The sequence below is a fragment of the Varanus komodoensis genome, unplaced genomic scaffold (assembly GCF_004798865.1).
Source record: "Varanus komodoensis strain SLA01 unplaced genomic scaffold, ASM479886v1 scaffold3, whole genome shotgun sequence".
Classification (NCBI taxonomy): Eukaryota; Metazoa; Chordata; class Lepidosauria; order Squamata; family Varanidae; genus Varanus; species Varanus komodoensis.
This window is the reverse complement of record NW_025335761.1, coordinates 58,118,833-58,189,556: the sequence shown is the minus strand read 5'-3', so window position 1 is coordinate 58,189,556 and position 70,724 is coordinate 58,118,833. Positions and strand designations below refer to the sequence as shown.

Here is a 70,724-nt window from a genome sequence, read left to right as displayed (position 1 = left end):
CTACCAGAGAGGAAGCGTTTGTGGAGAGGAGGCCTGACCCCAATTGCTATGCAGACTGTGTGGCTCAGTCCGAAATAATCCACTCGGAAAACGTCCTTGAAACAGAACAGGAGAAGCAAATCTTTCAGTTGCACCATGGAAGCCTCTATGGAAATGCCGAAGAAGCGGGGAGCAAGAGATTCGAGTTCCACATCGAGGCAGGGCCTCTCTTTCCTCGGGACTTGCCGGAGAGCAAACACGGGATCTTCGAAGCAGAAGACGCCGAGAACACGCATGCCGGAGAGGCTGTGTTGGAGCAGCTTGTGAGGGGAGCTGATGCTGTGGCGGACGACGGCGATGCCAGGGAGGCCAACTCCGTGGAGGTGATGCTGCACCGCAGCCCACCCGCAGTGGAAACTGAGGCATCCGATGTGCCCGTTGCTTCCGATGAGGAGATCCGGTGCACAGAAGGTCAGCCGGCAATGCCTGGAGCAGGCATCGTAATCATGATCACAGAAGCGGAAGAAGACCAGGAGGAAGAAGAGCCCAGCCAGGTGTGCGAAGCCTTTTCCTTTCCTCAAGCCAGCAAGCAGAAGGGGAAGAAGAAGTCAAGCAAAAGTCGCAATTCTGGTGCAGGAGGTTACAGTCAGGCGAGGGAAGGCACGGTGCACCCCAAGGCCCCGGCGTCCTTCTGCGCTGGCGGCCAGGAGCACTGGACTCCAGAGCAATATGAGGGGCTCCTGATTGAAACGGCCTCGTCCCTCGTGAAGGCGGCCATTCAGTCGTCCGTCGAGCAGCTCCTTAACGAGATGGCTTTGGAGCACAATAGACAGAACAGTTTTCTATGATCACAGGCGCTCCGTGGCCACCAAGGTGAGGCCACTGATGGGCAGAGCGAGACAAGCGGTGCCATCTGGAGGACTGATCAAAGGGTGCAAACGATTTGCTCTTTTATCTTACTCGAAAGGTACTGGGAGAAGACAGCGCTTGGCTTTCCTGCCTCCGTTACCAACATTATTTCTTCCTGCCCTGCCAGTTAATTCATTATCACTGCAGGAAGTGTTATAAAGGTTCCTGATGTATTTAAACTCAGCATGAGAGACTAGGCATGGTCCATATCCTGGGGAATTTTGCGATGTCTGTGAATAGCTTAATTTTGCATGTTGGTGAAATGGATTTGCATTGTATGTAAGCAACAGGACGTTGCGCGGAAGACCCCCTGCTGTGAGGCAGGGGGTGTCTGTCCACTGCATGGTGACATGTGTCCATGGCTTGTTCAATGTGGTCAATCTAGGAAAGCTTCAGAAAGACCTCCCCATTCCCTCCCTCTCTTTCCTGCTCCATTTATTTCACTAGCTAGACCCAAGTTCTTCAAAACTCATTTTCCTCAATGCCTGAAGGATCACTGTGTTAATTAAAGTACAACGAACGTCCATGCTGGGGGAACTTTACCCGCAACATTGCTGGGAGACACCCAGGGGTGGGGAAGGGGGGGGGCTTCCCAAATTAGCTCAAATGATAATATGGTGAAAAAAAAAACTTTTTAAAAAAAAAAAAAAAAAGGAACTAACCAATTTCTATTGCAGGTTTTGCAGAATGTAACTGCAAGGGTGGGGACGTCAGGCCAGGTTACAGTCGACCCCGTTCCCTCTTTCTTCCAACCACCGGTTCTTGGCTTTTGTGCAGCTTTCCTGCCCATTCCGGAAGGCTGAAATGCTTCCAAGGATACGTTACTAGAAGGAAGAGTTTTAATCGACAATATGCTGGTGTTTTTTGTCATTGTGGTCCCTTTTCTCCTGGGCCACACTGGGTAGACCCTTGTCTGCCCCTCCAGGAGCTTCTCTGAAGTGGAATTCTGCTTGCAGGGTAAAAGAAACCCCCAGCCCTGGCCTGCAGGGACAGAAGAGGGCAGAGCCGGGGGAGCTGTAGGGAGACACGTTCTCTGCAGGGAATGAGTTCACACATCTGGTGTGTTCCTCCCTTAATGGAAGGTGAGAGAGAGAGAAGAGAGGTTGAGTTGGGGTGGCAGAGAGGAAAGAGGAAGGCAGAAGGAGCTCCGTCCACTCTTGGTTCTGACCTTGTATACCAGGGTCATGCAGCCCCTGTGAGGTTGCTCCAGAGCAACGCTCTGGGCAGCACAACGAATACAGAACAGGGTGGCCCAGCTAATTGCAAGGACTGGCTGGCGAAAGCATGTTACGGCCCTCCTCCATCAGCTGCACTGGGTCCCTGTTCCAGTCCGGGCCCAGTTCAAAGTGTTGTCTTTGAGATATAAAGCCCTAAATGGCTTGGGACCAGGAGACCTGAGCAAGCGCCTCTCTCCATATATTCCTACCCGTCCTCTTAGATCCTCTTTGGAAGTCCTCCTCCAAATACCCTCCCTTAGTGAGATCAAAGAGGGATGGGCTTGAGGAGGGCATTCCAGCAGTAGGGCCTCTGGAATTCACTCCCCAGGGATACACAGCCGGTACCAGCTCTTCTTTCTTTTAGGTGCCAGGTGAAAACCTTTTTATTTAAACAAGCTTTTGGTTAATTTAATTTAAACGTTTACATTTGTAATGGATTACTTATTTAATTTAATGTTTGGTTAATTTATTGGCTGGATTTATTACGTTGCTTGTGGTTATATTTTATCATGAGATACTTATTTATTATTTTATTGTTTCATCTGTTTATCAATTGTTTTTTATTATATTCTATGTATTCTGTGCTGTTTTTAGCATTTGTAAGCTGCCCAGAGAACCTTTGGGTTATGGGCCGGCATGGAAATGGAATGAAATAAATAAATAAATTGGCCAAGCCCCATGGGAAGAGGTAAATTCATCAAAACAGTAATGATAAAGTTTTGCTGCTTATTAAAGACAGTGCCTCGTAAAGTAATTTTTTAAAAAGCAAAAAAAAAAAAATCCTCCCTCTTTACAAGCAGAACTACCCAGTGATAGAAACTTGGCAACAGTGGCAGAAATAGGTAAGCAGCAGTTCAACCCTAAAAGGATTGTAGAGAAGGCCGGCCTCTTTTACCCGACATGAGAACTTCTGGAAGAGAACGCTCCGTAGGGTTGCTGCCGCTGCCACTGAAAAGCCTGCCCCCGCCTAATTTTCCCTTTGAAGAATCTTATTTGCTAGCTGCCCTGGAAGAAGACATTCCAAAGGACAGGATGGAGATGATTAATAACAGCAACAGTAAAATAAACCAAATAGAAGCAAGTGCTCCCACCAAGAGAGACGTTGCACGTTGAAAGCTGCCCTCTCATGCTGCCAATGCAAACACAGCGAGTGTCAGCGGAGGCTCCAGGGTCAGGGGAGCAATGAATCTGCTCCAGGTTTTAGTGTGAACCTCATGCAGCTGTCTGTGGTGCTGAGCCCTCTCTCCCTCCCATCCCTTTAGAATTCAGACTGAAAGCCAGAGTGGTTACCTCACCCCACTGATGCTGAAGCTGCCAGTGGCTGCAGCTGGGGGCCTTACAGCCCTCCTCTGTAGGTATTCCTCCACTTGGCCATTCTTCAGCTGCCTTTTGCCCCGGTTCCAGTGGTGGGAAGAGCAGTCGGTGCCGCTGTGTTTGCTCCTTAGCTCGTTAATGCTCTGCTCCAAAATCCACTGGCCAGGAAAGCCCAGATCCACTTCAAATGCCAAATGCTGCCTCTTAGCTCGCAGGCTATGGCTGGCAGAGACATGCATTCTGGACACACCAACCAGCAAAATGTTTCGGAATGTGTCGCTGGTATGTATAGGTTAAAGGTTCCGTGGAGCGTGCCAGTTGGTGAGGGACTGGACTTGTACATTTCTTGTGGAAGGTAAGAGGGTGTGACTGCAGCAGGGACACCAATCCCTAGCACAAGAAGCATCAATGGCTATTAAAATAACATGGAGCCACATGATATTTCTCTTTCAGTCTGAAATAATGAGATGTGGTTTCAGGGCAGCCGGTGAAAATCAACCATGGATTCACTCTGAGGCTTAGTGAGGGCAGCTGGCCAGAATAGCATGTTTGTAGTACTCCATGCTGCCTGACTCGGTTCAGTCCTTGACTATCACTGGTAATGGGGAGCGTTTTAGCTACAGTGCTCTTGACTCACCAAAAGGTTCCCCCCGGCAAATTTGGATTCACATCTTTCAGGACAGTTCTATAGGATTCTGAATTTTTATTCCAACCAATTTATGCTGTTACAGCCAGCATATCACAATTCTAAAACCGCAACAAAAAGTTACTTTGTGATTTCATTGTGAGGTTTGTTGATTCACATACAATACTATTTTTCTGGTGCAAACCATATCAAGTACTAGGCATTGTCTTTGCTCATTTATTTATTCAGGTCAATGAATGCATATTCGACATACTGCATTAAACCCATGGCATCAGTTTGTATTATAGAATGAAAGAGTCACTGAATAGTAGAGTTGGAAGGGGCCAGAGGGCCATCAGGTCCAACCCCCTGCTCAATTTATTTATTTATTTAAAACATTTCTATGCCGGCCCCATCGCAACAAAGCCTCGGGGCGGCTCACAAAAAATACAAAAAAAAAAAAATTAAAACCCCCTGGTGCATTCTCTAATTTAAAATCCTAATAAATACAATAATTTAGCAATTAAAATAAGTTTTAAATAAAAAGGTCTTAGCCTGGCACCAAAAAACAAATAACGATGATGCCAGGCGGACCTCTCTGGGGAGCGCATTCCATAGATGGGGTGCCACCGCAGAGAAGGCCCTGCTCCGGGAACTCACCCTCCTAATATTTGCAGGGGGTTCCCAGAGAAGGGCATCCGTTGCTGATCTCAAGGGGTGGGAGGGCATATATGGGCGCAAGCGTTCCTTTAGATATCCAGGTCCCAAGCTGTTTAGGGCTTTATAGGTCATAACCAACATCAATATAGGACTCCAAGTTAAAGCTTCCCTCCCAGATGTCCATTTGCATCTTGAATGCTTCTAGAGAGGGAGAACCCATACCCTTTCTAGGGAATTGCTGCCATTGTCGTACTGTTCTAACAGGAATTTTTTCTTGATATATAGCAGGAATATAATGAACTTCCTATAACTTGAGTTCATTATTCTGTGTCCTCTACTCTGGGATGATCAAAAGGAGATTGTTCATTTATTCATTCAGTTTTAAACCATCCAGTAGCCAAAGGGGTCTCTGAGTAGATCACAAGGTTAAAAACATTTCACAAGAAACAAAAATTGTATATAATAAGTAAATAAAAACCCCAATAAAATGGCAACCACAGCCAAGTTGGTCCAGAGGGTCAGCAGCAATGCAAGATAAAATACAATGTAAAAGTTGAGAATAAAAGTTAACTATTAAAATCCCAGACCAATAAAAAGGTTTTTACCTGGCACCAAAAAGAATTAAGAGTACATGTATGTACTTGCTATGTATATGTCACATGAAACACACCTTTTAGCCTTGAGAGCTTCACAGCTGTCATTGGGGTTTGAGCCGCAGCGTGGGGAGGTGTATTTTGGGGGGCACCCGATTTATCCAAACCTTCAGCCCCGTCTCAGTCCTGCCCCATTTAACATAATGTGCCGTTCGGTCCAGATGATTTCAAGCACGAGATCATCTGTAGGCACAGCAGAGTGGCCAGTGGCAAAGCTAATCTCCGCAAATCCATTTGGCCAGTGGGTGCAAATGCGGCCAGGCCACGGATGCGGCCAAACAGCAATGCGGTGCACCCCACGCCTGCCTGCCCTGTGCAGCCAGGATTAGTTTGGGCTGGGGGATGGAGGTGATGGTTCCACACCGCTGGCAGGAGGCCATTCCTGGGCCATTCTGGGGGGCTGACTCACCTCTTGCTCCAGCGAGTTCTCCGCTGTGGGTTGGAATGTTGCCTCTGTTTGCACAGTCGGGAGTTTATTTATTTATTTAGGGGACTTCTATGCCGCCCCATTCGCCAAAGCCTCGGGGTGGCTCACAACCATAAATAAATAGAATTCAATAAAACAATATAAATTAACAATATAAATTAAGTCACCCTGGCCAAAGAATAAAATGAATAAATAATATTAACAATTAAAATAACATTTGAATAAAAAGGTCTTTGCCTGGCGCCGAAAAACAAATAACGATGGCACCAGGCGGACCTCTCTGGGGAGCGCATTCCATAGATTGGGCGCCACCGCAGAGAAAGCCCTCCTCCGAGTACCCACCCTCCTAATTTCCTTCACGGAGGGTTCCCGGAGAAGGGCCTCTTCCGCAGATCTCAAGGGGGAGGCAGGCATATATGGACATAAGCGCTCCTTCAGGTAACCAGGACCCAAGCCGTTAGGGCTTTATAGGTCATCACCAACACCTTGAATTGGGCCCGGACTTCAATGGGAAGCCAGTGAAGCTGAAGGACTGGAGTCATGTGAACATAATGCCCCGTCCCTGTCAGCAGCCTGGCAGCTCTATTTTGAACCAATTGAAGTATCCGGACCGTCTTCAAGGGCAGCCCCACGTACAGCGCGTTACAGAAGTCAAGGCGGGAAGTCACCAACATGTGCATCACTGTCGCCAGGCAGTCGTTCTCCAGGTAGGGGCGCAGCTGATGGATCAGCCGAAGCTGAAAGAAAGCACTCCTCGCCACCGCTGTCTCCTGAGCTTCCAGTGAAAGCTCTGGGTCGAGGAGCACTCCCAAAGCTCTGGACCTTGTCCCTAAGAGGGAGTGCAACCCATTCAGGACTAGGTTCAGTTTACCCTCCCCGAAGCCCGATCCGCCAATCAACAGGACCTCCGTCTTGTCTGGATTGAGCTTCAGTTTATTGGCCCTCATCCAGCCCATTACCTTGGCCAGGCACCGGTTCAGCACAGCCACAGCCTCACCTGGATTGGTGGAGAACGAGAGGTAGAGCTGGGTATCATCAGCGTATTGATGATTCCGCAGCCCACACCTCCTGATGACCTCTCCCAGCGGTTTCATGTAGATGTTAAACAGCAAAGGGGACAAAATGGACCCCTGCGGTACTCCATGGCATAGCTGCCATGGTGCAGAGCCATAGTCCCCCAGCACCACCTTCTGGAATCGGCCATTGAGATAGAAGCAGAACCACTGCAAAGCAGTGCCTCTGACCCCCAATCCCGCTAGCCTATCCAGAAGGATACCATGGTTGATGGTATCGAAAGCCGCTGAGAGGTCCAGAAGAACCAACAGGGACACACTCCCCCTGTCCTTCTCCCTGCACAGGTCATCGTACAGGGTGACCAAGGCAGATTCAGTGCCATACCCGGGTCTGAAGCCGGACTGAAATGGGTCCAGATAATCAGTTTCATCCAAGAGTGCTTGGAGTTGTCCCTCCACCACCCGCTCCAGCACCTTGCCCAGAAACGGGATGTTGGCCACTGGTCTATAATTAGTGGCCATCTCTGGATCCAGTGATGCTTTTTTCAGGACTGGTTGGACTACCGCCTCCTTTAAAGGGGCAGGCACCCGACCCTCCCTCAGAGAAGCGTTAACCACTTCCAAGATCCAGGTCCCAATCCCGTGCTTGGCATTGTTTATTAACCAAATTTGGAGACCATGGGGACGTCGTCTCCCTGCTTCTTTGCTTGCTTGGCTGCACACTGAGCAGTTTGCCCAGTTCCCCTGTGGGATGTGGCTTGATGTGTTGTCTGAACCCAGCAAACTGCATGCGGGCGAGGGGGTGCCTTTGAGCCCCACAACAAGCCACACACTCTGGGGTGGTTTGGAAGCCACCCTCACTGGGCTGAGAGGGCTCAGCAAGCCCCATGCTGTGAGGCCAGTTAGGCAAATTGTGTGGCATGTTCTCAGTCCACAGGGGAGCCAACGCAAAAGCCACCAATGCTGCTTTTCCCTGTGATTGTCTGAACCCAGACTTGGTTTCCCTGTCGAGATCAACAGAGATGAGCCAGATGGAACAGTAAAGTTTGCTCGCCACTTAGAATTCAGCTATCAGAAGCTGGGAAAGGCATGTCATCCCTAGGATTCTGCCCTGGGTCTCACTGCGGATGATGCTCCATTTTCCATCCAAGTGCCACTTATTCTCTGCACGTGAGAACAACAGTGGGCTTAAAGCACTGCCAGAAAATACATTTTCTGGAAAGGCAGCACCTGCTGAAAAGCCGTAGAGCTGCGGAATTATCTCTATCAGAATTTTCCGCTATTAATTTAATCCAGCAGAGCTTGCTCAGTGCTGCTCCAATCCACACCGTACCGTTGCTTAAGTCTTGGGCTGCCTTTGCGTTGCTCTCCCTTTTCTAACAACCTTTTTTGTTTTAAGCCAACCATGTATTTACCCAGCAGCAAGCAGTGCAGGAGTCGAAGAGTGACCTTGCGCGGTGTTGGGGTTTCTTTCAAGTGCCCTGAAGTTGGGAGGGCAGAAAGCTGCCTGGGTGTGTGGGGGGGGGGGAGGTATTTTTCTTTTAAACTGTTGCAGCAGATTTGGACAGTTCCCCCCAAGTTGCAGGGCAAGTTGTAAAACTGAGGTACCTTTGCTAAACTCGTAAGTGATCGCTTTATCAAGCAGAACGAGTAGCAACCATGCAAGAAGACATGGAGCAGAATGATGCAAGTGAAGGTCTGATGCAGTTCCTCTGCTCAGCCTAATCAAACAGCCACATGGTATAGCCCTCCCTGGCGCTGTAGCTCCTTGGAGCATGAATTATCAGTGGAGGAAGCTTGCATATTCGATCACTCTGACATCTCCCTGGAATGCCTGCTAGCTAGATGGGTGGGATGTGCTTTTGCTTTTAATGAGGGAGTCATTCAATTCCTTATCTGCATTCTGAAGTGGTACAGCCCCAGCCGGTATGCTGGAATTAATGTGGTGACTGTGGTTTGTCAAGACAATCCCTGTCACAGTTTCAGTGAGCTTGAAAATCTTTGTGCGTGTGTTTCTTTATCAAAGAGGATTGATTGTCTATAACACTGCGGTCATATACATTATCTATTCAGAAGTATGTCCCGTTGGGTTCGGTGAGGATTACTCTTGAGTAAGCATGTAGAATTGCAACTGTTTCCCCTTTCCATCCCTGGGGGGGTGGCACTTTGGGAATTGGGGGTGTGCATTCCTAGAAGAGATCAATTCTCTGCTGTATGTGCCCTCCTTCTTTCTCTTGCTCTCTCTCTCCCTCCCCCCCACACACACTTTCTTCCAACAGCTGCATTTGAAGGTGAGCATCCAAGCAGAGCTCCAGGAATCTGTGTAAATCATAATGAACTGCTGTTCCTGCAATGAGCCGAACAATGCAATGGTGAAGCCATTCATCAACGCCTCTCAGCTATGCGCACTGCTAGCCCAGACAGCGCCAAGGGAAGAAAACAAGGCAGCTCTCAGACCTCACAGAGATGCAGAGACCAAACACAGTGACCAGCTGGGAAGAAACGGTCTTTTCAGAAAGCAAGATACACCTTGGCAGGTGATATTGCTATGCACCTGCTACTGCCTATGAAGGGCCAGCCTGTGGAACAGCATTGTTTCCTTTCAGCTCCATGTAACCAAGAGAACCAGCTGATCCAGCTTAATGAACTTAATAAGGTGTTTGGTTTGTTCTTTTGTTTATCTGATTCTCCTGCATTGTGTAGGCAGTGTAATCAGCTGTCTAAACCTTTGGAAGGTGAGGTGGGCCGAGAGGCAGTCTTAACCTGTCAGATGCCTGTAATTCCCCAAGTTTGTTAAGCCGCAGCTACACTGCATGGCTACCTGAGAACAAAACATAAACTTCAGCAAAAGCTGACCAAACATCTATATACACATCCATACACAAGTGGTGCCTGTGTATCACCCAGTCACATATCGAATGCACTTACCCTTTCAATGTTGTAATATCAGCCCTTTAGCTGTCAAAAGGGCAGTGGGATTCCACTTGTGTTGACCATACTTCCAGGAAGCAAGTAGATAATCTAGGAGAGCATGCATATCAGTATATATCAGAAAGTGTTCCAATGCAAAGATATCCATATAATAACCACCTCCAAAGAGGTAACTGTTGTAAATTGCCAAAACTTACAGCTAAAAGATGCATTATCTATGTTCATTCAGCAAGTAGCCACCTAGACAAACCCTAATGCACCTAGATGGTGCAATGGTGTAGCAGAATTGCAGAAATACACAGGGGCTACAGGCCAAGATTCACAAATAATTCCAGGCTCCTTGACTTCAAAGAGCTGCTAAAATGGTTGCAAAGAACGGTGACTGCGTTGAGTGATGCACTTGGAAGTGACCGTGAGTGAGGATTTACAAGCACAGAAAAAATGCCTCATCTAGAAAGTCTTTAAATTTGTATATTGCTTGTGGAGAGGTTGAGGACTGAAAGGTGTTTCAAAATTATTTGTGTGAAATCATTTTAACAATCTGGGTAGGCTTTTCTTTGATTCAGCAAGACCAGGAAGCTCTTGGGGTGAGCCCTGGGCCGTTGCAGAGAAGCAGGACACCGCAGACACCGAGCCGCAGTCCCAATGCTGGGCCTGCTTCAAATGGAAGAGCCTTGGTACCTGCCATTCACCCTCAAAACCCCAACCTGGACAGCTTTCAAAGAGGTTAGAGGACATTCGTGGAGGCCACCTATAGCTACCAGTCCTCTGTCTTTCCCAGCCTGGTGCTCTCCAGATGTTTTGAACTTCACTTCCCAGCATGGCCAATGGACAGGAGCTCTGGGAATTTTAGTCTGGAAGGAACCCAATTGAAGAAAGTTGTTATATTCTGTCCAATATCAGAGGGGCTGTTGCCCTCATGTCCTCTTCCCGGGTTTTGGTGGGGCATCCAGCTGGCCACCTGGAGAACCGAGTGCAAGATGGGCCCTTGGTCTGGTCCAGTACTTGCTCTTACATTCTTAAGTCTGGTTGGATCCTCTGACAGAACAAATCCATGGCCAGAAGCAGGGAATGGCCAAGGGATTTGGCTGTCCTGAAGATCTGCATTGCCAATGTCCTGAGGTCTTCCAAGGGGGAGAGGGGACTGTACCACCTAGGACAGCGCCCAGGGAGGAGGCTGAATCCCAAAGAGAAGAGGCAGGAGATGCATCCTAGGCCAAACGCAGTGTTTCTCTCATCAGCAAGAGTCCTTTGACATGCCCTTTCAACAGGGGACTGGAGAAGTTCCCGGAGGAGGTGGCTGTCCAAGGCTGATAGTCCTGATGGTCCTCTGCGACCAGTATTGGAGGCAGTCAGCCTCAGTGCAGCAGTTGCTGGGGAAGATGGGTGGGAAGGTGCTCTTGCATTCACCTCCCACATGTGGGATCCTGTGGGCAACGGGTTGGCTGCTGAACCAGCAAGGCTTACATTCCTACTCAAAAATCTTCAGTTCCTCCTGCTTCATTGAGAGTCCTGCCTCCACTGGCTCCCCTTTTTCAGCTTTTGCCAAATGCTACCATTTGAGCCTGGCATACTAAGAACAAGAAATCTGGGGCAAGGTCAAATCAGGCAGCTTTTAGGGGGCAGCCCCAGCTTTTATTGCACTTCCTTGCCATTTCAGTCTAAAATAAATAGTACTTAAGTATTGTTTGCCTCACTAAAGTAAGTTGTGTAGCTGGGTGGGAAGATGTTTTAAAAAGCTTTCTCTTTCCCACCCCCTTTTCATGTTCTTCTGACACGCATTTATAATTCCCTCATAAATCTTAGTGAGTCACCCCGGTGTGTCACCGTGCGGCTGGTGCAGGGCAGCAGTGGGAGGAAAGCAGGGTTTGCAGAAGTCTTACAACAGGCACATTCTCATGTTTCTTAGGAAGATCAAAATCTCAGTTTACCGCTTGCTGCCACCTTCTGGCTGATGAGGTTTTAGCAGAGCTGAGAAGGCAGCTCCAATGTATTTGCTTTCAGAAGCCAGCTTAGGCGGATCACAGGCTGACTGGGTTTAGGCAACATGGTAACTCACTGAACCATGGTTGCTCTTGAAAGATGGATTAGTGTGTTGTCTGAACTTGGCAGCAATAATAAGCCAGGGTTTGTTATTTGGTAGAGATATATTCCTGCTTTTTCTTACAACAAACACAAAGCGATTTATATTATTTTCTACCTGCTTTCAACCTAATCCCCACCATACTCCTGGGAGGCAGGTGGGGCTGAGAGTCTGTGACTGGCCCAAAGTCTCCCAGTGAACTCCATGGCTGAGCAGGGACTAGAACCCAGATCACTTGAGCCCCAGTTCCATGCTCTTAACCAGTACACCACACTGGCTCGTTTGCCAAGAACAACCCAGGAAGAAAACCCATGGTCTGTTGTTCACCTGTGAGCTGTTTGCCATAGTGTGTTATTCTAGCTGGGTTCAGACAATATGACTCCCCCCTTGCGTGTGGGTTATCCTGCTGTCTGAAGCCAGTCACTGGCTTTCCCACTGCATACATACCCACCACACCCTGGTTAGGTTAGAGGCACAATGGCTTGGGTGGGGGAAGTCATGTTGCGCTGCAGTGTGCAGTTGCCCCCCCCTCCCCACAGTGGTCCAGACGGAAAGGCTGCATGCCACCCTGCCCAGCTACCATGGCTCAGTTTTTCACTATGACCTTCCTGACAGATAATCCAGTGGTTTCTCCATGACAATGGTTTCCATCATCTCTGTCCCATCCTGCCACTGTTGGCATGTATCCCATCAGCCACTGCACCTGAAATTCAACCCCAGTGTATATCATTCCCTGCCTATGTCACCTGCCTCTTCTTCATTGGTCCACACATAGAGGCTGGGTGGCCAGAGTGGCTCCTGCAGCTGCCACTCCTTCCAGAGAACTCTGTGGTAGTTGCATACTAGTACTGCGAAATCCATGTTGCTGGGCTCAGACAACTTAGCAAGCCATGGTGGCATGGAGAAACCATGTAAGTGTTGTTACTCGTTGTGGCTTCTAAAGGCCAAACTTACCATGGTGAAATGCCATGACTGGGTTTATTTATTTATTTTATTTATTTATTAAAACATTTTTATGCCACCCCATTCGCCGAAGCCTCGGGGTGGCTTACAACAAAAAATTAAAATAATATTTTAAAATATATACAGTAAAATACAAATATATAATATAAAACATACAATATAAAACAAGCCGCCCTGGCCAAATAAAATTCAATAATATTAACATTTAAAATACTGCTTAAATAAAAAGGTCTTTGCCTGGCGCCGAAAAACAAAAAACGATGGCGCCAGGCAGACCTCTCTGGGGAGCGCATTCCATAACTTAGGCGCCACCACTGAGAAAGCCCTCCTCTGAGTAACCACTCTCCTAACTTCTTCCACGGAGGGCTCCCGGAGAAGGGCCTCTCCCGCCGATCTCAGGGGGCGGCTGGGCATGTAAGGATGTAAGCGCTCCTTCAGGTAACCAGGACCCAAGCCGTTTAGGGCTTTATAGGTCATTACCAACACCTTGAATTGGGCCCGGACTTCAATGGGAAGCCAGTGAAGCTGACGGAGAACTGGAGTCATGTGAACATAACGTCCAGTCCCCGTCAGCAGCCTGGCAGCTCTATTTTGGACCAATTGAAGTATCCGGACCGTCTTCAAGGGTAGCCCCACGTAGAGCGCGTTACAGAAGTCCAGACGGGAAGTCACCAACGCATGTGTCACTGTCGCAAGGCAGTCGTTCTCCAGATAGGGGCGCGGCTGATGAATCAGCCGAAGCTGGAGGAAAGTGCTTCTCGCCACTGCTGTTACCTGAGCTTCCAGTGAAAGCTCCGGGTCGAGGAGCACTCCCAAGCTGCGGACCTTGTCCCTAAGAGGGAGTGCAACCCCGTTCAGGACAAGGTTCAATTCACCCTCTCCGAAGCCCGATCTGCCAACCAACAGGACCTCCGTCTTGTCTGGATTGAGCTTCAGTTTATTGGCCCTCATCCAGCCCATTACCTCGGCCAGACACCGGTTCAGCACAGCCACTGCCTCACCTGGATTGGTGGAAAACGAGAGGTAGAGCTGGGTATCATCAGTGTACTGATGGTTCCGCAGCCCACACCTCCTGATGACCTCTCCCAGCGGTTTCATGTATATGTTGAACAGCAAAGGGGACAAAATGGAACCCTGTGGAACTCCATGGCATAGCTGCCATGGTGCAGAGCCATAGTCCCCCAGCACCACCTTCTGGAACCGGCCGTTGAGATAGGAGCGGAACCACTGCAAAGCAGTGCCTCCGACCCCCAATCCCGCAAGCCTATCCAGAAGGATACCATGGTCGATGGTATCGAAAGCCGCCGAGAGGTCCAGAAGAACCAACAGGGATGTACTCCCCCTGTCCTTCTCCCTGCACAGGTCGTCGTACAGGGCGACCAAGGCAGATTCAGTACTGTACCCGGGTCTGAAGCCGGACTGAAAAGGATCCAGATAATCAGTTTCATCCAAGAGTGCTTGGAGTTGTCCCACCACCACTCGCTCCAACACCTTGCCCAGAAACGGGATGTTGGCCACAGGTCTATAGTTAGTGGCCATCTCTGGATCCAGTGACGCTTTCTTCAGGACCGGTCGTATTACCGCCTCCTTTAAAGGGGCAGGCACCCGACCCTCCCTCAGAGAAGCGTTAACCACTTCCAAGATCCAGGTTCCAATCCCGTGCTTGGAATCATTTATTAACCAAGACGGGCAAGGGTCCAAAAGGCAAGTGGTTGGACGTACTCACCCAAGCACCTTGTCCACGTCATCAGGCCGCAGTAACTGAAATTCATCCAATAAATCTGGACCAGACGGCAGCGTTGGTGTCTCCTTTGAAACCTCTGAATCAATAGTGGTGTCCAGCTCGTGACGAATCTGAGCGATTTTCTCCCTGAAATGCCTGGCAAAGTCGTCACAGCGGGCCTTTGAGGGTGGAATCAGGTCTTCCTTTGGACCTGGACGAACCAGGCCTTGCACCACTCGAAAGAGCTCCACCGGACGGCATTGTGAGGAGGCAATGGAAGCGGAAAAGAATCTCTTTTTTGCCGCCCTCATGGGTTCTGACGTGACAGATCAAGAAAGGTAAAACAAAACACCATCCCTCGTTTGAACCCAGCCGTCTAGCAGACCCTTTGCTCACATATACCAACATAATGCATTTGTAATTCAGGGCTGGTTGGAGGGAAGAGGTATTATTCCTTTCTTCCAACCAGAGAAGCTTCCTTGCCTGAGTTCACTTGTAGGAGTGTCCTGCCCATGGCAGGTGATCCAAGGAGCCCAGTCAAACCTCTGACCTCGGAGTCTGTGAAGCGCACGTGCATGTCACTGAGCTGCAGGAAGAACCCAGGAAGGTCTAACAACAGGTCTACTCATCTAGTGGAATACTGTCTGTTCCAGAGGTCTCCGATGCTTTCAACTTCTGTGACCATCTGGGAGGCTGCAGCGGCTACCACCATAAAATGGCTCCCATGGCTGATGCAACTAGTGACATAAGGCTGCTGCGGGCACCCAGCTAGGAAAAAATGAGGCGAAGCAGGGCAGGGGAGAGAAATCGTGAGGCAAGCGTCTTGGAAGGAAGAGGACATGTCAAAGCAAAGAGAAGCAGCAAAGCTAAGAGCCAGAAAGGGTTGGAAAGAAGCCTTCCCAAACATTTTCCAAAACGACTGCTTTGAAAGGAGCAAGGAGGAGAGAATTTGTGGGTGCAATGCTGGGGACCTTGGTCTAGTCTGCCTTTCAGCCTCCCTCCAGAATCTCAGCCATCACCACTGTGTAACGATCTTAACTGAGCTCAGGCGGTTTGGTGGGCAAAGCATGCATTCTACCGCTGAGCTTTGGTCCCATCCAGAGCTTGACAGATGCCTCCTGAAGTCCAGTTAGCAGTTAAAGAAACAGGGGCACTGCTAAAGTTCTGCCGTCCCACCAGCATGTCCACCCTGTCTGGTCAAACGCACAGTTCTGCAGAAAACGGTTGCTGGACACTCGTGTTGGGATGATCCAGTTAAAGCTTTTAAAGAAAAGCAACATGAGTGAGTTGACTGAATGAACACCAGCACAGACTAAGCAGATTGAAAAGATTTGAATTTTATTCCTTGGGTTGCTGCTGTTGCCAATATTAATTACAAAAACAAAAGTGGAGGGCTTAAAACATTTTAAAAATGTAAACATTTGAGAGAAGCTACACACACACACTCTAATGCAGGTAAAATCTATTTTAAGAAATGATAACCCTAAATTAATGGTTTGCGACTTTTAAATCATGTGCCAACACAGGACAAATTAATGCATACTATTTAGCATATTGGAGGCTTGAAGGGGTTTTTAATTCAACTGAGCATCCAGGCATCAATCAAACCTGGATCCCTACAGATTTCCTATCCCATCATCCTTCTCCACTGGCCATGCTGGCTGAAGCTGATAAAGGCTGTAGCTCAAAACATCTGGAAGTACTGAAATGCTGAATTCTAATCCAACCACAACTGCTGCTCCAAATACACTAATATATTTGCCCACAACCAGTTTCTAACAGTGTTCCCAAATATCCAGTCATAGTTTTTCTGAAGAATATGTCACTTCTAAATGCACAGGTGTTTTTTCCCCCAAGCGTGCAGGAAAGCGCTCTGGGGCAAGCTCATCTGGGCATGCCTTCTGACTGGAAGGTGGTTAACAGCACAGTAGCAACTCATCCAGGGATGCAACAGGGAATCTCCTCCAAGGGCGAGCAACCGTCATACATCTCTCCATCACAAGTGGCGTAATGATCCTATCGCACCCAAAGCAGAGATGCTGCATAATTAACATCATGAGCAGGGCATGAAGCCTGAAAGTGCAGCTAAGGCAGCCTCGGTTGTGGGTCTTGGGTTTTCAGGAGCTGCTATTTAATCTCACTAATGCTGTCTGAACAGTGATGCGGTTTGAAAATTACTACCATGAGATCTGTAATAGAGCCAAAGTAAGAGGATCCTTCAAGGAGAGCTTACAACTTCCTACGTATGCTAATTCAAGTCGCTACAGACACTCTTCAAAATAATCACTATTTCACACAAAGCACAATCTCAAACAGAATAAGTCCTTTAATTAATTTGAATGCTAACTCTGATTATCCCAAACCAATGGGAAACGTTTTTTCCCATGAAGCAAAATTGCCAGGCAAAGGACAATTTCAGGTGGTTGTTATACTGCAACATGAGGTGAAGTAATGCTGGAAAACCTGTACTTTCTTGAAAATTACACGTTGCATGGCAATTAAGCTGAGAAAACAATCTTCTATGAGCAGCAGTAGACAAAAAGCTAACTTCCTGTAGGGTAGCTGTGTGTGGAAACGAGGTCATGATGTCCCTTAATAAAACTAGGCCTCTTGCCTGGTTAAAGGTACATTTGAGCTGATTCTATACCTTTTAACCAGTTATTGCATTGAACATCCATATAAATAAAAGCAGTTGTTTGACAGAGAAAAGGGATTACTTTCCTTTTCTAAGATAAAGCCCTCCTGATCTGCTCCCCCTGCCCTGGTTTTGTAAATCCTTTGATTAAACATAATTAAAACAGCAACAATTGTGCTGCTTGACTAATCCAGGATATAGTTTAAGTGACTGACAAGTTTTAACTTAATTACCAGTACCAATAAAGATGGCAGCCTTGCTTACAAATGATAGAAAAATAAATAGAAATCCTATTTATTTTAAATTAGTTTTCATCCGACTTGGGGAGCTGACTACATCCTCACCCACTGTGTCAACTTCCTTGCATGGTGTCTGGATATTTGTAAGAGGCAGAATAAGGGAAAGGTGGAGAAAAACACTGTGCAGGAGACAGCTCTGTGTTTGGGGATAGCAGGCTGGGATGTAAACATACAAAATGGTCTTACGCTAATACTGATTATTTTGACTGGCAGGTGTGCGCAGTGCTGCAGCTCTTTCCCTGCAATCTGGGTTCCTGCAGACTGGAGACCCTGGGAGCCGAACCCAGAAGCTTCTGCAGGCCAAGCTGCAGCCTCTCCCCATGCACTTGGTGAGTTTCTTTGCAAAATGCTTGAGGAAGCTGCTGCTTATGTGCCCACATCAGGCTCCCCTCTTATGGGGTCTCCCAAATGCACACATTACTGGAGTGGCATGGGAAGCAAGGCTGTGTCAAACCGATACAGCAGATTGCAGCTTGCATCAGCCCTGCTCAGAATGACCAATGGCCAGGCATTGGAGGGCTGCAGTCCATGACATATAGAGGGCACCAGGCTGGGAATGGCTGAGCAACCAGGAGCTTTGCAGCACGCCTATCAGATTTCAGGAGGACACAAAACAAGACAGGATGCAGCCCAACCCAGGTGGCTTTAAAGGGGGACTAGAACATTTCAGGGAGCAGGCAACTATTAATGGCGACTGGTTAGGGTGACTATAAATTTCCTCCGGGTTCAGAGGCAGTACTCCTATGCACACCAGTTGCTGGGGAACATGTGCAGGATGGTGCACTCATTTTCTGCTTCCCACAGGTAGCTGCTGAGCCACTGCAAAACTGGATGCTGGAGTAGACAGGACTTTGGTCTGATGGAGCACAGCTATTTTTCTGTACTGACACGCCTCTGGCGGTTGTGAAAGATGCATGGAGATGAATGCGCAGATCCACAGGCTTAAAACACATATGGCCGAAGCGATGGAAGAGGAGGAAGCTATTCCACCAGGATGGTGTCGATGCTCTCTTGGGAGAGGTCCGGATCCAACCCATTTTGTGAATCGATGTGCGCCTGCAGGAGGGTGGCACTTCTCAGCATACTTGGAGTCCAGCTGTCCCCACACGGCTGAAACTTGGAGACTGCCGTGTTGCCAACCCTCTGGCATCGGCCAAATTTGAGGTGTTTCCCTTTGTGCGTGTACATGTGCTCCAGCAGCTGGCTCTTTCGCAGAAACTTGTGGCCACACACGGTGCAGCTGATCTTCCTTTTGCGTGAAAAGGAAAAGTTGCAGTTTAACTCCATGGGCTCTGAGTCTTTGGATACCAGGGATAGCTGGCCGATCGGCAGTGGCTCAAGGTTGTTGCGGGATGGATGCTCGGAATGGCGCTCACTCTCCTTCCGAACAAAAGGACCGAGCCGGTGACTTCGGACGACTTCACGGTTTTCACTGAGAGGCTGGAACTGACCGAGGTCGTTGCTCTCCAGGATCGAGGCCGGAACCCCAAACGGCAGGGATCCTGACACGTGATTAAAGAGGTGTTCACGCAAATTGCCTCGAGATTCAAAATGTTCCCCACAATATTGACATAAGTGGACTTTGAGATTAGCTTTGGAGAAGACGGGACCTCCGCCATCTGGGGAGGAGGAGGGGTGACTGTGGGACACCGTCGGTTCTGGGTCCGCGTTCTCCTGCTTGATCGCCACCGGGGGCATTGAAAGCTCTTCTGTGGCTTTCACGCCTCCCTGCGCGGAAGGGTGAGACATCTGCTGATCCAACGAGCTGTCGTCCAGCCCAATCGCCAGCGAGAGCTGCAGCTGGGGGTGATCACCTTGACCGGCAGCTCTGCCCCCAAGACTCGTCACACTGTCTTTGGCCTGCAGGTTTTCTTTGACAGCCTTGTGGGCTGTGGAGATCTGGATCCCATACAGGTTGGAAGACTGCACGGCCTCTGGGGAAAGCATCTGGTTCATTTCGATCGCCAAGCGGGAAAGGTAGTCGGCATGCAGGAAACGGATGCCTTCCTCCAGCCGGGCGTGGTTGACCATTTGCTTGGGCCCTTTCCCAGTGTACATGATATGCAGCAGGTAGCTGAATATGTCTGGCTGGATATCTGTCGGCTGGATCTTTATGCATTCACTGCTTGAGACAAAGACAAAAGTTAAGTAAGCACATCACACGGTCACTTATTTTACCTAAAGATGAAGACAACGTACATTTATAGCAAAAACCCAAGTCACTATGGTGTGGAGGGTAGTGGATTGGTGGAAGATTCCGGATGGATAAAAGGAAGTAATTCTTGGCACCGCACACAGTTAAATCATGGAAATCATGCAGCTGTAGAGAACGGGCCAGTCACTTGCTCACTGCAGACAAGTCAGCCGTTGCATGATTCTGAAGAGCATCATCCACAGCATCAAGCTGAATGATGGGAGGTTTCGGCAGATTAAAAGGAAATACTTCTCCACAGTGTATACTTAAACTATGGGTTTTGTTGCCATGGGAAGTGGTGATGGATGGCTTTATAAGGAGACTGGACAAATTCACAGGAGGTGACCACCAGTGGCTATGAGCCTTGCTGGCTAGGGGCTGGCCTCCTTTACCAGAGGCAGCATGCCTGTGAACTCCAGTGGCAGAGGAGCCAGGGCAAAAAGGTCTTGCACTTATCCTGCTGGAGGGATCCTGTGGGCAGCTGGTCTGCCACCAGGCGAATGGCTGGACCTGATCTAGCACAGCTTCTTTTATGCTCTATTTTATCATGAACAAATGGATCAAACTGTAATTGTTGTAATACTGAATGCCACAAGAGTTTATGTTTTGTTAAAAATACACATGAAAGATCCAAGATTGAGGATAAAGTTATGTGGCCCTTGAAACAATACAGCGATAATAAAGAAAGGCTTTCTGTCCATATCAAAGAATACTCTCTTATCTGAGCTGCTATAAAGATAAGTTTTTCTCTTGAAGGTCACAAGAACTGAAATGAGGCAGACTACAGTATATCACAGAAGTGCGTACACCCCTCACATTTTATAAATATTTTATTATATCTTTTCATGTGACAACCCTGAAGAAATGACACTTTGCTACAATGTAAAGTAGTGAGTATACAGCTTGTATAACAGTGTAAATTTGCTGTCCCCTCAAAATAACTAAGCACACAGCCATCAATGTCTAAACTGCTGCCAACAAAAGTGAGTACACCCCTAAGTGAAACTGTCCAAATTGGGCATTATTAGCCATTTTCCCTCCCTGGTGTCATGTGACTCGTTAGTGTTACAAGGTCTCAGGTGTGAATGGGGAGCAGGTATGTTAAATTTGGTGTTATCGCTCTCACTCATACCGGTCACTGGAAGTTCAACACGGCACCTCATGGCAAAGAATTCTCTGAGGATCTGAAAAAAAGAATTGTTGCTCTACATAAAGATGGCCTAGGCTGTAAGAAGATTGCCAAGACCCTGAAACTGAGCTGCAGCACGGTGGCCAAGACCATACAGCGGTTTAACAGGGCAGGTTCCACTCAGAACAGACCTCGCCATGGTCGACCAAAGAAGTTGAGTGCATGTGCTCAGCATCATATCCAGAGGTTTGCTTTGGGAAATAGACATATGAGTGCTGCCAGCATTGCTGCAGAGGTTGAAGGGGTGGTGGGTCAGCCTGCCAGTGCTCAGACCATACGCCACACACTGCATCAAATTGGTCTGCAGGGCTGTCGTCCCAGAAGGAAGCCTCTTCTAAAGATGATGCACAAGAAAGCCCGCAAACAGTTTGCTGAAGACAAGCAGTCTAAGGACATGGATTACTGGAGCCATGTCCTGTGGTCTGATGAGACCAAGATAAACTTATTTGGTTCAGATGGTGTCAAGCGTGTGTGGCGACAACCAGGTGAGGAGTACAAAGACAAGTGTGTCTTGCCTACAGTCAAGCATGGTGGTGGGAGTGTCATGGTCTGGGGCTGCATGAGTGCTGCTGACACTGGGGAGCTACAGTTCATTGAGGGAACCATGAATGCCAGCATGTACTGTGACATACTGAAGCAGAGCATGATCCCCTCCCTTCGGAGACTGGGCCGCAGGGCAGTATTCCAAGATGATAACGACCCCACACATACCTCCAAGACGACCACTGCCTTGCTAAAGAAGCTGAGGGTAAAGGTGATGGACTGGCCAAGCATGTCTCCAGACCTAAACCCTATCGAGCATCTGTGGGGCATCCTGAAATGGAAGGTGGAGGAGTGCAAGGTCTCTAACATCCACCAGCTCTGTGATGTCGTCATGGAAGAGTGGAAAAGGACTCCAGTGGCAACCTGTGAAGCTCTGGTGAACTCCATGCCCAAGAGGGTTAAGGCAGTGCTGGAAAATAATGGTGGCCACACAAAATATTGACACTTTGGGCCCAATTTGGACAGTTTCACTTAGGGGTGTACTCACTTTTGTTGGCAGCGGTTTAGACATTGATGGCTGTGTGTTGAGTTATTTTGAGGGGACAGCAAATTTACACTGTTATACAAGCTGTATACTCACTACTCTACATTGTAGTAAAGTGTCATTTCTTCAGGGTTGTCACATGAAAAAATAAAATATTTACAAAATATGAGGGGTGTACTCACTTCTGTGATATACTATATATGAATCAGGTCACGGGAGGTGGCTGAAGCCCCATCATTGAGGGAGTTCAAGGACAGGCTGGACACGCACATGATAGGCATGTCATGAGCAGATCCGGTCAGAACCGAGGGTCAGACTAGATGGCCTCAGAGATCCCTTCTGACTTGCTCTGTTTCAATGTTCTATGTTTCTATATTAGATCTTCAGTTTCACAAGCTTTGCAACTGGCATGACAGCAGCACTAGTCAAGCACAGAGGAGCTCTTGGGAGTGTCAGAACTTCTGATAGCACTAGTCAGCCTCACAAGAAGCGGGTTTATGATTGCCCTTGGAGGACCCCAAGAGACTGGCAGGGCCTTACCTTGTCTGATGAATGAATATCATCTTAAAATAGTTGGAAAAGGCAGCCAGAACAGCTCGGTGAGCTTTGAAATAGACATCCCCAATTGCAACTGTGCAGTCACAGAGGAAGCCAAACTCCCGTTGCATGTTGAGCTGCTGCAGAAGGATCAGGCTGTGGCTGGCTGTATCCATGGTGCTTCTAAGGGATAAAAACATCCTTACTTCAGTCTTAGGAAGAGTCACAGTGGCAAAGCACATGCCTTATCTGTGAAAAGTCCCAGTTTCAATCCCCGAAACACAGACCACACATGGATGCACTGGGAGCTGTAGAACATGTGGTTGCAATTTGTGAGCTTAATACATGCCTTCGTAACACACCTCTGCATTTTCCATGTGCATGTGCTTCACTGCTTAGCACCACTTTCAGCAACATGTAAAAATGTAGAAAGTGTTTAAGAAAATCCTGGGAATTTGAAATTGCTAGTGTAGGAGACATCATGAATACCATTTTATCTGGAGTGATAGAAGGGGAAAAAAGAAGTGTGTAATTGTTATACACCAGCCTTAAGAATATTGCCTTAGGTATTTTATAGCATCATTGTCTGTATCATAACTTTGACAATGTTCTGTGACTTATCTTAGAATTACTTTCTAAGTAATTACTTTCTAATACATAAATGGCTGGAGGAAATACTACAAAAACCCTTTGCTTTTAAACCTGAAGTTTTCTTGTTAGGCATCATACCGGAAGATATTAACAGACAGGAAATGTATTTGATGTTACACTTAATCACAGCGGAGAGGATTGCATTTGCTCGATACTGGAAAAGTGAGAACTACCCACCAATGAACTGATTCTAAGAAAGATTCTGGACTGCGCAGAAATGGATAGATTGACTTTATCACTGAAGGAGAAAGAAGACACTGACTTCTATCAAACTTGGGATTTTTTCTATGACTGGCTGGAGAAACGGCGTAGATCTAGAGATGTTTTTAAGTTATTATAAACTGATTTGAATATGATTATAGAATGTTAAAAATATGTAGAAGGGGCTGACCCAGTAATTCCGATGTATGTGATGATTGATGTTTTTAGTATTAGTTTAACATTTTAATAAAATCTCTTTAAAAAAACAAACAAACAAACAAACAAACGAATTACCTTCTTCATTTTGGAAGCAAAGGAGAACATCCTGAGAGAAGCCGTGGAGAGGAGAAATAAATGAATTTCAACTGTTGCGGCCTCAGGATGTGGACAAGGTGCTTGGACTTGTCTGGCCTGCCACTTGTTTCTTGCCCTTCATGGCTGCTCATCTAAGCCTGAGTCCCGGAGGTAGTTAATGCCTCCCTGAGGGAGGATCAGGCTCCAACCCACTTGAAGGAGCTGGTGATCAAGCCCATCCTGAAGATGGTGAACCTAGGCCCAGAGTTGGCCACTGATTATAAACCGGTGGCTAACACCCCATTCTTGGGCACGGGGCTCGAGCATGTGGTAGCCAGGCAACTCCAGGCACTCGTGGATGAAACTGGCCATCTGGACCCGTTTCAGTCTGGCTTTAGGCCTAGTTATGGGACAGAAACTGCCTTGGTTGCCCTGTATGATAACCTGTGCAGGGAGATGGACGGGGGAGTATGTCCCTGTTGGGTTTTCCTGGACTTCTCAGCGGCTTTCAGTACCATTGACCATGGCATCCTTCTGCATAGGCTGGCTGAGTTGGGGATTGGAGGCACTGCTCTGTGGTGGTTCTACTCCTACTTGGCTGACCAATCCCAGAAGGTGGTGCTGGGGGATTGTGGCTCTGCGCCATGGCAGCTTTGCCATGGAGTTCTGTAGGGTTCCATTTTATCCCCCAAGCTTTTTAACATCTACATGAAACTACTGGGAGAGATCATCCAGATGTTTGGGCTGCGGAGTCATCAGTATGCTGACGACACCCAGCTCTACCTCTCTTTTACATCTAACCCAGTTGAGGCAGTGGAGGTCCTGAACCGGGGCCTAGCCAGGGTGATGGGCTGAAGGAGGGCCAATAAATTGAAGCTTAATTCAATCAAGACAGAGGTCCTGCTGGTAAGCAGTTTAGCCTCCCGGGTAGGTGCTTTAAACCCTGTTCTAGCTGGGGTTGCACTTCCCCTAAAAGACAGGGTGTGTAGTTTGGGAGTGCTGCTCGACCTGGAGCCATTTCTGGAATCCCAGGTTGCAGCTGTGGCAAGGAGTGCTTTCCTCCACAGTTGATCTATGACAGGTGACCCATGCTCTGGTAACTTCCCAATTGGACTACTGTAACACACTCTACATGGGGCTTCCCTTGAAGATGGTCTCGATACTTCAACTGGTCCAGAATAGCACTTCCAGGTTGTTAACAGGGACCGGCAGGTATGAACATATAACACCAGTCCTTTTCCACCTACACTGGCTACCAGCTGAAGCCTGGGCCAAATTTAAGGTGCTGGTGATGGCCTAGAAAGCCCTAAATGGCTTAGGGCCTGGTTACACCGTTTGGGAAATTATCAACCTCAGAAATAAAGTATGCTAATTCTTACATATTTTGAAAGGATTAATTAGAAAACAGGTGATAAAGGTCCTGGTTGGCTAAAGTTTTCAAAATATTTCACAATAAAGATTTATACACAGGCAAGTATATTTGCCTACAAGGGAGGGAGGGGTCAGATGATCACGATGCCTCGTAACTTCTCAACAAGTTAAGGTAGAACAATGAAAATGGCACCACATGGAACTGTATAAATTTATCTTCACTTTGAGACTAAAGATTATTACCTAACTGCAAGTTATGGTTCTTTTATTGCAAGGTACATTTGTCTTGGTCAGATCTAAGCATCATACAGTTCCATCTGGTGGCTTGTGAAAGTGTCATTGCCTAACATTTTCAAGGAACAGTTGCGTGATATTTTCCCTCAGAAGCCAAGATGCCTCAAAACTGTGTAAACAACGCAGATAACTTCTACAGTTGTGGCGAGGTTGTATTTCTAACTCAAAAGTGCAGTATGACAGAAGTGGTAAAAAAGGCATACCACCTATATTTTGGGTGCAAAATAGGGGATTAGGACAAGAGTTGGGCCCCTAATTATTGTTGCATTACGTGTGCTACTTATCTGTGCCATTGGCTAAACAATCCATGCCTTTCGCAGTCCCAATGGAGTGGAGGGAACCCACCCATCCTGGTAGTGACTGCTGTTTTTGCATGGTTCCCCCAATTGCAAAAGGGATCTCATGAAAGAAGTGGACCCTGGAATATCCAAACTGCATCCTGTACCCCATGACGAGGACTTGCCAATTCCAGATCCACCGGAATCCTACTCTCTTGACTCGGATGATGATAAAGACAAGGAGCAGGATGCAGCTGATCCAGGGCCATCGATGTCAGAGGACTCAAAACTTTAGCCCACCGTATGCTCCTCCTTAATCACATCAAATTTCACAGGGAGCATAATCGCACATCCCCCTCGTAATTTTTAATTATTGTGATGCAATATTGGCCTGAAGCTGCATCTGGAAACTGCAGCCAATTAATACTCAGGAACTGATTTTCCTTTATTAGTGACCCAACTCTGATAACATTTAGCTACTTTCATTTCCGAGGCTTTCTCTTTGCAGCCCAGTGTAATCCGAACACGGTCGTCTCGTAGGCCCCTGGGAGCTACGGGGGCTCACGCTGCCAAGCGAGGCCTCGAGCGCCGGCACGTCCGCTCAGCATGCGAGAGTTTCGGTCTCGGCCACCTCCAGGGAGAGCAGGGGAAAGCGCCCGCCTGACACCCGTGCGGCGGCGCTGCTAGCTCGGCGGGCCAAGGGCCTGCCGCCTCGGGGCGAGGCCGCTTCCGTCCTCCCAAGCGCCGCGGCGATGGCTGCCCCGGGCTAGGGGGCGGCTGCGGCGGCTTCGCTGCAGGGGCTGAGCCGAAGCCGGGGCGCGACTGGGCAAGGCGGCCCCCCACCGCACGCCAGACTCGCTCGCTGCCCCCGCTCGGGAGGGAGGAAGCCGCTCGGCCTCGGGGCCTCCCCGCAGCTGTTTCCGGCCGCCGCGTAGGCCCACCGGAGGCGCCCGGCGCGGGGCTCTCCCCGCTGCGGCTGCTCTGGGCCGCCGGGAGCGCAGGGCGCGCGCGGGCCCCGGATGCACGGCGGGGGGGGGCGGGCCGGCCCGCGGCGCTTCCCGCTCTGCCTCCCGGCGCAGCGGCGCGTAGGAGGCGGGGAGGAAGGGGGCAGTTCCCGCACGGAGACGCGCCGCCAAGCAGCCTCCCTCCCCTCGCCTCGCCGAGGCCGCCCCAGCGAGGGGAAGTCCGCGCCCACCCCCGCGCCCCAGCTGCCCAGGGCCAGGGCCGGGGCCGGCCAGCTCCTTACCCGAGCGGCGGGCGGGCCTCCAGCGCGGGTAAGCGACGGGCGACGGCGGCGGCGGCGGCTGCCTCGGGCGCGCGCATGGACGCGCGCGCCGCCGCCACGACCGCGCGCGCCGCTCTCCGCCAGCGCGCACGCTCGTGTTAGCCGCTCGCGAGTGCGCACGCGCGGGTAGAGAGTCGTGCTTCTTCTTATAGGTCAGCCTTTCGGACCCCCACCTCAAGATCTGTTGGACTACAGCTCCCATGCTGGCTGGGGTTGATGGAAAGTGGAGTCCGACCCGTCCGGAGGAAGCTCTACTAATTCGAGGGGAGGAAAGGGGGGCTGTGAAGTCGCACGAGGTTAGGGAAGCCAAAGGGGGCTCGTTATGATGTATTTTCAAGGAGTTTTATATACACGATCGTTTAAATTGCAACCACTGGCGTTAGAATATATATTTAAAAATGAAAACCAAAAGTCCTGATTAACGAAAACGCAAAGAAAGTAGCTGACGCTACAGCAGAAGAGGAAAAGACAAGGGCAACACAGTGAGAAGTTGGGACGATATGTCCTACGTGCCCTACGTGCGTGTCCAGTTAATGCAAACTTCTGCTCCTGCTGCTTTCCCTGCACTTCTATGCTCAAGGTAGCGCCAAAGCTTCAAACGCTCAGAGGCTCCGTAAATCACGGCCCCAAAGAGAGTTCGTTGTTCTCCCTTCCCTTCATGCCTTTCCGTGCACTCCCGGGGCATGCTGGGAGTTGTAGGCCTTTTCTCCTGTTTTGTCTAAACTATCCTAAGACTGCACCCTTCCCGGCAGCACTAGCCTAAGCTAAACTGTTCAGTCCCTTCTCTAGGATTGCAACAAGTCAAGTGATGCCAGCATGGCTGTGTCACCCCTGAGCACTTAGGGGCCACCTACTGCATGGCCTGCCATTTGTGGCACCCCTTATGAGGCAAGGTTTAATTTGAATTAGGCTCAGTCTTGTTTTTCGAAGTGTAGGAAGGGCTTACAAACAGAGCACAGCACGCCCTCCCTCACCTTAATCAAAATGACTGCCAGAACAGCTTATGTATCTTCTGTGAAACAAGACTGTTCCTGCTTGCAGATTTACAATCTAAAGACGTGACACACAAGCACAAGGAGATGGGGAGGGAAGAGGAAAAGATAAGTCAGCAAGGTTGGTGGAAAAGGCCCCACTTTCCGTTCTTCACGTCCTCAGTTCTGCCTGCTAAAGCAGCTGCTGGTGGAGACAGTTGAGGGAGGGGGAAGAGGAAATGAAAAGCAAGTGGTACAGTATATCCTGGCCTGTACCAGTTCAGACCACAGGTGGAAAGCTGAACTTTACTCATGAAAAGGGCTTATGAAGACTGGGAGAACCAACACAGAGAAAACCAGCACACCTGAGAAGAGTTTAACTTTTTTTTCACCATCCAGAGAGCCTTGGGGTTGCTTTGTATAGGGACATTTTCAAAATTGAGTGGGGGGTACAGTCAGATATACACTAGCTTGTGTGAAGCCGGAAAAGTTGAGTTTGGGATGCCCTTTAACATTTGTTTTGTATTTGTCCCCAACCCACCATTGCAAGCAAGAAGAAAATCTCGTGCAGAGAAGGAAGGCGGGTTTGATGCTAGAATAACCATTTTGAAAAAGCCCTCCGCAGAGCAAAACCACAAAGCATTGTGCACCGTAGAACCAAGCAGCGTGGCAGGAAACATCTGCAGCACAGGTGGGCTCCCTTTTTTTCTGAAGCACCTTCTTGCTGAGCACAGAAAGCCTTCAAGATTGGGCAGGACTCCTGCCCCTGTGCCCGAGACCAGCACAGCCCATCGGCCTGTGAAGTTAAAAAGAGCCATGCTGAATACGGCCAAGGATCTGCCTTGCCCAGCATTCTGTCCACACAGTGGCCAAGAAATACCTGAAGAGACCGTGCATCTCTGCCTTGTAGGGACCAAAAGTGATGGTTTTCCATCCTTCCTGATGCTGCCTGGACATGCTCATTAGTCGTGTGTCCTGGAGATGTGCTTTTGCAGACAAGAGCACCAGCATCTTGAGGATGGGATTTAAAAAAAGAGGGAGGGGATTTCACAGTATAGTACATGAAAAGCCAATGTAGTGTGTGGTTAGAGTGTTGGACTTGGGAGCTGGGTTGTAGTCACCACATGGCCAGGAAGCTTCCTGGGTCACTTTAGGCCAGTCACTTTCAGCCTAACCCACCTCACAGGGTTGTCTGTTGTAAGGATAACATGCAACTATGTAAGACTGCATTCCTCATGAGGGAAAAAGCAGGGATATATAATGCTATGAAAATGGTTTCAGTGCACTAGAATGTAGCCAGCTACATGCCGTCTCTGAATATTGCAAAAGGGCCAGATTATCACAAGAGAAAGCTCGGAATCTGGAGGAACAGGTGGGATCTGCAACAAAATGTTGCAGCATGGAATTTCAGGATTCCAACCAGGTGGTCATGCCTTTCTCTATTTCATTCTCCCCACTGGTTTTCCGCCTTCCCTACAAAACAGGGGCCACTGAGCATGCTCAATCCTCTCTGGATTATTTAGGGGATTTTCCTGTAAATATTTCGTGTACTTCTGCAAACAGACTTGGTGGGTCCCCTTTGTTGATCTCTCCCCACTCTTGCAGATAGCTTTGGTTATGTAATACCCCACACAAAGTCAATGGTGCACAGAACACCTTATCTGTGATAAAAATTCTGATTGAAATGACTCTTGGGAAATCTCATGGGAAATCTGCAAGATTTCTTCTACAACTTGGCCTCCTGCCCCCTCTGAAGAACCCGCAGCACAGGCAGAATGTATTTTAAGAGCCGAAAGAACAGTGTGGATAAATAATGCATGCTGTGGTTGCAGTCCTACCCCGTTAAAGCCAACAGGAGTTTTCCTGTTCAGCACTGGAAATGCACCCTGCGGTGGCTTTGTATCCAAAAGCATCATTACATACCTCTAATATCTGGTAAATGGAACCTACCTAAGAGGAGCAGGTAACTTATCTCTGTTTGCATATTCTGTATTTACATGGCCCTGTCACTGGCATGGCTGTTTTATCAAATTACAAATGAAGATAAATCCCTGCCCCAGGGACTTTACAATGTAAAGTTTGATGGAGGAGGCAAACATAAAGGGGAAAACTTACATTCATTTAGTGCAACTATATGGGCTATAGCTCCCGTAAATACCTACCTGGACTTTAATGTCATCCACTGAGGTTCTCCTCCACAAGCCATCTTTAAAAGATGTAAGAAAGGTGGCTACAAAGGGAAGGGCCTTTTTGGCTGTGGCACCCTGATGAAATCAGCTCCCTAGAAGGGTGGGTCTGGTGCTCAGTTTATATGCCTTTTGGCACCAGGTTAAAATCTTTTTATTTTCCCAGTATTTAACTGTTAAATAGGAAAAGTTATATCTCATTTCTGTTCTATTTTATATCACTCTTGGATTGCCTGGGATTGATTAGTGTTTTATTAAGTCAGTTTATGTATTGTTTTTTGGTATTGGTTTACTTTTCTTGTTGTAAACTGTTCAGAGAGCCTCCAGCTAAGTGAACAGGAAAAGACAGGAGGTGCGATCTTGTACCCACTTACCTGGCAGTAAACGTCACTGAACTTGTTTGGACTTTCTTCTGAGTCAGCACATGTAAGATTGTGCTGTAAAGGGTTGGTCAATGGTTTGACAGAAAGGGCGGGTTGCAAGGAGACAGTTGAAGGAGAGAGAGCCGTGGTGCTCTGGGAGGGGGTTCCAGGTGCATCAGGTAACAAGGATGGAAGGCAGGAGTCAAAATGAGCCGTCCTGAGACGCTATGCATAAGGGACAGCATATAAAAGTTTTAAATAAATAAATAAAATGCTTGAGATGGAATGCGGAACTATTTTTAAATTGAACAAGTGTATTATGAAAGAATAAATGTATTAAATAACAAGAGACAGTAGGAGATCTGAGCAGAGACAAGAGGAAACTTCTATTGCACCTGTTGACTATCCAATAAAAACGAACTGCTTTCTGTGCAGCTCTGAGATACAATACACGTTGATGGTGCAGAGTACTGTGGGGATGCTACTCGTGGCCCGTCCTTTTCAGTGGTGCACCCCAGCTCTGGAACTCTTTCAGTAGAGATCCAGCTGCTTAGGCAACTTGTATGTATTTTGTCATATATTTCAGGATCATGATTTTAATATTGCTTATGTAGCATATAGTGTTTAAGATCATTCTCAGAAGCCCCTCTCTAGGTGCCCCCAGCAAAAAGGACAGGCAGGTGGCTTCAGTGGTGGCACGGGGCCTTTTCAGTGGTGGCACCCTGGTTGCGGAATGCCCTCCTCAGACAGGCTCACCTAGCACTTACATTGTGGTCTTTTGTTGACAGGTACAGACCTTTTTATTTCCCCAGACTTTTTGCCCTTCAGTTTTAGGAAAAACCACTGGTGGTTTATAGAACCTTTCTCGCTGCTGGCTTTTACTCTGGTTGTATTCTATTTTTGAAGCCTAAGGGTGTATACATTATTTCTACTCTGTCACTATGTTCTACGGCTTTACTTCTTCTTTCTGTAAAACACACACAGCGCTTCGCTGTTGGGCAGTGATGGACATGAGGCAAAAAAGCCACCCGTCTGCACACCTCGACTGGCCCCCTCTTTTCTGCTCGTGAGATCCGAGCAGCTCGCACCAAGTACGGCACCGAAGTGTGCCACGCATCTCCGGGCCTCGGCACCCCCGCCGCGGCAGCCCCGCCTGAGCCGCCTGTACGGCGATTTGGAGAAAGGCCGGAGGGCACCTAAGAAGAGCCCGAGGGTCCGGCTAGCCTAGCGCCCGGGCCGGTGGGAGGGCGTCCCGGTGCTGAGGAATGAGGCGTTGCTTCCTGGTACGACTTGGAGCGCCAGAGTCCCGCCGGGCCGGAGGAACGCGTGGTGGGTGGGGATGGCGCCCGCCGTGCCATGCCTGGGCATTGGCCACGGCCGCACCAGCCGCAGCGAGCAGGGCCAGGCGCCGCTCGCTGGCCGCCAGCCGGGGGGAGGGGTCCGGCTCCGTGCGGTCGCGGCGGAGCCGGAGTTGCTTCTGCTGCAAGAGAGCAGCAGCAGCAGCAGCACAGCAGCAGCAGCAGCAGGCGCGGCCGCGGGAGGAAGTCCTTTGTTGCTGCAGCAGGAGGAGGCGGCCGCGCCGGGAGAGTGGCTGGAGACCCCTCCGGCCCTGGCGCGGACGCTCCCCGACCCACCCGCACGCTCCGGCCTCGGTAAGTGGCGCGGCCCGCCAGCACGACGCCGCTCCAGTCTGGGCTCGGCTTGGCTCGGCTCGGCCGGCAGAGTGTCCTTGGCGCGCGGCGTGGGGGGACGGCCGCCCGCCCGCCCGCCGCGAGGATCCCCAGGCAGGCCTGCGGCCTCGGGGACGCCGAGCCAGAGGGATGGCGGGGAGGCTCGCAGAAGGGCCAGAGCCCGATCGCAGCAGCTCCTCCATCGGCTGGAGGAAAGAAGTGGCTGGGCGCGCGAGCCTGCTCGGCTCCCGCCTCTGGAGAGGCCGGGCGCCGCCGGAGAGCGCTCTCCGCTCTCGCCGCGCGGGCTGGGCGCACCGGGGAGAAAGGCGGCGCTCCGGTGGCGAGGCTTCCCAGCGGCGGCCGCTCCTAGGGGCGATCCAGGGCCGCTGCCCCCCTTCCCCTGCCTTCGCCACGGCCATGTGGCTGGAGCCCCGCGCCGCCATCAGCCCTCTCGCAGGAGAGGGAGGGAGAAGGGCTGGGCGCAGACGGCAGGGCGCCCCTGGCGGCGCGCGGTTCCCTTCCTGCGCGGAGTGCGGGCAGGATTTCTGTCTGGGGATCGGGAGTGGCGAGGGAAATCTATGCAGTGCAGATATTGGAGCGTCGCCGCCGCTCGCGTCTGTGGTAGCTTGGGACCGAGTGCTTTCCGGGGGCCGAATTTTATTTTTAAAAATTACTGCCTTTCTATCGCGCTTCTTTCCTCTTGCGAGGAACCCAAGGCAGCTTCTAGGACTTTCCGCCTTTCCGTTTTATCCTCTCAGTAACTCCGTGAGAAAGGCCAGAGTTATTTTCTGAGTTCCACAGCGAAGAGGGGAGTAGAAGTCAGGTTTCCCGAGTCCCGGATCAACACTTGGACCACTACCCCAAACTGTTCCTCAAGGAATTGCTGTACATCCCGCCCAAGATTCCGTCTGCATCAGTTGATGTGCAGTCTCACTGTTCCCGGGCTTTCTACCCATAAATGTTTTCGGCCTGAAAATGACAGCAATATTAGGTACTCTGGGTGGGAAACAGTACTGCCACATTTTACCAGTTTACCACATTATAAAGTATGCAGACTGGAGTGTGTGTTGCATGGAGGAATAAGACGATTCAGGTCAAAGTCTGAAATTACCTAATACCTGAACTACTAAATGCCAAAAGTCTCTTTTCTGATCTACCCCATTGTTATTTTTCTTACCCCACTCTGTGCTGCACTGAAACCGACATGATCAGAGGAGATTGCCACACAAGGAGGTGTTCAAAAATGTATTTTAGGGCACGAAGCTATGCATATTTAAAAGAGAAAAAAGGCCTGCAGCACTTTAAACATGCTGTAGGATAGTGTTTTTAAAATCTGTTCCCCAGTATGTACAACCTTTGCAGATAAGGCATGTTGGGGATTGAAAGTGCAGCTCAGATAGATGACATCTAGTCATAGGATGACACAGAACATTACACAGAACATGCAGGCTAGTTGAAATGTGATTGCAAGTCCAGCTTTCTGCATAGTCATTGAGTGGTTTAAAGAACCTGGGACAAGTGAAGTTCATGCTGCGTTTCTGACTTTTGCACATGCACAGCAGTGGTGGGAGAGAGGTATCAATGGTATTTGGGAGAGTGCCTCTTTGCAGTCTGAGCATCTTGGAAACTTAGCCCTACTTACTGGCATGTTTGTGTATTTCATGGTCAGAGTTAGTGCAGAAGGCCCAGAGTCGATCAGTACCTGGCTTCTCTGGTTAAAAGGGGAAGACTTCTGTCTGAGGTTTGTTGCCATCCAGAGTAGACCATTGTGGGCTAAATGGGAAGGGCCTGAGTTCAGACAACACAGTAATGCACTCTTCGGTTTAGCATGGGGTGACTGTGGGCTGTTGTTGAACTCTAGGTTATCCTCTTGCCTGAACCCATTCATGGTTTGTTAACCATGAACAACCCATGAAGAGGACCATGGTTTGTTTTTGGGTTGTGAACTGTGGGCTGTGTGTGGTTAACAATTCAGACAACACAATCACCCAGAATTCCACAACAATCCATACTCCGCAACCCTTGATTTGTTGTCCAGATTCTTTATAAGAGAGCTTCTTATGCCTTTGTTGGATTGAATGAAGGGTGGGACATCCTTCCCTGGGTTTTCTGTCTCCATTAAAACACATTTGCTGCTGGCTCACTCATTCCTGAACTTTATTCTGAGGCATGCTAGTATGAGCTGAAAAATATTTCCCCTTGCCCCAGAGAATCCACCAACAGGAAAGACAGTTTCTGTGCTCCGCATGAAGTATTGCTCTGACCTTGCATTTTTGGAATCTGCTGAAAGGAAGTAATTCTTCTTGTAACAACCCTGACTGGACCATTCCATCATTTTCTTTTTGGAGGAGGCAACTTTTCCTTTATCTGGATCACTGCCCTTCCTGTGGGCGCCTTGATCAGAGACTCATGCAGAAGCACCCATGAACTTTGCTTTTCTGGACCACTGATGGGAGAGAACCAGAGCTGAGTGGGGAACACAGACCCTGCGTGCAAAGATGCCAGGTTCGATCCTGACATCTGCTACCTCGATAGGAAGGAGCCCGAGAGCCTGGAAAGCAGCTGCCTTCATCAAGCATACCGGATGAAGTGGGTGAACGTGCTGACTGACCGAGGAGGAGCACAGTCCCGAGGCAGTGTTAGGGAACAGCACAGGGGCTGAAGATGTGTCTCTCATGTGGAGCCTGAATCCCTGGGCCCCAGAGGGCGCCACCTACCTGCTGTCCACGGGTACTTACTGAAGGGAGGGTTCAGGGGCCCGGATGAGCTCTGTGCCATCGGATCCCCTCGGATGAGCTGGCCTTTTGCCCACACGTGCATCCCTTTCCTGCTGCCTCCCCTCAAATCCTTCTGCCTGAAGTTTTTTCCTGAAACCAAATGCCTGCCTTCCCCCTGTCCAAACTCCTTTTTACAAATTGGGTGTCCTTAGGAGGTAGTCTCCTTTAAGCAGGCATGCATGCACACAAACACAGAGAGACTTTAGAGCATGTAAAATTGACATATGCAAATTTATTGCCCCTCTTTTGGCCTGAGCTCTGAAACTTCTCGGTGCCCAGCATCACCCCGGCTAAGCAGGAGAGCGGGTACTTTGGATGCTGACGGTGGTGGGGCTGCGGCTTCGCTCCCTGTCGCCTCCAGCTGTGCGCCAGGATGAAGTAGCACTGATGGAAAGTTGATGTCTTTAATTAACTTATTAAGCAACTTGGAAAATAAATTTCTTCAAGTATTTTGCAGTTCAAAACGTGGCAATCATGATGGAAAGGAAACCCCAGTCAAAGACAATTAACAGTTTAACTTTTCCAGCAATGACCTAAAATGTAGTATCAGGCATAAACCACATTGCAGGGACTAAAAGAATAACACCCTGAAAATACCGAAGCATTTAATTGTCCTTTAAAACACTTGGGGTACAGTCCTCTACATGTTTAGATGAAAAAGGTACCTGGGGGGTGGTGGGACTTTTTTTGGTCCAAACTCACAGAGGGCTGCACCTTTCTAAAGCATGGGAGAAGAGGGAAGTCTTAACCTAGTAGCAATAAGATAGCCAAGTGGGAGTCAGGTGAACTCCTCTCAGGAGAGCATTCTAGAAGTGGGAAGCCACCACCAGAAATCCCCTTCCTCTCACTGCAGTCCTCCAAGTCCCAGAATGAAAGGGCCCAGGGAGACAGGCTTCCACGGATGATCTTAAGGCAGGGAATCCCAGCATGGTACCTGTGGATGCCATGACAGCTTTAGGTATCTCGATGGTAGTCACAGGCACCTGCAGAAAATTCTTAGATATTTAAAAACCTGCTTTTTGAAAAAATCTGGATTTCCATGAAATACATACATTTTTCTAGCAATTACACATAGGCTTCAACAAAAGCAGACCAAATCAGCATCCACTTGTGAAAACATTGCAAGCTTCTTGCATTACAAGAGGCAAGTGTTTATTCTTCCAACACTGTACTAGCAGCGTTCTAGCTGTCAAAAAGGTGTGGGAAATCCATTTATGCAGACCATTTATTAATTTCCATGATGTAGATAAATCCTAAACCATTAGAAAGAGCTTGTACATCAATGACCATAAAAGGCAATACAATTTTTTTGGTGTTATAACCTCCACCCAGAAAGAAGTAACTGCTGGACATTGTCAAACAAATGTTTAAGACATGGGTCCTCCAACTATGGCCTGTGGGCCGGATCCGGCCCGCCAGCCCATTTAACTGGCCTGCCCCAGAGGTTTTGCACTCGCTGCGTGTGTGTGCGGGTGCACAGCTTGCTCGCACAGAGATCGTTTTGGACTTGCTTGGAGAAAACAATCTCCATGTGAGCAAACTGCCGCCTTGCCCCGCACACCCCCCGCCTTGCCTTGCCTTGCCTTGCCTTGCCTTGCCTTGCCTTGCCTTGCCTTGGCGGCCTGTGCCCACTGCCGGCACCTTTCAACTGGCCCCCTGTTGAAACAGTTTGAGGACCCCTGCTTTAAGAGAAGCATGAGCTGCATTGCAGGACTAGCAATTCATTAAGGAGGTGGGCAGTAGACTTAAGGTATGGGCAGCCTGAGGTGTGAGAAAGCCTTTTATGGTCCACCTAGGCCAGCATTTATACCCTGGCCAGCAGCTACTGTCGAGGATCCCAGTCATCACTGATCTACCAAGAAGCCTTTTGGCAGGATGTACTTTGTTCTATGTATGGTTTATCCCTTCTAGCTCTGGTGAGAAGCTCTAAAGCCCTGTACACCAACATACTTTTGTCTTGCTCCCGATGTCTCTGGACTGAGTAGTTCACTGGATGGAAAAAAGACTGCTTTGCCTTGATAGCCTTTGCCTTTTCGAACTGAATTATCTTGGTCAAAGGTGGTTCAAATGTTAAGCCTGTAATTTCTGAACATCCTTTAGTGTGAGTGTTTCCATTGGTCAGTTTGCAGGTGGTATTTTGTTCGGAGGTGTTACCTGTGTGTGTGTTTCCCTTATATAGTTATATTCAATTAAATCCCATTCATTTTAATGGGACTACTCTGAGCAGGACTAACATGGATACAGCCCAGAAAGTCTCCTTCCCCAAGGTTATCTTTCTAGGGTGGTATACATAGATGGCCATAGATGTTGCATACAATAACACACGCTGGGGCCTTCCTTCAAATGTAAGATCAGACAGTAAGGAAAATATTAACACTTTGCATGTGCATATATGAAGTTAGGTCTTTGAAATGACTCTCAGGTTTGGTATTAACAGGAAAACTTTATACACTTGTCAATCTAGCCATTCCTGTCACTACACTCTTGAGAGAATAAATTCTTGACATGACAGAAGCAAAGGCAGCCATGTTGACCCCACTGAAAAAGACCACAATTCAGTCTTTAGTAGGAACAAACCGTCACAAAATAGTGACGAACTTTCAAGTGCTCCAGCAACTGACATGGCTCACTGCTCCTAAACATGAAGCTTGCATTTAGCCATTACACTGGACTACAAATTTTGGGAAATTATCGACCTCTGAGATAATAATGTGCTAATTCTTACATATTTTGATTAGATGAATTAGAAAACAGGTGATAAAGGTTCAGGTTGGCTAAAGTTTTCAAGATATTTCACAATAAAGATTTATATCCCGGTACGTATATTTGCCTACAAGGGAGGGAGGTGTCTGATGATCATGATGCCTCATAACTTCTCGACAAATTACGGCAGAACAATGCAAATGGCACCACATATAAGTGTATAAATTTATCTTCACTTTGAGACTAAAAATTATTACCTAACTGTAATTTATGGTTCTCTTATTGCAAGGTACATTTGTCTTGGTCAGATCTATGCATCATACAGTTTCATCTGGTGGCTTGTGAAAGTGTCATTGTCTAACATTTCCAAAGAACAGAAGCCAAGATGCCAAGTGGACTATTCAGGTCAAAATTGCATCAAAATAATTCAAAATTACTAGGGGGATGTGCAATTATGCTGCATAACTTTTCTGCAAAATGTGATATAGTAATGAGAATGGTCATTTAGTTCACTCTGTGAAATTAGATGTGGTTCAGGAGGAGCTAAAGTTTGGGGCCGCTGACATGGATCAGCTGCATCCTGCTCGTCTTTATCATCATCGGAGTCAAGAGAGTAGGATTCCGGTGGATGTGGAATTGGCAAGTCCTCACCATGGGGGACAGGACGCAGTGCAGATGGGGTGTTTGGAGATTCCACGGTCCACTTCCTCTTTCTTGAGGTCCCTTTTGCAACTGGGGGAACCGTGCAAAAACAGCAGTGGCTACCAGGACGGGTGGGTTCCCTCCACTCCATTGGGACTGCGAAAGGCATGGGCTTTTTGTCCTTGTTTAGCCAATGACGCAGATAAGTAGCACATGTACTGCAACAATAACGAGGGGCCCAGCTCTTGTCCTGATCTCCAGGTTTGCACCCACAATATAGGTGCTCTGCCTTTTTTTCCACTGCTGTCATAGGATGCAAATGTAACCTCACCACAAATGTAGCAGAAGTTATCTGTGTCATTTACAGAGTTTCGAGGCATCTTGGTTTCTGAAGGAAAATATCACACAACTGTTCCTTAGAAATGTTAGGCAATGGCACTTTCACAAGCCACCAGATGGAACTGTATGATGCATAGATCTGGCCAAGACAAATGTACCTTGCAATAAAAGAACCATAACTTGCAGTTAGGTAATAATCTTTAGTCTCAAAGTGAAGATACATTTATACACTTCCATGTGGTGCCATTTTCATTGTTCTACCTTAATTTGTTGAGAAATTACGAGGAATCATGATCATCAGACCCCTCCCTCCCTTGTAGACAAATATACTTGCCTGTGTATAAATCTTTATTGTGAAATATCTTGAAAACTTTAGCCAACCAGGACCTTTATCACCTGTTTTCTAATTCATCTAATCAAAATATGTAAGAATTAGCATATTATTATCTCAGAGGTTGATAATTTCCCAAAATTTGTAGACCAGAGTTATTAAATTGTAAGTGGTCTCACAGTGAAGAGGAAACAGTGGCCTTCCATATCCACAGAAAGGCAGTTATGATGATCTCAGTTGCCTTGGGCACTGTTTGTACGGAATGGTAAGACACACAGAGACAGACAGACAGACAGACAGGACACAACTTGTTTCAGAAACAGGCAAATGTACTGCATGTAATGCAGCACACACAATGTGTGTATATTGTGCCCATTATGTTTGATCACATTCATTTATTTTGCACTATAATTATTTTAGGTGGCTTTTAATAGTAAGACTTCACATGCATTGTGGAGATCGACCCCAAACAAAGCATCAAGGGAAGGGGTACAAAAGGGTCTGCCATGTTCATGTGACACAGGGGGACTTCTAGCATTCTAAACCAAGACATTAATTCATCAAGAACCACTAAACTTTAGAACTGGAAGGGATCCTGGAGATCATCTAGATCAACCTCCTGCTCCTGGGAGGAATCTTGCCACTGTCACCCCCTCCAGTGGTCCCTCTGTGTAACTGGGACATTCAGTCACTTGAGATGCGAAAAGGCAGCAGAATTTTCTTTGGTCAGAGGAGACATGTCCGGAACAAGGATTTGCACTGAAGAACAGGGATCTGGCCCCTTCGGGGGCAGTGCTCCTTTGTTCTTTCATGCTGCTGGTTCCAGGTGGGAACTGAGCGAGATGGACTCAGTGGGTCTCTTCTAAACATGGCCCATCTCCCCCTCCTTTGTTGCCCCCACCTCACAACTGTTGTCCTTTCTCCCTGAGCTTTCATGTGCCAGAATAAAACATGCTTCCAATTCTAATCTAGAAACAGGCCCAGCTCGGCTATCAGCTGTCTGGGAAAAAACCACATTGGATCAAAGCAACTAACCCTGCATCCTCAAATATCCTGTCTCCCTTGGCCGCTGATTTTCAGCCCCCACCCCCAGAATTACTCTTGACTTAATTTCCCCGAGCATTATGTCAATTGGCCTTCAGCCAGTCTTTTTCAGTCTTTGGGGTAATGTAAGCCTGGGAAACCTTTCCAGGGCTGTCTTAGCGCATTAGGCCAGCCGGAGCTGTAATGCTTAGGGAATTGTGCAAATGCCATGGCAGAAGTCCATTTTTTAAAATGGTCTCCGGAGTAGCTTCTTGCATAAGTGGGTGGAGAGACAGGCGGGCCGGGATGGTGGATGACTAGAGAAGCAGGAAGCAAGCATGAGACGGCATCCTTGATAAATAACGTGCGTGAAGATCACTGATGCCTCCCAGACAAGTTTCTCAGAGAGGCAGTTCATTTCCCCTCGATAGTTTCTCACCGCATTTGGGGTGTGTTCGTGTGTGCGCGAGAGAGCGCGCGTTGGAGTGGTGCCTTCGTCCGTTACTGCTCCGCTGAACTGTTGCAAACTAATATAGCTGGTGATGTCATGAGCGGCATGTGAACTGAAGCGGCTGGTGCTTAGGCAACTGCTGCAGAAGGGAAAATAGGAGAGAGGCTGAGAATTTTCTTCACCTTGCGAGCTAACCTTCTTTTGCAGAATTCCACAGGGGGAAATCTCTTTTCCTTGCCACTGATTTTAATTTTTGTATCTGTGTGCATTATCTTGAGGTTGGAGAAGGAAGAGCTCTGCCCAACTCACAAGCTGAAAGATGCTGGCAGGCTGGAATGGTTGCTGAAGAGACCTTCAAGGATGATAAAGTTTAGAAAGCTGCAGGAACTGGGTATGTGGCTTGCTTGGCTTCCTTTACTGAACAGTGCTTGGATTACCCTAGCAGTGCTCCGGCATGGCAAATGTTGTCCCTTTTCTCTTGGAGATTCGCATTTACCTGCTGGGAGGGCTGTGTGGATGTAGGTTGATGCCTGAAGAATCCTGCCGGGCAAGTGGTTAGGGCTAGTTGCTGAGCTGCTGCAAACCTCGTGGCTGCAAGCCAGAAGGGACAGGATGCAGTTGATCTATGATTAGCTCTCCCATGGTTTATTAAAAAGTAAAGGCATCTACAGGAAGGGAGTGGACTTGGAGTGGGGCCATGGCACTGAAGGAGGGGTATTTATCCATTCTCTCCAGATCAAAACCACTCCACCAGCCCCAGACTGTGTTAGCCCCGCTGGGGTGAAAAGACAGACACAATGCAAGAATCTCTTTTTCCCCACTGTGGGGCCCACTGCTGCACTGGAGGAGCAGGAAAGTGAGGAAAGAGGAAAACACCCACGTCCATAGGCACTGCACTGATTTAGTTCAGTTCCCTGCCTGCCCTCCCAATTCCACCACCCAGTTCTCTGACAGCTGCTTTTAAATTGTTTGAAAACCTGAGCACAGCTCTTCTAGGTCTGTTTTGAACTTAGAAGACTGAGCCACTGATCACAAAATCTGTGATTTCACTCTGTGCTCTGCGGTGCACTCACTGCGTGGCCTTCCTGAACCCAGGCTTCTTCTCGAATTCAGCTCCCTCCTCACAAGACAGCCTTGCACGTAGGGAGTGTTTCCAACACGCCAAACTCGAGCTCTGTGTGAACGCTGCTATTGGGATCCTAAGAACCTGAGGGGTTGAGAGGCATGTGGGGGACACAGGCTTGGGTGTGGGCCACCAATTCAAATTCTACTGAGTCACACACCTTCCTATGTGCCCTTGAACCAGCTTAACTGAACCTACCTGACAGGGTTGTTGTGAGGATAACAGGAGATATACCTTCCCCCTGCCCTGAGTATGTTGGCCCAAGCAGCTTAAAGGAAGGCCAGGATACAGATGTGATGTTGTTGTCATGTTGTCAAGCTGGCTTGGACTTACATGAAGGAGCACCCTCCAAAATGTCCCGTCCTTGAGAGCCCTGCTGAGCTCTTGTAAATTCCAGGCTGCAGCTTCCTCGACGGAGTCCCTCCACCTCATAGTTGGCCTTCTGGTTCTTCTGCGTTCAGCTTTCCCCTGCATGATGGTCTTTTCCAACTTTCCTCTACATGATGGTCTTTTACAGGGAGTCTTTCCTTCTCATGATGTGCTCAAATGAGGCATGAAAGAGAGGGCTGGGCAAATTCAGGTGTAGGAATGGGTGGAGACATGTGGTCCCGCTCTTTTCTCCTGGAGGAGATCAGGGGGAATACTGAGGTTGCTCTGCTTCTGTGTTGGAAGTCCTAGTCAGGTCTAAGGACAAACGTTTTGTTGTAAGAGGGTCCTACGAGGGCACACTGGGTATATGTGCACATACAGTGGTACCTCGGCTCACGAACACCTCAGTTCATGACCAAATTGGGTCGCAAATAGAAATTTCTGAAACATTTTGCCTCAGGTTGCAAACTCTGCATCAGGTGACAATCGCAATCGTGCCCATCTCCCCCCCCCCCCCCCAATCGCGGCCATTTATGGCCGCGGTCGTGCTCATGCAGGGAACACAGTCGTGCTTGGGGGGGAGATGGCCATGCATGTGCTCGGGGGGGGGGGAATGGCCACGATCTTTGTTCTTTGTCACTTTGCTTCAAGTTTTTGTGATTAAAAAAAATAGTTACAGAACAGATTAACCTTATTTACATTGAACCTTATGGGGAAATTTGACTTGGTTCATGGCCAATTTGTGTCATGACCAAAGTCCTGAAACAGATTAAGTTCATGAGCCAGGGTACCACTATAATACACAGGTGCCCAGACTTAAACACAGGTAGCCTAGCAAGCTTAAAATGAAACAGGTATTAAACGATGCTATAAAATAATGCCTCATGCTTTGGCAATGTACCCAAGAGCTGTTGCACTCACTGGACAGAACACTGGGGCAAAAGGTTGTCTCTCTCTATCTTATGGTGGCCCTTTGAATGAGAGCCCTCCAGAACCTCCTGCCCTTGACAGCCCTGCTCAACACTGGGAACTCAAGGCTGCGGCTTCCTTGATGGAGTCCACCCATCTCCTAGCTGGCCTTCCTCTTCTTCTTATGCCTTTAAGTCCCTCTAGAATGTCTTCTCCAGAGGTCCTTGCCTTCTCATGACATGCATTTATTTATTTCTTATTTATTAAAACATTTTTATGCCGCCCCATTCGCCGAAGCCTCGGGGCGGCTTACAACAATAAATTAAAATAATTATAATCTTAAATTAAAAATACAAAAATACAATATAAAATAAGCCGCCCTGGCCAGATAAAATCCAATAATATTAACAGTTAAAATGCCGCTTAAATAAAAAGGTCTTCGCCTGGCACCGAAAAACAAATAACGACGGCGCCAGGCGGACCTCTCTGGGGAGCGCATTCCATAACTTAGGCGCCGCCACAGAGAAAGCCCTCCTCCGAGTACCTACCCTCCTAATTTCTTTCACAGAGGGTTCCCGGAGAAGGGCCTCTCCCGCAGATCTCAAGGGGCGGGCGGGCATATATGGACATAAGTGTGCCTTCAGGTAATCAGGACCCAAGCCGTTTAGGGACCAGGACCCAAGCCTCCATTTCATCTAATTTTTGCTTCCAGGGCAAGTCCTGTCTTGATTTGATCCGGGACCCACTTGTTCTTTCTGTTAGCCCAGGTCTTCCCAAAGCTCTCCTCCAGTACCATGTTTCAGACATTTCTTTTTGTTAGTTCTCTTCCTTGTTCAGCTTTCAGACTTGTGCATAGCGATCAGGAATGTAATAGTGTGGGTGGTCGTGGTCTTGGTCTCCAGTGAAATGTGCCTACACTTGATGAACTTTTCTAGGTTCTTTGCTGCTTGTGCTTCCAAGTCTCAATCCTCTAATTTCTCATCTGCAGTCTTCATTTGAATTGATGGTGGCACCAAGATATGCAAAATCATTCAAATTTCAGTTTCTTCATTACAGTTGTGTTGTATAAGCAGGCTTATAAAGAGGCCTTTGATTGATTGGCTGTGGCTAGTAAGAAGCACCTCCTTGAATCCAGCGAGGAAAGTCCTTTGTCCCTTCATTTTAAGCTGTCACGATATTATAATGTATCCGTGGACACATTTGTCAAGCCTAATGCAAGGCCTGCTCCTTCATCCTGTTTGCAACTGGCCAGTCCTCTTTCACTATTAGAAATCAGCATATTTGCAGTGGCTCTGCCCACTTTTGGCATCAGTCCCATCTGTTTTGGAGACTTCAAAGACATCATATATCGATGGAGCTGCAGCTCCATGAGGCAGCCTCTAAATAAGGAACTTCCCTGCACATCTTTTGCACTGACTTGAGAAAATGTGGAAGTTGTATCATAAATGACAAATGAATAAAGTTGGCAAATGGTTTTCTTAGTAAAGAGACATGGAAATAAAATTGCCTATTTCTGAATGCATAATGGGGAACACTTCACAGTGGATGCTTTCCAGTCCTTCTCCAACTCCATGCAGACAAATTTCCACTTTCCTCTCTTTTCCCAGCGAACCATAGTTAGCATTATGTATGCATGAATCTAACCAGCTTAAGCCAAGTTTGCAAACCCTGTTTTTCCTAGGGATACAAGCTCTAGAATTTAATTAACCAGACTTGGTGTTCTGATTGGAGCCCATGTAAGACTGGGGAGAACTGAATGAGTGTCACGACCTGTATTTCGACCAAAATAAATGTTGTCCATTCCCAGGCTGACAAAGTATAAGGGAGCCTGGCTGAATAGGTATACAATTGGCTGACCACTGGCAGGAAGGCCCATCCTGTGTGATCATTATTTCATGTCAGTAAAATTTGTATCCTAGCCTTCAGTAGAAAAATGTTCTCGAGGCAACATTAGAATCACAAAAAATGAGCAATAAATCAATGTAAGCAATCAGTAGCCTTAATAATAAAAGGTCTCCAGGAGAACAGCGAAGACATAACAAAACGCAGCAGTGACACTATGGGGGGGATCTTTTGTAAATGGGGGGCATAGACAACAAGGCCTTCTTGGCCGGTGGCAGCTCACCTGGCTTTGAGGTGGAGGAGGCTGGAGGAAGGTCTCTGATGAAGGAAATGCAAAGGTGGAGCACATCTTGGAAACTTGGGATTTGTCATTTGGGCTGTGTGATCCAACTTAAACCGCATGAGAAAGTTCTTAAAGTCAACATACACTCTTGAGAACAGCAGGGATTTGGCATCTGTTAACTGATAAAATATTTGTCTGAGCTGCTACCAAAAGTTATTTTGCAGGCTGTTCTGGGAATGGGAGGAGCAGCCATGAGGAGTCTAGTGATAACTCAGGTCTGTTCCACCCAAGGTTTTGTTTGGGGGTAAAAAATGGAATGAGCCAAACAGGGCTTTGACAACCATTCAGAATGGCTGGGGTCCTCTCGGAGCCGCTGGCCGCAATCCTCCGGATGTTTTGGAAAGCACCTTCCAGCATCCCTGGCCATTGTATTGAGTGGACACCAGTCCGGCCTCAAGTCTGTGCAAATCTATGTGCAGGGTTATGCCCTTAGAGATTTAAAATGGATCTGGCCATGAGGTTTTTTTTCTCCAGCTGCCAAATCCTGGCACAGCCAGCAGAGACATACTTGTTTTGTTTGTTGGTTGGAATTATACCCTCCCCTTTTGTAGAAAACAAAAACTGCAGAAAATAGTAGACCATGAGAAAACAATAAACCCAACAGTTAAAGCCAGCTCAAAGGACACTAAAAGCAAGCACAGAACCGTGCTGGAAGCCCCACGCAGCCTTCCTGCGGGTGAAAAGCAAGAGGGTTGCTGTTGGGCAGAATGTTCTCTTCCGGGACACTGCAGTGGAGAAAGCACACTGTCCTCAAATGGGGAAATTCAGAGGAGGGTCTCTGCTGAGCAGGGTGGATAAAAATAGATTTCTAGTGGATTTGTTAAATCATATTTTTAAAATGTATATTGATTTTTTTAAAAAAGTGGTACATTGCTAAGTTAGAAAATATCATAATTGCAATCAAATCTCATCATAAACATGGCAAACCCACATGTCAGTCTGATTAAATTTTTTCCAGCTACGCAAACATGGGCATTAATTTTGGTTTTTCATCTCATGAAAATGGCTCTCTCCAGCCAAACTAACAGCTCTTGCTTCTTGAAAGATTTGGGTTTCCCCAGACTGTTAACAAAGTTCCCCCTCTAGGTGAAAAGGAAAGTATGCAAAATATATAAAGTGAAATAAGGTGATGCAAAACCTTCCTGTAAGAGTGAAACAAAAAGAGCACTTTATTTAGTAGTAAGTTGTCAGTTTTGCACCTGTGTTCCAAAAATATATGATCAAGTGTTAATGGGAAACTTGATTCGAGGCTCTTTTGGGGCCTGTGAGAACCCCACCTGAAGGATTACCTCCTTGTGTGAGCTCTGAGTCTTCATCAGTGGGGCAGGTTAATTTAAATCAGGAAGAAAAAGATAAAGGCCTGGTTTGCATGTAACAGTGGGAAATCGTGGGTGGTTAAATAAAGTTTTGCTCTGTCATACTGGGCACATTCTACAGACTTTTTGAATATCCAACTTCCAGTCAGACTGATTGGAGGTTGCAACATGGTGTCCGAATCCAGACAATATGGTTTAATTGTGGGTTAAACAATCCATCTAACTACTAACTTAGCTACTCATCTCGCTGCTGTTACATATGAAGCATGTCAAACTTTCTCCACCACCTTAGACTGGCAGAAGCTTTCTAGCTTGAAGAAAGGCATGTTTTCAGTTTCTTGTGACGGGATCAGAAGTCCTTTGAGTCAGAGTAGCTTCAAGCTGGTAGGAAACCATCTGTACCACAGACACTAAACAACAATATGGGATTCACAAACCCATGATTTGTGGGGACATGATGATGTATGTGCTCTTTCCACATTGTGTAAACAATTTCTAAACACCCCATTCATAGGTTTGAGTATGACCCACAGTTTGCTACTGTGACATGCAAATCACCTCAGCACCATTTTAAATGTGGGATAGGGAAAAGGAAGACTCCATTTGTTAAGACTGTTGGTGTGCGCTGCCTTACTCTAACAGGGAGCACATCAACCTGTAATTTTTGATGAAGCATAAGAACTCCCTGCTGGTTTTGGCAAACTCTTTCTATGGCTGCATTCACACTGTACAACAAGCAACCCTGCCTGGTTGCCATGGTTTCCCTTTTTTACCGTGATGTACCTGAGAGACAGTCCAAGTGGTTTATACTCTATTGTGGTTTCCACTCAGCCCACTCAGTCCTCCAGCTGTTGGCATGTCTCCCACCAGCCACTGCAATGTGTATCATTCGCTACCTATGTCACCTGCCTCTTTTTCATTGGTCCACACATAGAGACCAAATGGCTGGAGTAGCTCCTGCATTTGCCACTCTTTGCAGAGGACGCTACGCTAGTTGGAAGCCATGATCCTGGATTCAGACAACATAACAACCCATGGTGGTACCAAGAAACTGTAGAACGAGGGCACTAGTATGGTGAGCATGAAAAGCCATTAATATGGATGGACAGGTAACAGACAGCCAGTGGTTAGAGGGTTGTATAGGGGACCTGGGAGATCAGGGTTCTAGTTCCCACTCAGCCATGAAACTCATTGGGTGACTCGGGCCAGTCACAGACTCTCTTCCTAACCTACCTCACAGGATTGTTGTGAGGACTGAAAGGAGAGGAGAAGTACCTTGTCAACCATCCTAGATGCATTGCAAGAGGGAAAAGGATGGGATATAAATGCAATGTAATTACATTAATATGAATCAGCTCAATTTCTCTATTTTAGTCTACAAGATTGTTTCTGAACCACAAAATGACAGTCAGTGGCTGATCTCTAAGCCTTTCTCGACAAAATAGCAGCACAGTTCATATGGTCTGCTGTTTTCAGAGGCAGAAATGGATTAAGTGCCCTGCGGATCTCACAAATGCAGTCTTCCTGTCCGATGCAGAGCTGAATGAAAACCCTCCTCTGACATTTATCACTATATGATGTTCTGGATGTGGTTCAGTTTGGAGATTTGCCACTATGGGAAGTGATGTTACTATTTTTTTCTCTATTCAAAGCCCTCACAGCTGATCGCTTAGTGAGTGTTTGTCTCATGACAGGAGCTGGTAAAAATTCTTAGCTACGTAGTAGTTAAAACCTGAACACAGCCTGGTAAGCAAGGAAAACAGGATGGCTACAAATGTCTGCAGCATGATGCATTTCAAGTGGGCGAGCTTGCCTGCCCTCGGCTGTGTCGGCGTAGGCATTTCACCATGGCTTTGCTTCTGGAAGTGCGCCTCTTGCTTTGGCGTCGCTTAGAAGTGGGGGTAAAGGCGCACGGAAGCCCAAGTTTTACAATGGACTGTGTCCACCTCAGGCCCTAATGGGCATCTCTAAGCACTGAACGGAACAGAGTCAATGCTCAGTCAGCTCTGAGATTGGTAGGAAGTGCACAGCTTGGATTAGCCAGGCCAGATGAATGAACTAGGACTGTGGTCTTCTAATGTCCATGATTAACCCAGCAAAATATTTTGCTTGATCTCTTCTTTTTACTTTAATTCTGGACATGGGTTCTGGGAAGGCAAAGCCCTGGTATATGTAGTCAAATGTAATCATTTTCAATCTTCTTTGGAGATGGGCAGAAAAAACTTGAAGAGACAGAAGCTAAGCAGGAGCTGCTCGCCACTTTTCTCCTCATTTTGTTATCACTTATCTGTTTACTGGCAAATTTCTACTGCCCTTCCCCTCTCCCAACTTCTAGGGAAGGTTACTTGCTAAAGTGAAGGAGATCGTGAAAGAAGAAAGGCCACTGGTAGTTCCAGGTCCTCTGCAGGGGCCCTGAGTTTTGCTTTTCTGTCTGTCTGCTTGAAATCTCCTGCAGCGGCCCCTACAGTCTTCAGGGAATCCTCAGCAAGCACTGCTTGACTGTGAATGATTGTTTTCACATGATGGGTATTGGGCATAGCCAGGCTTGCTGAGTTCAATGAAATTGATGTTCAGCAATGGAAGCATCCCAGGATCTCAGCCTGAAATCGTTAGGCCAGGGCAGCAGAGCCGCCTTCGGCTCAAGGGCCAAATTCCATTTGCTCTAAGCTCTAAGAGGCCATGTTCTAGTGGTGTGGGAGACCAGAGAGAAGGGGGCTGGATGCAAAAAGGCTGGGTCCAAACACCCCCCACCCCGAGCCTATTTTAATTTAAAGCTCTTCCTGCCAGCAGCCAAGCCTTAGGAGAGGCACTTCAGCCATTCAGAGGGGGAAAGCTGCAGAGAAGCTACTGGACAATTAGGAGGTGCAGGAAAGGGAAAGCTTGAAGGGCCAGATTGAGGCCCAAGGCCTGAGCTTCTGCACCCCTGCATTAGTCCAGGAGCGGGACTGCACATGGCCTCCAGTGCCCAGTCTCCACTGTTGCACGAGCTGCAGCACTAGCAGAAAAAGCAGCCATTTTGTTTGGGGACAAGCCATTCAGGGAACCTGCTCTTCGCTGGGAAGCACTTGGACTCCCTGGAAGCCACCTGCCCGTGCTTGTAGTGCCCAGCACCTGTTATGGTTGCCCCAGCAAGTGGATAATTGGTGTGGGTCGTGTGGCAGCGTGATGGGGTGCCGGTAATTTCAGTTCTCCAGGCAAAGCTGATGGCTGCCCTGTTATTTTCCCCTCTGTTTACGCAGGCCACTGATCCAAGCTCAAGATGGCCCGGACGAGCCACAGCAACTATGTACTCCAACAGCTCAACAACCAGAGGGAGTGGGGATTTCTTTGCGATTGCTGCATCGCGATTGATGATATCTACTTCCAGGCACACAAAGCAGTCCTGGCGGCCTGCAGCTCCTATTTTAGGATGTTTTTCATGAGCCAACAGCACAGCACGGCACAGCTGAACCTCAGCAATATGAAGATTACAGCGGAATGCTTTGATCTCATTTTACAGTTTATGTATTTAGGGAAAATCCTGACGGCTCCAGCCAACTTTGAGCAGTTTAAAGTTGCCATGAATTCCCTGCAGCTCTATAATGTGCCTGAGTGTCTAGAAGACATACAAGACACACACTCTTCTAGTTTACCATGCTCCTCTTCCGCTTCCAGCACTCAAAATAGCAAAATGGTTTTTGGCGTGCGGATGTACGAAGACAAGCTGCCTAGAAACGGGAGTGAAGCAAACAGGTGGGGTGTCGAGCCGCCGACTTCCACTGTGAGCACATCCCAGAGCAGAGAGGCTGACGACGAAGCTTTGCAGCTCAGCAGTTTCTCTGAGCAGCCCTTGGAGGGCTGCAAAAGGGGTGCCGGGCCCAAGCTGTCGAGCACCAAGGACCGACTGTCCAATTCACGGCGCTTTGGCAGGAGCTTCACCTGCGATGGCTGCGGCTTCAGTTTCAGTTGCGAGCGACTGTTGGATGAACACATCATGTCATGCACAAACAGGCATTCGTATCAGAATGCCAGGTATTACGGGACTGAGAGGAAAGACAGTGCCGAGAGAGACTCTGCTTCAAAACTGCCATCCTCGCAGTCAGACAAATACAAAGGTGATGGAAGCCAAGCTGCGGATAGGTCTTCGTCCCCAGCCTCCAATGTAACGAGCGGAAAAGGCAGTGCTGTTTCATCAGAGCTGTTAGGTGAAGAGCGAAGCCGGGCTGCTGAAAGGAAAAGGATTGTTGTCAAGATGGAGCCAGATCACAATCCGGTGGATGACCTGAAAGAGTTTAACATTATTAAGGTGACTGAAGGTAACGATTCCACCGACAATGATGAATTGGATGACGATGACCCAGTTTATAGGTACTACATTGAGGAGGAGGTCAATGAGAACAGAAGTGTGAGGAAGGCTCTCTTGAAGCCTCACATGCCTATCGAGGCAGGGGCCAGGAAGTATTTCAGAAGCACCAGAGTCCTTAATAACAAAGTCAGTGCCATCAAGGAAGTCACGGAAAACGCATCCTGTGAACTGTGTGGACTGACCATCACAGAAGAAGACCTGTCTTCTCATTATTTATCCAAGCACATAGAAAATATATGTGCGTGTGGGAAATGTGGCCAAATATTAGTCAAAGGGCGGCAGTTGCAGGATCATGCAGAGACCTGTGGAGAGCCCCAAGACCTGACCACCAGTGGCTTAAGGAATGCGGAAGAGAAAATTGACATGGAGGGGAGTCCCGAGGAGCAGTCTGAAAACCAGGAGATGATGTATGTAGAGATGCTAGACGAGTTTGGGGACAGTCATTTCCAGATGAACAGCCTCCCGAAAAAGCAACTCTACAGGGATTCAGCTTGCCCTTTCCGGTGCCCTAACTGCGGCCTGCGTTTCGAAACGGAAAATTTAGTGGTTGAACACATGTCCAGCTGCCTGGAGCAAGATCTGTTCAAGAATGCCATCATGGAAGAGAACGAAAGAGACCACCGGCGCAAGCATTTCTGCACTCTTTGTGGGAAGGGGTTTTACCAGCGTTGTCACTTGCGGGAACACTATACTGTGCACACCAAGGAAAAGCAATTCGTGTGTCAGACATGCGGGAAGCAGTTTCTACGGGAACGACAGCTGCGCCTCCACAACGACATGCACAAGGGCATGGCCAGATACGTCTGTTCCATTTGCGACCAAGGAAACTTCCGCAAACACGATCACGTCCGGCACATGATATCCCACCTTTCAGCTGGAGAGACAATATGCCAGGTCTGCTTTCAGATTTTCCCAAATAATGAACAACTTGAGCAGCACATGGATGTCCACCTGTATACATGCGGTGTTTGTGGTGCCAAATTTAATCTAAGGAAAGATATGAGATCTCACTATAATGCCAAGCATTTAAAAAGAACATGAACACATAATGCTTAGTGTTAAGGACTGAAGCAGAAGCAAATGGAACACCAAAGCAAGGCAAACAATAGTGCATAAAGGAAATTAGGGGCCCAATCCTGTGCATGTTTAACCAGAAAAAAGGCCTATGGCTCCCAACATGCTGCCTGGAGAGCGGTAGGTCTTTTTTTCTCTATGAACATGCCCTAGGATTGCACTTTAAGTGGCCTGTTTGAAAATGACTGTTCATCTTTAAAGAGCCTTTAAATCCTGTGTGTCGTCATTTAACGTCTTAAAACTACAGACCATTGGAAAGCAAATGTTTAATTATTGCATTTTTACTCTTGCCTCATGTCAGTTTCTAAATTTTTCTTCCTGCTTTCTTAAGTTGATGAATCAAATCTTTCTTTCTAAGCTCTAGATTTTAAAAGCACCCTGTAGTATTATTCCAGTCACTGGCTTTTATTAAACAGCTTTTCAGTTCCATCAATGTAGGATGTTTGTTTTAATATTTCTCTCTTCGTGTGTGTTTTCTTTCATGTGAAAATTTGGCTGCATAGGGTGTGCAAGGATTGACCACGATCCAGTTCAAAAATACTGAGCATCACTGGCAATTTGACACTCTTGCAATCTGCAGCCTGTTGAGTGGGGCTGAAATGTGCAGGATTGCACCTTCAGGGGAATTCCCTGCTACAGAGTTATTTTACCTATTTTGCTTTCTAGTATATTTGTACATATTATAGCAGGATTGAAAGACCTGTTGTGGCAGAAAGCTTGTTCTGCTGCAACACTAGCATGTCATAATACATCTCTGGCATAATCTACAAAAAGGTGGAGAACGTAAGCGACTCTAAAATCGGAGGAGCTTTGGAACACACTTAAATGCACGTCTCATCTATTTTAAGGGGATTTGCATCTGTATTGTTTACTAAGAAGTAAGTCCTACTGCGGGGATGGGGAACTTCAGTCCCAGTCCACCCCCCCTCCCCCCGGTGTTCTTCACATGACAATGTCCTGTTCACGTGGTCTCAACCACTTTCTCACAAATTTGGATAATTAGGTGTTTTCCTGGCTTTAGACCTAGACCTTGTAGTCTGGTTCGAGACCCACCTTTGCCATCTGTCAGCCTCAGTTTCCCTCATCGGTCTTACAGACATAATATTAAAGGCTTAGTTTGGCATTTGGCTAAACAAAATAAGTTTTATTAAGGGCTTTGCACATTTGCCGTAGCAAATACGAGTATTGCAATGTATAAAATTAGAGAACTGCAGGATGAGTCTATGTTGTGTATTTACTATTTATTATGATTAATTTATTTCATTTCTATATTGCCCAATAACTGAAATTTTGGGTTGCCTACAAGAATTTATAAAAAATGCAAACCACCAATACAATAAAAAGAATATAAAAATTCATTATACAAAGATTAGTAAGAGAAGTTAAAACAATTTGAGGAGCCAAAAAGACATTTTTCTGATTCTTAGCTTAAATACAGCAAGAGACATGTCCAGTATCAGTCCAGCTAGATGAGCAAGTACCGGGCAGTGCTGGCACATCTTCAGGCATCTTTTCAGTCACAGGGAACTGTTGGATAAAGCACAAAGGGGCGGGGTGTGGCTAAAGGAAGCCGACATGCCTGGCCTCCTTTTCCGACCAGCAAGTTTCCAATACCAGAGGAGAGCTTGGGTGGGAACCGAATCAACCTCCCTGTCCCACTCCACCCCAGTTTATGTGTGGGGCACAGAGCTGCCTCTGAAAAAATGACTTGCCACATTCATATCAACCTTGGCCCTGCGAGTTTAACACCAGCTGTATAATATGCCTGGTCAGCACCTGAAAGCTGGTGACTTGCTCAACGCCACCAAATATGTCCATGGCTGCATTGGATGTGGAGTCACGAGTGTTCAACATTTTCTCCCATGGGACTTTAATACTGCAGGATAAATGCATAAAGCCTGAGAACTGCAGAAGTGGTAGCTGCACCATTAGGGTCAGCATAACAACAGAAAAAACAAAACCCAACCCCCCTTTGTGATATGACCTATGCTGTAATCCTGCATAATGCTTACCTGGAATTAAGCCTAACTGAATACAGCAGGACTCACTTCAGAGTGTATTAAGTCCCTTTCAAACTGCTTCTCAGCAAACCATTTGCATTCTAAGGCAAGGCAAGAAATTATGTGTAATCATTTCTAAATTGCACACAGTATTTTGCATGCAACAACTATTTCAGGCAACACCCTTCCAGGCCAGGCGTATATTAGCTCCATGCTACAGTTAAGGAGGCTGAATGCGGCTTGCCTGAACCTGCTTGGTGACATCACAGGCAATGGGGACTTGACTCGGGAAATGGAGGTTTGCTAAGCAGCTCAGGCTGTTGACCTGTGGAAAAGGTGGTAGATTAAGCCAGCAATCTGAAGTACTTTGGGGCAAGTTGAATTAAATAGAACTGACTAATTAGCAAAGATGCATAGGATCAGACTTAATTTTCTCAAGCAAATGAAAAGCATTCCGTCTGTCCAGATTTTGCCTTGCTCAACACACCCTCCTGAAGTTCTACCTCATTTTTCCTTTCCTCTCACTTTTGGAAATCCTCAGAAGCTTCTCAACAGAATAAACCACATGCAATATACCCTAACCATGATGTGTCCTAAGCAGAAAGAGAAATAAGATGAACCGTATGAAAGCAATCTACAATGTATGCACAACTCTGGAGGATTCAAGCAAGTAGCAAAGCCACGCAGGAAAAGAAAAGAGATTCCAGGGAATCTGATCTGATTCCAGGGAAAATTTTACATTGTCTTTCTGTGCACTCCTGTAGTTCTGTGCACTCCTGTAGCTCAACTACTTACTCGATTTATATCCTGCCTTTTTCTTTTTTAAATAACTCAAAGTGACTTAAATACTACTACTCCTTTTCCTGCTTTCAGTCTTATCCCTACAACAACCACTCTGCGAGGGAGGCTGGGCTGAGTGCAGTCGAAAATCACCCAGTTGGCTCCATGGCTGCGTAGGGACTAGAATCCAGATCTGAGTCCCAGTCCTGCCCTCTTAACCGATGCACCACACTGGCTTTCTCAGCTAGACCCTGAGAATGATGCAAAAGCTTCTAACAAGTTTTCCTGAAAGAAAGAACATGGACAAGGCTATGTATCAGTTATTAAAAGTTACGCCATCAAACCTGGTATGAATGATTTTCACACTGGGATTAACAAATAGCTAAATAACAGGAGATTAGAATTTATGGATGCTGAATTAACATAGCAAGTTCAGAAAAACATGATGGTCATTCTGTGTACATTCAGGAAAGCACCCATTGAACTCAGGGGGCCTCCCTTTGAAGTAAACATGCATAGGATTAGGCTGCAAAAGTCATGTAAAGGACGTGTGGACACACCAGCCCACGGGGTCTATTTTGCTTTCACTGGGACCATATGGTCCACCAGCTAAAGCCAGATGCAAAAAGTTAGTCTGGGGAACAGAACCAATTATGGCATGAACACTTTACTGGAATTATTAGCATGGATGAGCACAAATACACTTTGAGTTGCTAGTGAGGAGCAATTCTATCAGCCTAATTTAGTGTGGTGGGAAGCTACTTTTGACATCGATTCATTTACTTCCGTTTTATACCGCCCAGTAGCCGAGGCTATCTGGGCAGTGAACAATAGTTAAAAACACACAAACAACAAAAAATTAACACAAAAAAACAAAACCACAGCAATTGCAACCGAATCAGCACAGAGGCATAGCAGCAGTACAGAATAAAATGCAATATTAAAACCAAAATTAAAAAGTTAAACTGTTAAAATACTGACAAAATAAAAAAGGTTTTCAGTGGGCGCTGAAAAGAATAGAGTAGACACCCGGTGTACCTCTCCGGGGAGCTCATTCTACCACCAGGGTGCCACAACCAAAAAGGCCCCTCTTCTGGTAGCCATCCACCCCACTTCTTTGGAGGGGGCTCCCAGAAAAGGGCCCGCAAAGATGAGCTCAGGGTCCAGGCAGCTACCTATGGGACAAGGCATTCCTTCAGAGAACTGGCTCCAAGCCATTTAGGGCTTTAAATGTTAGTATTAGCACTGTGAATCAGGCAATTGTTTAATGATGCTGCTATCATTAAAGAATTGCTAGTGTAGCACAGATCATCCAGTGATCTTACCAGTAGACCCCAAAAGACTTTCTGCCAATTGTTAATGCAGGCCATTTCTAAACAAGTAGCAGAGGCATAATTTAGCATTTATTTAGAACTGTGCACAGCGCTGATATGAAGTGATTCCTATTTAGTGGGCTCCTGAGATTCTTAATGCAGCCTGATTTCATATTTAATTGGAAGCAAGCCCTACTGAGTTCCATGGAACTTCTTGTTAAGGAAGTGGGCCTATAGGCCCCTTTGACATTTCTCCTTCCCTTGTAGGTAAAAACCACACACACAGCTAATTGGTACCAAAAAAAATTATACTCATGCCCAGGCCAAGATGCTAATCACATTTCAGTTAAGCCTCTCCTCATCTGAGTACAGTTCTTACTATATCTTCCATGTGCGCTTCCTCCTCCTTCAACTGGAGGCTCAGTGACTGGGTTTGCACAACACAACAAGTCATGGTGGCTTTTTTCCCATGGATTTTCTGTTGTGTCTTCCAAACTTGGTCATGCTATATTTTGTTTTCAGAAACCAAGTAAGATGCCATGGTTTGTTCTATAGTACCTCTGTAGTGCAGTGATTTCTCAAAACATCCAAACCCAGAAATGTAATTTCCACTGCCCAGAAACAGAGTTAACACAGAGTCCCCCAGAAAGAGTGGCAAGTGCAGGTGCTGCTCCAGTCATCTAGTCTCGATTATCCTGCTCTACCTAGTAACATATGCACTGCTGCCTGTCTTACTCCTGCAGGCTGCTCTGTGATTCGACTTCTCGCCTTCCTCCAGATCCCCATCTGTTGCTCTTGTTTTCCAGCAGCAGAGATGTGTACCACACCGCTCGAAAGAGCAACCTTGGAGCTGGCTCTGTTATGCACACCTAACTACCCACAGTGATTCTCACAAACAAGTTGCTATGGCTTTTGTTTCAGGCAAAAGCACCTTTCCCCTCTTTAAAATTGCATCTTCAAATGGGGGCACATGGGCATCACATAAGGGCTTTACAAAATGGGGATGTCCCTTGAAAAAAAAGCTGCCCTTCACTCTGCCTTCCTTACTCTCTTCCCCTCCTATCTTGCGTGCAGCACACCTACACCCACCACCACCTCCGTGGCACAAACACATTCCCAAAAGCGAGCTCAGCACCCCAGGGAACTGCACACAAGCTGCCTTGGGAAAGCTGTTCCCAGCAGAATACACTCTGCTCCATCCTCGACACAGTAATGGGGCTCCCAGGCAGCCGGAGCCCTGGGGAGGATGCTGACACCAGCACTGCAGCACCCAGCCTCCCCTCCCAAAGCTCAGCAGCCTCCCTGGCACAGATTTTGGGCAGCATGTCTTGCGCATCAGCAACAGCATGCAATAGCTATTTTTGAGGTGTGATATGCTGTATTTTCTAACTGAATAAAACTGTTCCATAATCCCTCTGTGATGCTGCAGAAATAAAAATGAGTTTTGCTGCAAATGCATCTTTCTTGTAGGGAGGGTTTGGTGTGGGAGTGGAAGGACGTGAGCATATGGACTGCAGTGATGTCCATTGGGATGTATTTTCAGGCCAGGGAAGGGGGCGGAAGATCATCCTGGATGCTGACCAAAATGGGTGGGAGGAGACATGAGCGGGAACAGAGCCAGAAAGCTGGAACGTGGGCTGCTGGGCAGCGAAGAAGTTCATAAGCAGAGCCTGGCATGGAGCGGGGAAGACTCCCATATGAATAAGACAAGAGGGAGGGGGAATGGGCAGCCAGGGCATGTTTGGTTCTAGAAATGGAGCCAGGAGAAGGGGGAGGTGGGTTTAAAGGAGGGTGGGTGGGTTTAAAGGAGGGTGGGTGGGCCCCGGATGCTGTCTGTGGGAATGAATGCATGGGGGAAGCACTTAACTGGTTCCTACACAAAGTCAAGCCTTGGTCTTGAGCAAGGGAAGGGTGGGGAGGATAGGGGAGGGTGTGGGCTAAGATACTTTGATGTGAAGAGGGATCACTGTGGAAAAAGTTGCTTCCTATGGGGAGTTTCATACATTAACAGGCAGGGAAGGGGTGCCAAAAAACATGCCCAGGAAACAGTGCAGAGCAATTACAAAGAGGAAGGCGATGTCAGCAGGGAGTGGTGCACTTTGGGATTGAATTGCAGGCCCAGTGGTTGATGGGATACATGCTGCTGAGGAGGGGGGGTGAGCCGGCAGGGCAGAAACCGCTTGTTATTCTTGTGATGGAGTTCCATGGAATCTGCCCCTCTAGCTTTCGCAGACTTGCTATCATATTTGGCCCAGTCTTAGAAAGTTAGCCGAGCCAAGAGGAAGTCCATCGGTGCTTGTAGAAGGAAGGTTGCACAGCTGGCAAGGTTCTTCTACGCCATGTGTGTTAGCACAAAGTCTGCTGCACATGAGAGAGACAGCACTTGCTCAGTGGTTGCGCAGGGCTCCATTCCTCATGACCGCCGCACGAACACTGGGTGCATTTCCGGAGACTCAGACACTCGGCTATGCCAAAATGGGATGGACTCTGGGGAGCTGAGGCCAGGGAGTCCGTTGGATTCCCAGTACAGGTTCCTCCACATCCCTGTCAACTTGTTGGGTATATCAAGTAAAGAACTGTGGACTGTGGTAAACACACAGTGCTGTTTACCATGACATGCAAACCCACCCATTGTTTGATTCATTTTTCTGAAATACTTTCCCCAAAGAATTTTGTCACTTTTAATTAAAATGAAGGACACAGAGTAATGTTACAAACCAAACGTGTACTTTTACAGCAAGATCTTAAGTAGGTCTATTCAGAAAGAATTTCCACTCAGCCCAGTAGGACTTACTTCCCATTGGACTGCATAGGGAATTCTCAAGCCAGCCATGGTCCACAGAGGCAGAGCGGAATGAGCCCTGGATGAAGGACTGAAAGGAGGCAAGGTCCAAGCTGTTCAATCATGCAGATATGTGTAAGAAACCCCTCTGAGGTTAGTTTCTTTTTGATCACTGGAGACAAGCATGTTAATAATGTCTTGCAGCACTCTCTCATCATAGGCTTACAATCAAGGGTGCATTGGAGGAGGCCCTCAGGGGCTTGGCGCACCCCCACTTAGTTTGGAACAGGTCCTGGGGGGCAGTCACTGGATTCCTGAAGCCAGGGTCCCTGTCTCTCCCCCACTGCCTCTCAAGAGACTTCTGATAGCCTTAAGTTCCTCTTCCTTCAGGCTATGCCAAGAAATTAAAAGCTCATTTTTATTCTATAATCATAGATTGTCTAATCTTGAAAATGGGTGTGGATTGGGGGCAGGGCTTTGAGGTGTGGCTCTGACTATCCTGAAGGAACCCCCCCCCCACTTCTAAATTTGCCGCTAGACCACTTACAATTCCACCCCACATTTTTATTCAGAAGTAAGTGCTGCTAGATTCAATCGGCTACTCCCAGGAAAGAGACCATGAAACTGGGGATGGTGGAGGACAGGAAGGCCTGGAGGAATGTTGTCCATGGGGTTGCAATGGGTCGGATGCGACTTCGCAACTAACAACGACAATTTCATATTGCAGCAGAGTTTGGAATGGCTGTGGCAAATGCTATCACTCCATCAACAACAGTCCAAGAGATTTAAAGAGTCCCAACAAGGAAGGAGAGGGTGCACTGTCTCAAGGAATTGCTCATGGAATAGGAGAAGCCTGCTCTGCACCTAGTTCTTCCCTTCAGACTGGAGGTGGCAGCTTGTAACAATTGCGTATCTTCCATAAAAAAGGGTGTGGGGTTGCAAATAAATCTAGCATTGGGGGAAAGTGTTCTTGCCTAGGGATTCCAGTGATTGAGAGGGACTGGGCAGGCCAGTAAGAGTGGTAGCACAAGACCCCTTGCCCAGGATAATAGTGCATTTTAGCTTGCAACACCTGCCTCTTTAAGGAGGATCCAGCTTCTGTGCGAAAAAAAAGTGGAAAATGGAGCTGAACTGCTGGAATAGGATGGTCTACACAGCATCCTCTGCAAGATATTCTGTGGCATATCTTGGGGAAAGCAGATCTGGGTGGAGGCAGAGCACCAGGATGTGGAAAAACTCTTATTGTACCACTGGACTTTCCTTTGTTGCCCAGCTGCAAGACAGATGACAAATTGTCTTTGATTTTATCTATTACAGAAGCCTGAATTGATTCCAACGCTTAACCACAAGTATGTTTTCAGTAGATGTATGAGCTCCATCTGGTGGCTAATTTAGTGTGATTTAAGAAATGCATGCTTCTGTTTGGAACTGAAATATGATTTGAACATTGCAAATTCATATCCTGTGGAAAATTGTACCAGTCTTCATTCAAAGACCCCTTTTCTGAAAATATTGAATAATTTTGGAGATGCTGGTGAGAGATTTCTCTACCCTGCTGCTGCCTTAATTACAGCTGTTCCTGCCAGACATTTAATGGAAGCCAGCAAGTCTTCCTCTCCTTGACGATGCAAACAGTGCTTGATATAACACAGGCAATCCACATCTGCAGGGTGGCCAATTACTCTTCTCTTTCTAAGGGGCAACTAGTGCACTAACAGAGGCCATTAATGCATTCTATATTTTCTGTTTAAGCACAACCCAGTCTCCAAATTACTTCCTCCCTCAAACTGGAGGAAACCTCTTGCAATGAGTGAACTGGACCTTGGTGACTGGTTCCACAGTGGCATTTACTGTGGTCAGATACACATGCTCAGCTATTCTGGGATTTGAAGCACTTCCTGTTTGCTGCCTGATTCAGGCTGCAAAAAGTAGGGTCTGTGGAGCTCATGGCAGGCCACAATGCATGACATATTGGCTGCATTTGAGTCAGTCTGTGGCAAGGTGCACAGTCTAGTAGGCAGTAGGAACTGGCAGATGGAGCCTGTGAGCCAGGCTAACACCACTTACCTACACAGTGTGAAAGACTGGCTTTTGTGGAAAAGGAACTGGGTGACACGTCATGGTTTTCAAAGATCTGAATATGGCCTGTGGTGCTGTTGATATTTCAGCCATGCTTGTAGCAGTACCTTTAGCTGGATGTATTGATGTGAGCAGGTGGCAATGTTTATTTGTATGATGGGAGGTGGTTTATTACTCATTCCCGCAGTTAAAAGCACAGGAGGAGGCCTGGCTGTTATCCTCCCCATTCCCACATGGCAGCTGCTGAACATACTGACTTGTCAACTGCAGCTGCTTTCATTGGTGGCATATAGCAGCATCCCATCAAAAAGCCTCAATGGCCGTAAAGTGCATGAAAGCAAAGCACTCAGAAGATGGCTGTGCTTCTGCAGCATAGCCATTTTCAGATTCTCTATGCCAAAGAAACACTTTCTGAACTGGCTTGGCTGCTGATGAGATCCTAAATGTCTGCCACAGGAGACCTGCCCATTGGAAGGGATGCTAGGACATTTTTAGGGCACGCTGCAAGGGTGTTTGAGGCCCCACATTTACCCAGTGTGAACTGAGTTCACCTTGTAATATTCCCTTGCAACTAAGTACTGCAGGAAATGGGAAGCTTGCCAACTTTTGATTTTTCTCATTGGCTGGGATCAGGCAGTATGTCCAGCCATGATGGTCCTTTTGCCACTGTTGGTCTGTCATCTTGTCTGAACCCAGTGGTATTTCACCAGGATAAGTTTGGTCCTTAGAAACCACAGCAAGAATCAGCTGTTTGTTCTATGTTTTCTCCATACCAGCTTTTTGTGTTCTTTGAACACAGGATCATGGTTTCCACGGTCCTGGTATGCAACTACCAAAGTCCTCTGGACAGAGTAGAAATTGCAGGAGCTGCTCCAGCCATCCAGCCTTTATGTGCAGAAGAGGCAGGAGACATGGGCAGGGAGTAATGGCCTTTGGGAATAAATGTTAGGCGTGTTCTCTGATGAGAGATGTGCCAACAGCGGGAGGACTGGGTGGGGAGGCTGGAAACCATGATAATGTCAAAACCATTTGATCATCTGGCAGGCAGTTCATGGTCAAAAAATGCAAACCTTGGCAACCACACAGAGACACTTGTTGCATTTTGTGAACTTATCCATTGATTGTGTCTGGTATGGTTGTAAACCTCTCAGGAAGGCAATTAAGAATAACTGCAACTTTGTACATTTTATTGTTCAAATATCCTCAGGGCTTGTGGTAATATCTGTGAATGAGGCATCCATCTGTACATTGGTAACACTGATGTTTTGCTCACAAGGTGAAGTCTGGAGCAAAAGTATGGTTGGCACGGTACTTGCAGTAAGTCCTTCTGTGCATTTAGCAACTGCATAAGAGACAGAAATGGAACAATTTGATAACTATTCAAATTCTATCTACCAAGCAACTGTTAAAAGCAAAGAGGTGGTCTAGAGAAAAAGTAACAATCCGAATGCCATTTTGTCAAATACTGTTTAGTCTACAAAGTGACAGATTGGGCCTAATTATTTAAGATATGCTGATGCTGTCTTTTGAATTAAAACCTCCTCAAGGTGGTTCACAAAGTAAAAAAAAAAAAACCTGAAACAATACAAGATACAATACAGTTTACCTAAAATTTAACTACAGTTTAACCAAAACATTTTTTTAAAATCAGCAATAAAATTCACATTTAGAAAATAAAAATAAGCCCTTTGTGCAGCGCTCCATAAGGATGAAGCCACCACACAAAAGCCCTCTCTTGTGTTGATTGATTCAACACATCTTACTGACAGGCAAACGAGCAGGGCCTTAGAACCCAGACAGATTCATATAGGCGCAAGAGATCCATTTAGGCTGTAATCCTATGTAAATTTAGACAAAATGAAGGTCTACGATTCCCAGTGTGCCACAGGAAGCTGGTTGTGGCACTTCACTAAGCGCTGAAGGCTCTGCCCCTTAGGGCTTTAAAGGGGATCACTAGCATGTGGCCAGAAATGTGCTGCTGATAGCCGCTGGACTTGCAGAACTCTTGCATCAGCTTCTGCTCCTAGACTGCATAACACGACTGCGAGTTAACAAATGTGGCTGGTTTTCTATTGGTATTCAATAGGCAAGCATTTGCCATTTTGTCCAATCGATTACATGGTAACAAAGGAATTATGTAAGGGGAAGTGGGCATACAATTACTCATAAAACGCATCTGTGATTTTTCATAGTTTTAGTACAATCCTACATAAAGATGATACACAAAGCAAATTGTTCAGAAAGTGTTTGTTTTCTTTGTCAGGGACAATGCACAATGAGTCGATTCAAAGAAAAAGATACACAGTACATCACTGGAAAGCAAACGCTTAACAGCATTTTAAAAGTCAGGCTTAGAACTATCTAGCATGATCTTGATAATGTAAATTAGAATTTTGAAAGGGATACTAAGAACATGAGAACTGTGTTGCAAGATCAGACCAAAGTCCATCCACTCTAGCATTCTGTTACCACCATGGCCAGCCTGGCATTTCTGGGCACTCAGAGTCCTCTCCCTTCCATCTCCAGCATCTCATATTCAGATGTATTGACTTGGTTTAGACAACATGATAACCCACACTCAAGGGTTGTGCATGGGTTGAGTGTGGGTAGTTATTGAAGTGTAGGTTATTGTATTATCTGAACCTAGCTAGCAAGTTATGGTGAAGAACCCACAATTCTCAAGCCAGGAACAAACCATAGATTGTTTTTATGGGTTATTCACGGTTAACACAAGTTATAGCTTGTTACTGCAGCTGGGTCCAGGCAACATAACCCACGTTTCAACATCAATCCACACTCAACCCATACACAGCCCCTGAGTATGGGTTATCGTATTATCAGAACCATCTGGACTGACTAGCAGTGGCTATCCAGGGTCTTAGATGGGTGTTTCCCAGATCTAAGAGGTGCTGGGAACTGAACGTGGGACTTTCTGCATGCAAGGCATGTAGTCCATCACTGAGCTATTACCCTGCCACAGCATTCACCCTGCATGGGTCTGATGGTAATTTCTTAAAAGCCATCGACCACCACCAGAATGTCTTCTGTTTCAGAGTTTATGCCTTATACAGCTCAAGCCTACATATGTTGACTCCACTTTACATCCTGCTGCTAGATTTAATGGGGTTTCTTCCCAATTAATTGCAAAGGATGGGATAAAAATGTTTTAAATAAATAAATACATGCATATAAGATTGCAGATGCAGCCAGAAAACTGGAGAAAACTCACTGCGAAGCATTAGTTCTACCAAAATTTGTTCTTTCCGGATTTCTTTCAGGAAAGATCCAGTTCAAGGGCCAATTAAAAAAATAACTCCCGTGAACCTATTGTGATGAATGTAGCATGTACAGCAGGAGCAGACAGCACGCAGCCCACAGTCCTCCCACGACTGTTGCAGGGCCCGTGTAGCACTCTGCACGTGCCCTTCCTTCCCCATTTCACCCACGCTGCAGTTGTCGCCTCCTCACAACTGCTGGGTTTGCTCTCAAGTACTTGTGCGTGTGGGTGTGTGGCCGCTGGCTTGCCCTCGATGCCACACACAAACATCAGGGCCATGCAAGTTGCTCACTCCTCCTGTTGTGTGTTATTTATGAATGCTGGTAGCCCATGTGTGTGGCAGCATTTCTGCCAGTATTTCTGAAGAGGCAGCAAGCCCACATGCAAACACGATTGACAGATTTGATTTACATCCTGCCTTTCTACCCAGAAGAAAAGAAATGGCATTCAAGGCTGCTTATCTAGAACTGAATCCTAGTGAGTATCACAAACCTTAACGACTTCCCAACTGATTTTCAGTCAAAACTGTTTCCCATGAGCCACAAGCTCTTCTTTAAAATTATCCGAGGATGTAGATGATGAATGAGAGCAGTTTCACCAGGACAATAAATGATTAACACCATATTCTAGAGCATCCTGATGTGCCTCGAGGGCACTGCCAGTGCACCATGAAAAACAACGTTTAAAAATGCATTTGATTGCATGGTAGTTTTGTAAAATGGAGTCTGAAACACCCTGGCCTAAATTAGTATAAAAAATGGTTAGTCATTTTTGGAATTACCTTCACTTGCCACTGGACTAAGGATAATCCAGAACAGAAAAAAAATCCACAACAGTTGACTGACAATAATTTTAACAAGCATACATTTGTAAATCTCAATGCTTTAACAGTTAAACACTAATTCAGGGCTTTACCCTTGTCAAAATGCTTTTCTGAAAGATTGCATGGTTCTGTCATAGTACATAAGAGTATTTACCTCTGGCTGTTATAAGCTGATATGGACGATCTGATGAAGCATTTCTTTAACTGTATAATAGTCATTTCATGGCATATGCTTTAACAAAACAGTTCCATGTTGTATTTCATATTAAAACAACAGACAAACATTTGGAGCAGTTTCAAGAATGGCCAGTGTGTAAAAATACACTGAAATCTATGCCACATCTCTCCAAAGAGATTGCTGGCTTACGATGGTCTACTATAAAATATATCAGCTGGATCACCTTGCCACCAATAATCCTTGTTTTTGAGTGATGAAATGTTTCAGAGAAGTTTCCCCTTGGCCTGGCAGAGTAAAAGCTTACCAGCTTAAGAATTCCAGTTTTGAGGATGGGAGATCATGTGTAATCAGAGGCACTGATACGTGAGGAGCTCCTGCAATGCAATTTAAACTGATCGCAAACATTTAACAGTATGCTTACCTAGCGCCAAGATTTGCAGGTGGCTGGATGGGGTCACTGTGGTGGTGGGTGTGAGGCTGGGTGGACTCTGGGAGATGGTGGAAGACAGAAGAGCCTGGAGGAATGTTGTCCATGGGGTCATGAAGAGTTGGGCACGACTTTGCAACTAAACAACAAGAACCATCAAGATTCCCAACTTTGTTTAGCTTATATATTCTTGTAAACCATTTTTCTAAAAGGCAGGATATAAATATAATGTGGGGCTGGGACTCAGCCATCTGGATTCTAGTCCTCACTCAACCATGGAGCTTAGTGAATGACTTTGGGCTAGTTACAGACTCTCAGCCCAACCTACTTCACAGGGTTGTTGTTAAGAGGATAAGATTGAGAGGAGGAGAATTATGTAAACTACCTTGGGTTTCTTAAAAGGAAAAAGAGATGTGATATAAATAGAATAAATAATAAGTAAGATTGAAAAATAATCCATGCTACCTTTGCTTTTACTTTCCCAATGCTCACATAGTGGGGTTGATCAGTATGATACACCTTCCAAACTAAATGATTATCTTTCCGTTTCTAGCCTCAACCCCATTTTTATGTTAACCTTTATCCAAATCCCTGAAACCCAGCCTGTTCTCTGTCTCCTGGTCCTCTTCTCTTGCACACTGTTGTCTCCAGAAAAAAGTGTACAGACAAGCCATTTTATAATGAAACTGTGCCAGCTTCTTGTGAAGTAAAACTGCACACAGAGGCTGCAGTCATAAAATGTATACTGTATATCAACACCATGCATACAGTATATCACTATGTTCCTGATTCCTGGGGGCAGGGGAGGTCCTATTGCTGAAAGAGGAAAAGCAAGATCCCATGCTGTCTGGACTTGGATTTTGCTTGTACAACTTTTTGGGAAGTAGTGTAAATTCCTTCACATGCACACAGTCACAACAAGCAGGAGTCATACACACACCAGATTTCTTTTTTTGATTTCTCAGCAAGGGATCTGAACAATCTTGTACTGCAACCAAAAAAGGTTAAATTCCTATCCAGCTGTTTGTTCAGTGCGTATGTGACATTTAACTAAATTTGTATGAATTACAAACAGTAACATGTAGGCTAGAAATAAGACACCAGAAGTTTATAAAGATATCACTTTCCTCTCTTTCCTCTTCAGTCTTGTCTTCCTCTTTGGTTGCTACCCTTTTCCTTTGAGTTCCATCTGGTCATTCCTTCCATCTTGTCATCCCTTTCATTCCTTGCCCAACACATATTCCTGTCCTGCCTTCCAGTTGTTGACTCTGCAGATTCTACTTCCCTGTATCCTTCCTACTCTAGCACACTTATCTCCAAATTCACTGCTGCAGATATCATGCCAAGTCTTGCTCTCTCTCCCCCCCCCCACCACCCCCATGTGCATTTACCAAGGCAGTTGCATGAGAGAGAGGGCAAGGAAAGGAGAATGCCTGGAGGATGATTACGCAAGTGCAAGCAATTTCATACAATAACCTGTACTACTGGAAACCGCAACAAATTATTGCAGTATGGAATGCTGCTCTTCAGAGTTCCAGCCGGCCAAACAGTCATGCCCTTTTCTAGAATACTCCTTTCCATCCCCCAACCCCAGTTTTCTGCCGCCCCTGTCAGATAAGCATTCTGTAATCACCAACATGCTCTGTCCTTATTGGGTTTTTTGAGCTCTTCCTCTTAAGATTTTTTCCCTCAGATTTGTTGTACTTTTGCAATCCCTGAGCCTGCTCATTCTTCCCAAGTCTTGTATGTGGAAGACGGTTTTCATGTTGTATTGCTGTGAACTATCCAGAGAGCTTCACTATTGAACAGTAGAGATATGAAATAAATAATAAAAACAATAAAACAATGTCAGCATTCAGATTTGTAACACAGATTCACTGATGGTATATAAGGTGATTAAAAACAACATAAAACATGCTGTCCACAAGCAATTTTGAGAAAGAAAACTTGATATGCCAAATAGGATTTTTGCAAATGTTCACAAGAATACTTCCTCAGAGAGTTCCACAGTTCAAAAATATGTGACTTCTCGTTATTTTCAAATAGGATGAATGTATGAATCTAGGATACCTCTTTGGGATTGCAAAGCACAAAATCCTTAGCATGAGGCAATGTGTGCATCTGTATCTCCAAATTAACCTCCAATTGCCATCTTATCTTGATCCCACAATTCCTCTTCCCTGCCTCCATTTGCCTTGCTTCTAGTTTCTGAAACAAGCTAGCAAGATAGCCCAGGAAGCTTAGAAGCAATGCATGACAACCACATCCTCAATTCCCCATTGTTCATTCCCTTCTGCTAATTCAGAGATGTTTCTTCTGATAATATTAGGATCTCATCTACCTACAATGGCCATACAGCCCATCCCCTTCTTTGACACGCTTTTTTCTAATTGCCTCAAATACCCTTTACGCCTAAATCGATAGGGTCTATTCTGCCCAGATTCCCAGTCCTGCATCACCCTATATTTGCATGTTGCTCCATGACGTTAAATGTTTCACTGCCAGCCCCACTAGTAACTGTCCTTTCAGTGTGTCCTGTAATTAATTCTTCATTAATTTTGGAACTTGTTTTATTTATTATTATTAGTTATATCTTGCCTTTTTTCCTTCCATGGAACTCAGAGTGGCTTACATAGTTCTCCTCCTCCTCTCAGTCTTAACTTTGTAACAACAACCCTGTGAGGTATGTTGGGCTAAAAGTCTTTGACTGGCCCAAAGTCACCCCAATATCTCCATGGTTCAGGGTAGACTTAGAACCTGGATCTCCCAAGTTCTAGCCCATCTCTTGTCACCACCACACCACTGGCTGCTATCTTCTGTCTTTATATGTATTACAGGGGTGGGGGGGACATGTGCAAATATCTCTAATTTCAAAATCTCATGCCTTGCATGCTCACCATGCTTAAAAACCACAGCACCCTCATACTCCAGGACAATGTGGTTGGTTTCTGTTCATAAAATTGCACTCTGTTCATGCTCAGGTGAAACACTGGAAAGAGATGCCAGTGTTAAGGTCTTGTTTGCCCAGAAGTAATGTTGTATACTTGGGGAAAACACTGATATCCCATATAGAGAGAAGCAGTCAGAAGTGACTCACGAATGAACTGCATTTTAATAAATACTGCGAAAGTCTATCTTTAAAAGCCCTTTAATGTTTCTGTTCTAAAAATATGTAAATTATTTTTAATTCAATAATGAATTTTTAGTTACATAAAGTAATGGAAGGACCCTCAGACTAAAATATCTGAAATCAGAATTGTATTGCCCACCTATTCTGGCTAATTGCCATTTTTAGGCACCACCCTCCCCATTTTAAAAATAATCTTAAATAATTCACCACATTTTGTGGCAAAGAATTTCATAAATGTTAATTCACTGTGAGAAATACTCAAGTATTCTGAGGGAAAGTAAAGCATCTGTCCATTTTTCCACACAATTTGCACAATCTTTATAATGCTCCATGGTAATATCTGATTTTTATAAATTATATTTAAAAAATTAAATTTTTAAATTTAACAACTGAATGCACTATTGGGGGTAATTTTGCTTTTTTTAAACGCACACTATAATTTTTGAAACTTTTAAATGGAAAAAACCATCTCCAGATATTGGATTCATAGAAATCCATTTCTCGGTGTTTTACTCTTTATTAAAATCATCTGTAGAGATTTAACAGGGCACCTAAAGACTGGAACTACTGATCGCTAACGCTCAACAAAGTAAAATCTTAACCATTGGACTGGAGTCTCCACAAAAGCTTACGCCAAAATGAATTCGTGAGGTTTTCAAGAAACCAGGATGTTATTTATTCCACGTCTATCGCTCCCCACTAGCCGAATTGTCGGACTCTTTCCTATTTTCGTTGGAACAGACTGGACCTTCTACCCCTCAGAAAATAACGTTTATTGAGCCGTGAGGGAAAACGCACTCTGTGCGTCCTCAGAGGCAGTCTTTAACAATAACTTGCGTACGGGTCAGCGCTGAGCGTGGCCTTAAAACACGATGTTGCGGCTAAAGGGGGCTTCAAATAAAGTTCTGCTTGCCGTATCTTCGCCCGCTTCCCCAAGAGTGCTTTTACTTCACGTTAATAAACCTCTTATTAGTCAACCACTTTCCCCCTCCCTTCTCCTCCCCTCCATCCCATTCCCCCACGGACGCGCATGCGCAAGCGCACTTTAACTATTCCGGGCGCCGTTAGAAGCAAGTAGAAGGCGCTCGAGCCTCAAAGTTCAGCAAAGCCCTGCCGGTTTCGCCGAGCTGTTTTGCATAACGGCCGCCCAGAAGGCGTCTCGGGAGCGGCCCCAGTTTCTGCCTTCCGAATTCCTATTGGTTGCTACTGATATCAATCCTTCTAGACTGAGCACGCCTCCTCTGGAAGCTTCTGGCTGAGCCGGGGAGAAGGGGAGTGCACATTCCAAGGCGATTGGTCAGAGTGCCGTAAGGAGTGACGTGATTGGTCGGCCAGGTTCTGGCAGGTTCCAGAAGGGAGCGCGCCGCTGATATAAAAGCCAGCGGAGAGCGACGCAACGGCAGATCACGCCTCAGATTCGAGAGGAGCGTCTCTTGAAGTGAAGCGGAGCTTATTTGACACGAGCGGACGTTCTGACAGGTATCCTGACCGCATTGCTGCAGCCATGTCGGGGAAAGCGCCTGCGATAGGCATTGACTTGGGCACCACGTACTCCTGCGTCGGAGTTTTCCAGCATGGGAAGGTGGAGATCATCGCCAACGACCAAGGCAACCGCACCACTCCCAGCTATGTGGCCTTCACGGACACGGAGCGCCTCATCGGGGACGCAGCCAAGAACCAGGTGGCTATGAACCCCAACAACACCATCTTCGACGCCAAGCGCCTCATTGGTCGCAAGTTTGATGACTCCACGGTGCAGTCCGACATGAAGCACTGGCCCTTCCGTGTGGTGAGTGAAGGTGGGAAGCCCAAAGTACAGGTGGAGTACAAGGGGGAGAACAAGACCTTCTTCCCTGAGGAGATTTCCTCCATGGTCTTGACCAAGATGAAAGAAATTGCTGAGGCTTACCTGGGCCGTAAAGTCCAGAGTGCTGTCATCACTGTGCCTGCCTACTTCAATGATTCGCAGCGCCAAGCCACCAAGGATGCAGGCACCATCACGGGCCTCAATGTACTGCGCATTATTAATGAGCCCACTGCTGCAGCCATTGCCTATGGCTTGGATAAAAAAGGCAGCGGAGCTGGGGAGAAGAATGTGCTCATTTTTGACCTAGGGGGTGGCACCTTTGATGTCTCCATCTTGACCATTGAAGATGGCATCTTTGAGGTGAAATCTACAGCTGGCGACACTCACCTGGGTGGTGAGGACTTTGATAACCGCATGGTGAGCCACTTTGTGGAGGAATTCAAGCGCAAGCATAAGCGTGACATCGCGGGCAACAAGAGGGCTGTTCGGCGACTCCGTACTGCTTGTGAGCGTGCCAAACGTACCCTGAGCTCCTCGACCCAGGCCTCCATTGAGATTGACTCCCTGTTTGATGGGATTGACTTCTACACGTCTATCACC

The 70,724-nt window shown here is 46.9% G+C and overlaps 4 protein-coding genes across 9 annotated transcripts in view; 3 read left to right on the top strand and 1 right to left on the bottom strand.

Annotated features, from left to right (window-relative positions):
* AKAP5 (A-kinase anchoring protein 5) overlaps positions 1–827 on the top strand; it is a 1,494-nt gene extending 667 nt beyond the window's left edge. The window contains exon 1 of the mRNA XM_044435591.1: positions 1–827. This exon is cut by the window's left edge and continues 667 nt beyond it. Within this exon, the coding sequence (XP_044291526.1) occupies positions 1–827 (827 nt within the window).
* A 14,991-nt stretch (positions 828–15,818) lies between these two features.
* ZBTB25 (zinc finger and BTB domain containing 25) lies at positions 15,819–26,755 on the bottom strand. Of its 4 annotated transcripts, none has more exons than XM_044436777.1 (3): positions 26,714–26,755; positions 22,382–22,561; positions 15,819–19,556 (listed from the first exon to the last, which is right to left on the bottom strand). In XM_044436777.1, exons 2-3 carry the CDS (start codon positions 22,552–22,554, stop codon positions 18,413–18,415), a joined length of 1,317 nt encoding a protein of 438 aa, XP_044292712.1. In that variant the 5' UTR covers positions 22,555–22,561; positions 26,714–26,755; the 3' UTR covers positions 15,819–18,412. The 4 variants fall into 4 exon arrangements, with proteins under 4 accessions (XP_044292712.1, XP_044292714.1, XP_044292711.1 ...); XM_044436779.1 differs by having other exon boundaries at positions 15,819–19,553; XM_044436776.1 differs by lacking the exon at positions 26,714–26,755 and adding an exon at positions 23,525–24,089.
* Positions 26,756–28,386: 1,631 nt separating this feature from the next.
* ZBTB1 (zinc finger and BTB domain containing 1) lies at positions 28,387–51,961 on the top strand. 3 transcript variants are annotated; one of them, XM_044436828.1, is made up of 3 exons: positions 31,792–31,923; positions 40,486–40,598; positions 49,349–51,961. In XM_044436828.1, exon 3 carries the CDS (start codon positions 49,369–49,371, stop codon positions 51,493–51,495), a length of 2,127 nt encoding a protein of 708 aa, XP_044292763.1. In that variant the 5' UTR covers positions 31,792–31,923; positions 40,486–40,598; positions 49,349–49,368; the 3' UTR covers positions 51,496–51,961. The 3 variants fall into 3 exon arrangements, with proteins under 3 accessions (XP_044292765.1, XP_044292763.1, XP_044292764.1); XM_044436830.1 differs by lacking the exons at positions 31,792–31,923; positions 40,486–40,598 and adding an exon at positions 28,387–28,414; XM_044436829.1 differs by lacking the exon at positions 40,486–40,598 and having other exon boundaries at positions 31,799–31,923.
* A 17,748-nt stretch (positions 51,962–69,709) lies between these two features.
* HSPA2 (heat shock protein family A (Hsp70) member 2) overlaps positions 69,710–70,724 on the top strand; it is a 2,403-nt gene continuing 1,388 nt past the window's right edge. The window contains exon 1 of the mRNA XM_044436662.1: positions 69,710–70,724. This exon is cut by the window's right edge and continues 1,388 nt beyond it. Within this exon, the coding sequence (XP_044292597.1) occupies positions 69,822–70,724 (903 nt within the window). The 5' untranslated portion in view covers positions 69,710–69,821.

Bases quoted from the DNA above. Each gene is read 5' to 3' on its own strand.
- ZBTB25 (XM_044436777.1), bottom strand. From the start codon at position 22,554: ATGGATACAGCCAGCCACAGCCTGATCCTTCTGCAGCAGCTCAACATG. The intron at 19,557-22,381 runs GTAAGGCCCTGC...CTTTGTCTCAAG, and splicing joins ATATTCATTCATCAGACAAG to CAGTGAATGCATAAAGATCC.
- ZBTB1 (XM_044436830.1), top strand. From the start codon at position 49,369: ATGGCCCGGACGAGCCACAGCAACTATGTACTCCAACAGCTCAACAAC.